The 72,089-nt window shown below is 46.9% G+C and overlaps 1 long non-coding RNA gene and 1 pseudogene across 1 annotated transcript; both read left to right on the forward strand.

Moving 5' to 3' along the window:
- Positions 1 to 260: 260 nt before the first annotated feature.
- LOC128835510 (potassium channel subfamily K member 16-like) lies at positions 261 to 19,677 on the forward strand (annotated as a pseudogene).
- A 24,023-nt stretch (positions 19,678 to 43,700) lies between these two features.
- Positions 43,701 to 45,307, forward strand: LOC128837229 (uncharacterized). Its single transcript, XR_008444922.1, has 2 exons — positions 43,701 to 43,743; positions 44,738 to 45,307. It is a non-coding gene; the product is annotated as an uncharacterized LOC128837229 (long non-coding RNA).
- Positions 45,308 to 72,089: the final 26,782 nt, after the last annotated feature.

A 72,089-nucleotide genomic window follows, 5' to 3' on the forward strand; every position in this document is an offset into this window, starting at 1 on the left:
TGGCATCCAGCCAGTCCACTTCCTGCACTCTGACTCACTTTCTGAGAACTCAGCAAGGCAAAGTTTCACAGACTGCAGACAAGCACTACACCAAGGGAGCTGGAGATTTTCTCTCCCCCTAAATGGTATCAACAGCTTGCTGTCTGTGTCTGTGTGTGATCCCCAGGGAAACCATAGCTGCTGGGCGGGGCCTGTACTCCCTGACTCTGGTGTATGGTAAGTTTACATTAGAGAGTTATGTGCAAATAGAGACCATTCCCCATCCTCCCTCACATTTGCCTGCAGAGTACCATGTGCACTGACAAAATCCACACCGGTTTGCTGGTGATCAGCTACGCCACCTACCTACTCTTGGGTGCGATCGTATTCTGGGCTCTGGAGAAGAATGCCGAGCTAGAACAGAAAAGGGCAGTAATCCAAATGAAGGAGGCGTTCCTGCAGAACTTTGCCCACCTCACTGTGGCAGATGTTGAGCAGTTTGTGAAGGTAAGGGATGCTGCGGCAGTGTGGGATGGTGGCCTCTCTAGCCTTCACGTGCAACCAACCTGGTTTTCACTTACATGGTGTTTTCTGTGCCACATGCAGGTAACGAGTGTTGTGTCTTTTCTTGTGCATCCATTGGGGAGATTTCATTTAACCACTGATGGGTGAATCCTAAGCCCAATGTACAGTCTGAGTAGACAGACCAGACACTGGACAGCTGACCCGAGCAGCAGCTGCTCCAGTCCCCAGAAGGACTGGGGCACCTGCATAACAGTGGCTTCTCTGACGCCATTCTTACATGGGCCTGTTCCCACCCACTCCCGGGCACGTGGCCATGCACAAAAAGCTGGGCTCCCAGCCCCAGGCTGGATCCCTAAATTCTGCTGCTGCTGCTCCCCCCAAAATCTTTCACAGAAGCACCACACTGCATCACCAACTCACACAATTTTATCATGAATCCCGTGCCATTTCTTAATTCCCCAGCTCCTGGAGTCATGTGATTACATGAGCATCTCAGCTTTCATTTGAAATAAAAATGTAAATTTCTAGCCCTCCAGGCTTGGGAAGAAAAGCCAAAAAATGTGACCCCTTAAAGGTTCAAAAACAAGACGACAAATAAAAAACATCTCTGCCATTCCTGACTCTCGGGGACAGGAGAGCGAAGCCATGGTGTGAGATCATTCTGGTGCAATTTATTCCATCTTATATTTAGCCTCTGGCCAGTCTCATCTCTGGAATGTATCTAGGCTTGTGTCTTTATCAAATCAGTCATCGTGCAAGTTGTCCAGCCCTGCTTCCTCAGGTTGCTAAGGGCAGGCAGAGCTGGAGGAAGCTTTTGTTTAAGCTTTATTTTAAAATACGCACATCACTTAGCATTAGAACAGAGAAAGACTGAAGGTGTCAGAAAACTCATCTTTGAAAGTATCATGTGTGTGTTTGGTGGGTGGGTGGATATTCACAGAACTATAGAAATGTAGGGCTGGAGCTTTTTGGGACCTCAAGAGATCATCTCTAAGCTATCCCTCTGTGCTGAGGCAAGACCAACTAAATCTCTTAGACCATCCCAGGGGTTTGTCCAACCTGTTCTTCAAAAAAACCTCCAATGACAGGGATTCCACAGCCTCCATGGGAAGCCTATTCCAGTACTTAACCATCCTTATAGCTAGAAAGTTTTCCCTAATACCTAACCTAAAACTCCCTCGCTGCAGATTAATCCCATTCCTTCTTGTCCTACCTTCAGCGGACATGGAGAACAATTAATAACGGGATAGTACGTTATTTTGGGCTAGTCTCTGATTGTGATTACACCACTGTACATCTAGATATGTTTCACCTAAGTCAATGGCGTTCCTCTGGATTTACATAGGGGTAAAAAAGCAGAATCTGGCTCTTTGCCTTAAAATAATAGTTTTCTAAGTGGATATCATACAGAGCCCAATGTATCCCTGATTAAGCTCACGTATGTCAAAGTAGGAATTAATTTGAGTCTTTCTGTTGCTTTGTAGGGTAGGGGATTGCCACAATACGTTTGAAGAGTGGTGTCTATTGATTTGCATGAATACAGAGGCTACTGGCTTTCTGTTTGTATGGATGCCCTAAGAATAAAGTATATTATTGTTGTTACTTTATGACTAGGAGAACCTTTTCCTTCCTAAGTATTTCTGAATGAGCAAGAGATACAATTTCCATATTCTGCTCTCACATCCACATCTGCACATAACTGAGTTCAGTGGGACTGCTTGGATAGAACAGTGCACAGAATTTAACAGTGGCCCTGAGTCTCCCTGATGATGCAATGGTTTTGTTTCATTCTGGTGGTGCACAGCAGCCATAAAGCTGGCTTAGTTCTCCTTCAGATTCTCTGTGCAAAATGGGAATCTCTAAATGATATAGGCCTAGCAGAACAGCTCTGCACTTCCTAGCATAGAATTGTGGCTGGATGAGAGGAGCAAGGCCAGAGAGTTTGCTCTGGCTCCTGGATTGCTGGAACTGCCCTTTTGGGCCACTGGCAGCAAGGCATAACTTAGAGCAGTTTTGAGGCTGCTCTAAGTTTCGCCAAGCAGTGCTTTGGAGCTGTGCTCCGGCTCCGCTCCAGCTCCAGGCAAAAACCTGCAGCTCCACTGCTCCGGAGCTGCTCCATGCTCCAGCTCCGGGCTCTGCTCCAAAGCCCTGTTGCCAAGGGTTGAATTGGCCACAAGCTGGGGCCATGATCAGGGATCCACAAACATGGCATAAAGCTACCTTTATTTCTGGTCCTGCACTGGCAGCATCTCAGCTGGATGAGAAAATTGGGGTCAGTATATTTTTCATCTACCTGTGTTGTTTTGCATTGGCCCAGGATATTTTACAGGCCCAAAGTGAGGATTTCTCGTTACATGTTGTTTCGTTTGGAATGATTAGGTGTTTGAAAACCTGGCTGTACACTTAAAGGATTCACAGTGTTCAAATTTATCTTCACACAATAGAGTATGTTTGCAGGCAGGTTATTTACAAAGAATAAGTACAATGTAAACCTGGGAGATCACATGAAAAAAAACTCATGTTCAGGAGAAATCCCATATGATAAATTCCCTCCCTTTATTTTTCTAGTGTAAAAGTCAACAAGGTTTCCAAGGCACTGGTGAGCCTTGAACCATAATTGGCATCACCCTATGGTTTTAACAATTGCTGTCTCCATTTCTTTTGGCAGACTAGCTACAGTCCCTAATGAGTACTGAACTGTTAGAATCTGGAAGGGAGGGAAAATATACAGCTAGCAGGGCATCGATTTTTTCCCCCTTTAACCTACTAAAATAAAGTTAGAGAATGCCAAGGCATGATTCAGGTGTTGGGGAGTGTTCCTTACAGTTGCACCATGGAGAACCGTATCTTCCAAACTGCTAGGGCCCAGCTACGGGACACCAGGAGGAAGAACCAGCCAAAGAGACCCAGGATGGAAAATAACAAGGCAGTAATGTAAAAATGCAGCAGGCTGAATTGCTTTAGCCTATACAAGCCTTTTTCATGATTCTGCGTTTCTGCTGCAAATAATTTAGGCTAAACACTATAATGCTAGGTCAGTGGCGGTAAACTTCGTTCTAAAAAGCCCAAGTGATCTCTCATAGGGCCCATTCCAGCTCCCATCTAAATGATCAGGTAAGCACATGGCACTATCTGAAATGCTGATTGGCTGCTGGTGAGCTGGTAGCCTTCTTGGAAGCAGGAGTGCTAGTAGGACTGGCAGCAGAGTTTGCCTATAACTTTGCATAACATGTGATCTATGGATACTCACAGGAAAGGGGCCGTGGCGGGCTGATTCCTCTGTTTTATCACAATGGACCGTGAGAATGGGGAGGTGTTCATATCAAACTTTGGTTTTGCTCGCAGAACCTGACTGACGCTATGCAGAGAGGAGTATATCCAGTAGGAAACGAATCACAGACTGAAGTCAGCAACTGGGATTTCAGTAACTCCTTCTTCTTTGTGGGTGCAGTGGTATCCACAATAGGTAGGTTTGGTGCTTTTTTCCCCCTCTGCCAAATATAGTTATTATCGCCCTAAATGACTGTGCTTCAAACAAATTCAGTCAGGAGATAAAGCATACGTTTTTAACAGTGAGAGTAATTAACCATTGGAACAATTTAACCAGGGTGGCGGTGGATTCTCCATCAGTGACAATTTTAAGATCAAAACTGGATGTTTTTCTAAAAGCTCTGCTCTAGGGCTTATTTGGGGGAAGTTCTCTGGGCTGTGCTATAGAGACAGATGATCATGATAGATTATCATGGCCTTGGGAGCCATGGCTATGAATTTACTGCTTTTCCTGGGCCAGGATGAGAAGCAGCAACTGACTTGGCCATGAGGCCTTACAGCTGCACGATTCATCGTTCACAGTATTATTTTAGTTGGTAACGTGACAACAGCCTTTTACAGCTCAACCTCCCCTTCCCTCTCTATCTGTTCCTTTCTAGCCATAGAATCATCTGTTAAAACCTTGGCTCAGCCGCCAGTCATGGGTTGAAGATGGACTTGACTTTCCCTGGTTTTCATTCCTAGGTCAAACAAACTGTAAATCTTATCCAAGGCAGCTGCAAGGCAACAAAGAATGATAGGGAACAACTGAATGCAGCTGGGCTGTAGAAGGCCATTACTATAGTACATACTGCACCAGCATACCCGCAATTTTCACTGCTGCCAGGAGAAAAGATGGGGGAGGGACAAGGTGAATACCATCACGGCCAATTCAAGCACAGTGCTGTCCTTAAAGCTAACAGAAATTGAGGCTGCTGGACTTGGAGGCAAAAACCAAAGAGTGTCCAAAGTCGTGTGTGGCCTAGAGGTCTCCATCAACCTGGTAAAACCATCTCATGACCCAGGATATCACAGGCAGCAAGAGACAGAGGCCTGCTCAGTGCTTAACTAGGAAGTAGGGATGTAAAAGGTTAAACGATTAACCGGGAGAAGCATTAGGCTTACCGTTAACCAACCTTAACCATTAACCTGGCCGGAGGGGCTACAGCCCCAGCCACACTGGGCTAGCAGAAGGGACCCCGGCCATGCCGGTCAGCTAGAGGGACTCCAGCACTGGCCACACTAGGCCAGCCAGCCAGTGGGACCCCAGCCTCAGCCAGGCCAGAGCGGCCCCAGCGCCAGCCAGCTGCAGGGACCCCAGCCCCAGCTGCCCTCCGCTGGCTGGCTGGAGGGACCCCAGCCCCAGCCCCAGCCATGCTAGGCTGGCTGGAGTGACCTTGGTTAACAGTTAACCAGTTAAACAACATAATTGTAATAGTTTAACCAGTTTACTTTTTTAACCGATATTTACATCCTCACTAAGAAAGTGTTTGATCTGGATGAGAGAGGCCAAAAGTGCAGTGAGATGAAGACAAATAGCTCTGTCTCATCCAAACGGAGAATGCAACTACCATCTGGTAACGCAGGCAGAGATAGTGTAAGCTCCCATGGGCTAAAGGCCAGTGAACTAGGGCACTGTCTTATTTTCTTTCCCCCCTAAATAGGACCATTGTATTATCAGGCCACGATTGACTTGTGCTGGGATAGTGCCACTTCTCAGGAACACTGACACACTGAGGAGATGAACAAAGCCTGGGACTATCCCTATATGACACACACCTTGCAGCAGCTGAATGGCTACGGGGGAGGAGACACGCGACAGTAAATTCTTAGAGTTATGCAGCCATTGTCTCATTTTTCAGGTGTTGCTCCACTTTAAAAACACCTGATGGCAAATTTAACCCTGGTGTAAATAAATTCTTTATTTTTAAAGGCCTGCTCTACCCATCGATTTCGTACTGGTATAACCATGTCAGGAAGGTGTGTGGTTTTTTTTTAACAGATGTAGTTATAGCAGTACAAACCCTTGTGTGGATGCACTTATACTGGTATAACAATGCCTTTCACTTGCAGAGCTTATTCCCCTTCCTGTATGGCCCTGCACCGCTGTAGCGTTTCTAGTGTAGACATACAGTTATATCAGCATGAAGGTGTCTACATTAGAGGGATTGTACCAGTTTAACTAAGCTGCTCAGGCCATAGCTCATTGGGTCCGAGTTAGCTGGGTTTTAACCATGGATACGTTTGTCCATTCGTCACCATTAGAATGTTGCTGCATTCTCGGTGACGTCAGTGGAACACCAGGAATACCTTTGATCCCAGGTGTCGCTCGCTTATTTTTGTTAAATAGTGTGTGTTTATTCCCAGCAGCCCATTCCATTCCAGGCTACGGTTCATCACATCTCACAAGCTGAGCACAGTCAGTCCCTGTCCCTTTCTCCCAAGGAAAACCCACTGTGCTACAGAATGTGGGGCTGTACATTCAATAGGTGGCATGCTTCCCTCCGCTTCGTACTTGATCCAGTTCTTTAGTATGGTGCTATTGTAACCCACACACCACCTGGGTGTGGTGTTCTGTCCTGTCCCAGCTAGTGGATCTTTTGCAGAGGGATATTAGCCCCGGAGTCCTGGCCAAATTCCACTTTCTGCCTATGTAATTGATCTCTGTGTTTTCAATTGGCTATAAGAGGTGGCTGCATTTCAGTGGTGGGTGAAATGACACCTATCATGGCACATTTGACTCTTTGTTGTCCTTGGGATGAAAGGCATTCTTATAAGGTGATACTATATTATGTACAACTGTTAAAGAGTTGGGATTCCTGGAGCCATTAAAATAAGAGGGAAGTTGTGGGATTGCAAATTTTAGAGTCACTAAATTAAGAGAAGGCGCAGGATTTTTCCATGTGTGATGCCAACTCCACATATTCCAAAGCTGTCAGTGGGTTTCTTAGTGCAGTGGTCCCTGAGGGAGAAGAAATTAGATGGGAGTTAAGATTCAGGAATGGGGCTTATCTGATCCTTGAGCAGCAAACAGTCCAAACTCCAGCCTTGACATCTTCCAGATCCCCTAACTTCTGGTTTCTTTCTTTCCATGTTGTATCTACTTGCATACTTGTAGCAGTGGATAATGTGTTTTTGTACATTGCTTTCAGATTATAATGTAGTTCAAATGAAGGCCAGGCTGGAGCCAAACACAGCACTCTCCGAACTCTAAAAATATGCAGAATGTATCATTTAATCAGTCTCTCTGCTTTGATTGGAAAGAGTGTGAGTCTGACTACGGAGCACTAGGAATGCTCGTGATGTGCTAAAGCTGTGTTGGCATAAAAGCAAGAAGTGGGACATGCATAAGCGCCAACTCCGTGAGTGCTCCGGGGCTGGAGCACCCACAGGGAAAAATTAGTGGGTGCTCTGCACCCACCGGCAGCCAAGCTCCCTGCCCCACTGAACACGCCGCGTCCCCGCTCCTCTGCCTACCTCCCAGCGTTTCCCACCGGGACACCACCAAACAGCTGTTTGGTGTTAGCATGCTCCGGGAGCGGGGGGAGGAGCAGGAACGTGGCGCACTCAGGGGAGGAGGCAGGGAAGAGGCATGGCCGGGGTGGGGATTTGGGGGAAGGAGTTGAATAGGGGCAGGGAGGGGGTGGAGTTGGGGTGGGGACTTTGGGGAAGGGGTTGGAATGAGGGGGGAGGTGTGGGGCCTCATGGAAGGGGTGGAGTGAGGGCGGGGCTGGGGGGGGGAGGGTCGAGCACCCATGGGAAGAAGGGGAAGTCGGCGCCTACGGGGACACGTCTGAATGTGTCTATATGTGCAACCGGATTAGAAGCTCAAGCTCTAAGGGGAAGCCTCACTGGAATGCTCCCTGTTGCCTTTTTGTCTTTCAATAGGCTATGGCACCCAGTGTCCTAAAACGGTTCCTGGCCAGATCTTCTGTGTTTGTTATGCTTCATTTGGAATCCCTTTGACTATCGTTTTCCTGCACCGGGTCAGTAAGATGCTTTCTCTGCTGTGTGAAAGGCTTGGGAGATGGCTGTATGAGAAGGGAATGAAAAAGGTAATCAGTTTCATTCTCTCAATGATTGTTTATATGCTGGCTTTAGGTTTTCTTCCAGATATATCTCAGTTACTTTCTATGTTACTTATGCACCCAAGCGGTGTTAGGTGCTGTACAAATGCATATGAAGAGAGAGTCCCTGCTCTAAAGATTTTATACTCTAAAGAAATGAGACAAGGTTGTGGGGAAATAGACATAGATGCAAAATATCTTCCACACTGCAGCAAGGTCGTTGACTCACCGGCACAGCGCCTCCTGCTGGTCAATCTGGGAATTAGCTCTTTCCAGCACTTGAAGAGCCTCCTGCTGGCCAGTGTCTCTCCTGCCTCAGGCCCATGTCCCTCACCTTGGGCTTCTGCCCACCACAGCACCCCCACACTCAGGTCTCCCCTCTCAGGGGAACCCCCAACCCCCTAAGCCCACCTTGCCTCAGTAGCTATTGCCAGTTATCATCTAGTCCCCTTTCCCTGGGGCAAACTGCAGTCTATAATGGTCACACATCATTGGCAAGGGGATCGGACCAGCTGCCTCTGTCTATTCCCGGGCTGCACCTCTGTAGCCCCAGTACTTGCTTGGGCCTTTCCCAAGGCCTCAGCCTGGGGATTTGCCAGGCTGGAACTCCCCAGCTCCTCTTCCCTTCCCTTCCCCAGCACTGCTCTGCTCTGCTTCAGGTACCCTGTGCTGCCAGGCACTTAGGTCCTTCCCACTCCAAGGCTGGAGTGAGACTCTCCCAGCGCCTCCCTGAGCCCTTCTTTTACTGGCCCAGCCCGGCCCTGATTGGCCACCTCAAACCCACTCCTGATTGGCTCCCCGGGGCAACCCTTTCCCAGGGCCGTTTTTAACCCCTTCCTGACCAGAGCAGGGTGACCACCCCACTACACACACCTACAAAAATATGAGAAATTTTAGCAAAATATCTGGGGTGGTGCAAGGGGCCTGGCTTGTTCCAAGATACAAGCTACCCCACCCCTCTCCTCCTATATCCTAATGGCCTAAACTGCCTGCTGTCACACCACGAGCCAGCCGCCCACTCTCCAACGCTCCACGGGGTCAGAGACAAAGAACAAACAGCCCACCAGCAGAAGGCCATTCTAGTCAATGTGTTGAAAGACGGGGATGGGTCTCTTGGAGTTGGAGGCAAGGGCTCTCAAGGCTGATTGTGCCCCAGAGGATAGGTCTACATTGCAGCCGGGCGCGAGCCTTCCACCCCAGGTAGACAGGCTTGTGCTGGCAGGGCTCACACTAGTGCACTAAAAAGAGCTGCATGGAGGTTGTGGCACTGGTGGAGGCTCAGGCTAGCCGCCCGGGCTCAAGCCTGCCCTACCCGCTGAGTCAGAGCTCAGGTGGCCAGCCCAGTGATTTTAGCATGTTAGCGCATGCTCCGCTACCACAAGGGGGCACGATCCCAGCTGCAGTGTAGACATACGCAGAGTCTCTAGCAGCTCCTAATGCTCTCCCCACTGCTTTTGAGGTGGTGGGAGTTATTCTTCTGGGGCTGCTGAGTAATCTGAGTTCTCCCATAAAAAGCAGTATCAGCGCTAAAGCCATTTCCTTTCATCCTTCAAACAGGTAAATCTCCCTCCCCAGGCCTGCCAAAATTCCACAGGCGTGGAATGGAAGGATTGCACCAACAAGGGATCTGGGGTGTATACAGCTCACCCAGCCCGCTCCAGCGTGGGTACCATGGTTGTCCAGTTTCCTTTCCTTTAACCCAATTTCTACTTGTAAATTTCATACCTACAAAAAAAAAAAAAAGAGGCAGATTTGCAAATTTGACACCATCAGCTCAGGATTAAACAAAGACTGTGAATGGCTAGCCAACTACAGAAGCAGTTTCTCCTCCCTTGGTGTTCACACCTCAGCTGCTAGAAGAGGGCCTCACCCTCCCTGATTGAAATAACCTCATTATCTCCAGACTGATCCTTGCCTGCATATTTATACCTGCCCCTGGAAATTTCCACCACATGCATCTGACGAAGTGGGTATTCATCCACGAAAGCTCATGCTCCAATACGTCTGTTAGTCTATAAGGTGCCACAGGACTCTTTCTCGCTTTAAAAAAAAAGAGAGAAATTTTAGCATATGCCAAACCCTTGCCCCAGCCAGGCCCCCCATTCTTGACTGCAAGGAGAAAGGATGGTGCAGGAGCTGCTGTGCTGTCTCTCCACCACTGGAAATTCCCCCAGCCTCGGAGTGCTCCTCCAATGGAAAGCCAGCGCCACACAGTCCAGGGTCTGGGCCTTAGTGACAGTTATTTGGACTGGTTGGAAATTTTCCAAGGAAAATTTACATTTTTTTGGTCAAACAACTGAACACCCAGAATCCAACTAAATCTGAAACATTTTGGCTGAAAATAAACATTTTGATTCTAAAAAAGGCAGCAAAGTGCCTCATGGGAGTTGTAGTTCAAGTGTTTCATGCTCTCATTCATCTCTGGGGCTGGACTTCATCTCCCATGATGCATCGTGGCTATGTGATGGCTATAATAGGTGACCTCTCCTCACCAAGGAGTGAGGCTATGGTGCCTCATGGGAAATATAGTCCTTTTGTGTGGCTGTGTCAACCTTTAACTCCTGCAGGCCTGGGAGGAGTTCCTGTCCAGCTATTCATCCAAAATACTCATGTTGTGTAGGATTTCCTCATGTGTCCGAGTGGACTGCAATTTCTGTTGGTTTATTTTTCAGAAGAAGATCAAGTTTCTGACCCTTCTCTTCTTCCTGGTGATGGGCATTCTAGTGTTCCTGTGTCTGCCATCACTTGTCTTCCAGGTTGTGGAGGGCTGGTCCTACAGTGAAGGAATTTATTTTGCATTTATCACCCTGAGCACCATTGGCTTTGGAGATTATGTAGTAGGTAAGGATAATAGTACTTCTCTCTGAATTAAAAGATGGTAGAATTACCACTGTAGTGACTAAAAGGAGATAGAATCATAGAATATCAGGGTTGGAAGGGACCTCAGGAGGTCATCTAGTCTAACCCCCTGCTCAAAGCAGGACCAATCCCCAGACAGATTTTTACCCCAGTTCCCTAAATGGCTCCCTCAAGGATTGAACTCACAACCCTAGCTTTAGCAAGCCAATGCTCAAACCACTGAACTATCCGGGAGAAAGCACAAGTGAACGTACACTAGGAAGCAATGCTGCATTCAATGGTCTTTCCCAGCTCTAGCTTTTGTAATTCTCGGAGGAATGACCAGTTTCCTGGGGGCAGCCCAGAACGGCTCAGAGTACCCAAATGCCTAGACACTATGAAACGTGGTGCTTTATACATAGAACAAAAAGATGCAATGGTTTGAGGGACAGGAAGTTGGGAAGTAAGAGAGGAGACTTGGAGGTGTCCCAACTACAAAATCTCACGTGTGTATCTGATTCTTGTGTTTTATTCAGTGAAGAAATAATCAGGGCTTGTTTTAAAATACCTAATTTTTAAGCAATGTTCTTCACAGCTTCAGTCTTTGATGAAGAGTGAGCAGAAAACTTACCCTGGGGGTAGAGACCTATACCTCCACTATCATGACTCCCCATAGAAATTAACTCCCGTGATCCCCTATGCATCATTAGACCCTCCTGGACATCACACATGTGGGAGTTCAAAAGTTCTCCTGAAGTTAAACCCTATAAAACACAGCCTAGCTAAGCAAAATCATTCTAAAACACCTTCAGGTATTTCTCACCAAAATATCCTCTCTCCATTTGCTTTTGGAATGAACCCCTAGAGAGACCCCGCACAAGAGAACTCCAGAGTCCAAACCACTGTCAGCAGAAATGATCAAATCTTGTCAAAGTGAACAGATTCCTCCACAGTGCGTGTCCTGGTAACATGCTGGCAACCAGAATTTCCTCTCCACAGAGAAATGACAAGGAAACAGCATTTGCATTGGTTCTAGAAGATCAGTGGCTTAAGTGCAGTGAGTTTGGAGGTCGTGCCCCAGTTGTCAGTGGACAGGCCATTCACAGCACAAAAAGATCACCTCTGCCGGTATGCTTAAATTCAGCAGAGAGGCCAAGAACGGAACGGCATGGAGACTGGCTATCTTTCCTTCTCACCCATTGTGAGGACTTCCTCCAGGTCAGGGCTAAGGTGTGTTGGCAGAATGGTGTGGGGAAACTTGCACTGACATTGCCTGTATTCTACCTCTTTTGTGAGTAAATAAACTCCTGTCTCTGGGGCTGACAATCCAGCTTCTTTCACAAGCCCCTAATTTCCCCCCGTCCCCCAAAAGAGAGGGAGAGGAAGAGAGAGAGAATTCTGATTGGAACATCAAAGTCAGTGTGAGGTTGAGAATATTCTGCACCTCACAAGATAAAGGGCTAAGAGACAGAGGCAGCAAGGGAACTAACTGTGACATCTGCCCCGGTCCAAATGAAATGGGTACTTTAAAATAACTGGAGCAAATTACGGCCAGAAGAACAACATCTAGGGTTGCCAGGCATTTGGTTTTTGACTGGAAAGCCCAGTCGAAAATGGACCCTGGTGGCTCCGGTTGGCACAGCTGACTGGACTGTTAAAAGTCCGGTCGGCAGCACAGCGGGGGCCCAGGGCTAAGGCAGGCTCCCTCCCTGCCCTGGCTCTATGCAGCTCCTGGAAATGGCCGCCACGTCGCTGCGGCCCCTAGGTGCAGGTTGGCTCCATGCGCTGTCCCGACCTCAAGTGCTGACTCCGCAGCTCCCATTGGTTGTGGGAGCTGTGGGAGCAGTGCCTGTGGGCGTGAGGGCAGTACACGGAACCTCCCTGGCTGCCCATGCAACTAGGGGCCGCAGAGACCTCTCCCACACCCCAACCCTCTGCCCCAGCCCTGAGCCTCCTCCCACACCCAAACCCCCTCTCAGAGCCTGTACCCTATACCCTCCCACCCCAACCACCTGCCCCACCCCTAATCCTCATCCTGCATTCCAAACCCCTCATCTCTGGCCCTACCCCAGAGCCTGCACCCCCAGTTGGAGCCCTCAACCCATCCTGCACCCCAACCCCAGCCCAGAGACCCCTTCCACACCCAAACTCCCTCCCAGAGCTTGCACCCCCCCACCCCCAACCCTGACCCTGAGCCTCCTCCTATACCCCAAACCCTCATCTCCAGCTCCATCCCAGAGCCCACATGCCCAGCTGGAGCCCTCACCCCACCCTGCACCCCAACCCCCTGCCCCAGCCCTGAGCCCTCTCCCACACCCTGAAACCCTCATTTCTGGCCCCACCCTAGAGCCTGCATCCCCAGCCGGAGCCCTCATGCCCTCCCCCACCCCAACCCCCTGCCCCAGCCCAGCGCCCCCTCGTGCACCCCAAACCCTTCTTACCCACGAAAGCTTATGGTCCCAATACTTCTGTTAGTCTTAAAGGTGCCACAGGACCCAGTGTTCTTGGTGTTATTTTTAGACAATGAATGGATTCGCACTACTTTACATGGCCAGATGTGAAATAGCCAATTGGAAAATAATTTGCTTGAGCTCATTTGCATGCAGCAATCTTACTGGATAAAAAGCATTATGCAACTGTTATATCACAGCAGCAAGATAATGCCTTCTCTGTGAGGGGAGATAGGCCATAAATAAGTTGCCTAGTGCGTGAGTTTGGATCACATTCGTTCATTTAAAATCTTACCCGGGAAGTATCACCTATATAAAATTCCCCCTATGCAGAGGGCCACATTTAGGTCAAAGCACCACCTAAGCCAAATGTTGAGCAATAAAGTGGTGCATAGGTCTTATGCTGGCTTGCCACATAGTGGGATTTTATACCTCTTGAGCTACACAACTGCCTTGGAGCAGTGATTCCAATTTGTTTTGTTAATACAGTCCACAGCCCAAGTCCTGTCCCTGGCTCACATCCTGAGTTACTGGGCCCACTGAGGAAAGAGAGTTTTCCCAGCCATACAGCTGCTCTTACAGCTCCTATGCCAACTTCTCTACATCCAGAAAACAAGGGAAATGGCTGTTAGATCTGTGGCCCCATAGATACACCTCCCTGGCCCATTTCTCTCCCATCTACAAAATCTCTGCGGGCTTGGGCAGAAGAAACCTGCACAGAGCTCTATGGTTTCCAGCTGATGCAGAATCCTGCCCAGGTTCCCTTCATCCTGCCCCTCCCCAGTTTCATGAAGGTTAGGGCTTCTCCACACCCATACAGGCCTCCACTCCAGGGGCTACTCGTACTCTCTTCATTCCACCCACATGGGATTATCCATGACAAATGATCCTCAATGTAAATCCCAATACTCAGAGCTACACTTCCCTTCTAAACAACGTTTTCAGGCAGCCGTCAGGGCCATAACTGAAAAGCTACTTAGGACCTGGGACAAGAACAGAAAGGCAGATGTTTGCACGTTTCTCCTGTTTTCTTTGTCACATGTCTGCGGGGCCATATTTGTCCCAGAGAAAAGATAAATAGATATTGCGACAGGCCTCCCAGGGTGCAACCTGGAACTGGGGTACTGCTGAACCATCTGTCTTGCCAATCTGGGTTCCCTCTCACACGTTGACATTGTGACAAGCTGCAAAGCCCTCCAGGGTGCAACCTGGAACTGGGGTACCATTTTGCCCTCTGAACTCTCCAGCCTGGGCTGTCTCTCACAATGACAAGCAGCAAACCCCTCCAGGCACTGTTATCATTCAGCACAACAGCATGTGGAGCCCCACACCCAGCTAGATTGAATGAATGCTCCCAGAGCCATTCATTAACTAACAAGAGAGAGGCTTCAGCCAAAATACCCCCAGTTCCCCAGCCTAGGACCCTGGAGCTGTACCATCCTGCCCTGGTTAGAAGCCTGACCAGTATGGATTTATTACCCAGTCTCCCATTTCTACAAAGGAAAGTGGATGTGCACCGACTCTCATTCCTGAGTTAAGCTTTTCCCCCCAAGCATGTCACTCAAACCACACTGTTTTAGGTAAAATATAAAACAGATTTATTAACTACAGAAAGATAGATTTTAAGTGATAGCAAACAGATCAAAGTAGATTACCTAGCAAATAAACAGAAACTCAATCTAAGCCTAATATACTAGATAGGATTTGAAATAAGCAGTGTCTCACCCTGTTAGATAGTATAAACAGTCCACAGTCCTCATACACAGACAGACTTCCTTCTTTCCTGTCTGGGACCAGCACTTCCCCCAGCTCAGTCTTTTTCCTCAGGTGTTTCCAAGTGTTCTCTTGTGTAGAAAGCGAAGCAAATTGGTGATGTCACATCCCCCTTTTATAGCTTCTTCCATATGGTGGGAACCACTTTGTTCCATGCTAAGTTCCCAGTCTAGTTTGTGGAAAAATACAGGTACCAAAATGGAGTCCAGGATCACGTGATCTAGTCAAATGCCCGTGCAGGCTTCGGTGAGTCATGGTAGCTATTATCCATAGGCTGACTGAAGCGTCCCCAGGACAGTTCATCAGGCGAAGATAAGCTTTCCCCATTGCCTTTGTTGATGGGCCATTCAACTTGAATAGGCTATTCCCAGTGTGCTGGCAGACTGTACGTAAAGCTTTGTGTGGGTTACCCAAGTGCAAGCACATTGGAAATACAAATACATAGTCAATATTGATAACTGCAGATACAAAAATGATACATTCATACAAATAGGATAATCATATTCAGCAAACCATAACTTCCCTATAGACACCTCACATGACATATCTTGTACAAGATGCATCAGTTATATAATAATCATATCACTATGGTGAATATGGGGTGCAGAGTGTCACAGATACTCAAACCCCGACCCAAATCCACCCCCTTTAATTTTGCTACAAAAATGTAGCAAAACAGCAGAGTTTTGTGTGCCACGGTTTTGGATTCACACAATGTAAACTGCACACAGTGCAGTTACACTTAGCGTCGAGGCCTGTTATTCTGAAGATTCCATGCTGATGTTTCGACCTTACGCGTTAGCCAAGCAGAAGTTTACATTTCAGTGAGCCGTCTTGGCTGCATTGTACTATTAAGGTTACATGTGACTAAATAGAGTGGGAACAAAGCTTCACTTGTTGGAGGATTGCTTATGTCTGAGTAGCCAAACTAAATGACCTGTGTAGAACAGCAGGTGGCGAACTCCCAGTGATGTTAAAAGGTTTGGACTGCGTGAAATACACATCAATCCAGTGGTTTCAAATCCGGAAAGTTGTGCCTTCGGTTTTCGGTACGTGGCAGAGAGTTTTCATCAGTTGCTTTCAATGCATTTCATTCTTTTTTAATGGAGTAGGCCCTGCAGCCTGTAGGAAGTAACGTATGAATTGTAGGTTTCTCCTATACACGCAAGGTCGTCTGCTGTTTGTGACAGCTATTTATTTGGTCACAATCACCCTTTGCTAGGTAAGTCTATGAAGATGGTATACGTTGGTAGACATGGTACATTTCAGCTACACTCCTCCATTGTACTCTGTCCTTGTGCTTGCTACTAAAACATGTCCTGGATCATCTTAATACTAATATAATATGGTTATATCGTTGTATATCACTACAAATTATCGGGTTTGCCTGTGTTAGCTCCCACACCCCATTCAAATAAAGCATTTCTCCAGTGGAAAATGTAGCCTAGTTGCATTCCCTTTGGAAAGATGAAGCAACACACTACATGTTAGTGTCCTTTTCAAAGTATTCAACGTGAAATATTCTGACCAACACGCTAGCTCAACCAATTGTACTCAGGCAAATTGAATTCAATTTCTTAATTGATTCTCCTTTATTTTTTCTCCTTGTATTCAGGTAAACAGCCTGACAAGAATTATCCTTCCTATTACCGATCTTTGGTGGCCATTTGGATTATCTTTGGCCTGGCCTGGATTGCTCTTCTGTTTAATTTATTGACAACGTTATTGGAAGACACTGAAAAAAAAATTGCCCAGGATCTTCACAAAAGGGGAAAGGCAGGTAAAGACAATGAGGAAAACCGGAAAAGATATCATCCCGTTGGATTTGTTTCTGCAGAAGAACCATCATTACTGGGTTCTGGAGGAGATGCACAGAAGACAGTGTCTCTAGCAGCACATCTTGGAGATGCAAAACAAATGGAAACTATTTTTTCCTTATAGAAAAATATTATAATAACCCACTGGGATCAGAGTTGTTTATTGCAGATTACACTGAGCCAGTATTGTAAGAACTAGACCGAGAGGGGAAAGTCCTTTGGAAATATCATTTCTCTCGCCTCCCACACGGAGATGTGACTTTCCCTACACTCTAGCTCAAAGGTGATACAAACCAGGGGTAACAGTGATGCTAAAATTGCTCTCCCAGCTGTTTTATCTGCAGCAGACCCATGATGACATGATTTACATCATGGTTCCCTCCCCCAACACACAGTTTGCAAAGTTCTGCCTGTCCCAAGTGTCAAACATTCTCTAGCTTCTTTGAATCACTGCTAGCTGATGTAGCGCCTTTGGATAAAGATCACAAATGGCTCGATTTCAGTGGCTGCCAGGTATGAACCAAAATGCCATAATGAGCTGGCTGGCTTTAAAAAATGAGTGACAAGATCGAAAATCACATAAGGAGCAAATCACTGGGGTAAGAGAACGTGATATGAGCAGAATTAGAAAAGGTGTTGGTCCTGTTTGAAAATGGATTATTCTACCTGTCTGAGGCAAAGCTGGGTGCAGTTCCTCCTCCCGGCCCTTTAGGAAGGCTTTACAATTCTGGCTTATTGAGTACATCACCACTGATTTGATTCCGTTTCTTACTGTAAAAGGAAGTGGGCGGCTTTTCACGAGGAAATGCTGCTGTTTGAAATGGAGGCGTTGTCAAGCACCATGCATGCTGGATGGGCCTACTTGACTTGTTTAGGTTCTGCAGAACCTAAACTTCAATTTCAAAACATTGGCATTTCCGCCCCTCGTGGTTGCCAGGAGAACCTTCCAAATTTGATCTGAGTCTATAGGATGCAGCCTGGTCTTCTTAAGCCTGCAAGACAACAGTGAAAACACTGGCTTGGTGGAGTCTGGACTCCCTAACCTGCCCTCATTGAGAAGAGCCACCAGACTGATTAGAAGGCCTGTCTTCCAGTTCTTTAAAGATTGAGCTCCTTGAGTCTATCGGCTTAGCTTAACAAAGAGAATTATTAAGGGATGGTGATCACAGTCCATAAGTATTGATACGGAGCATGGGGATTTGATAACAGAGGGCTCTTCAATCTAGCAGACAAAGGTATAACAAGATCCAATGGCTTAAAGTTGAAGCTAGAAAAATTCAGACTAGAAATAGGGGGCAAGTCCCCTCTGAGGAGTGTTACCATGTTGTGGTGGAGGGGCTTGCATGTTCAGATGAACCCCAGGGCTATGCCGCCTGGAGCCTAGTGCACCTGGTAGGGTCACCCAAGGTGAATAGGTTGGGGGAGGTTCCAGACTAAAAATGATCCACCTCAAGACCCTCATGAAAGCCCAAAAATGACCATGCAAATCTTGCCTGGACTAGGAATAATGGGATCTACCTCTGGGGGAGGTGTCAGGCGAGCGTCTGGTGTTCAGGCTACCCATGTAACCTGGCCGGGCCCAGCCCAAAAAGACGATCCTCCGGATCGAGAGGAACCAGTTGAGGTGGTTCGGGCATCTGATAAGGATGCCCCCAGGAGGCTTCCATTGGAATTATAGCGGGCATGTCCCACTGGGTGGAGGCCCTGAGGCCGACGCAGGACACACTGGAGGAATTATATCTCCTGGCTGGCCTGGGAATGCTGGTGTGTGTGTGTGGGGGGAATCCCCCAGGAGGAGCTGGAACCTGTTGCAGAGGAAAAGGAGGTCTAGTCCTCCCTACTCTCCATGCTGCCACCGTGACCCTCACCAGGAAAAGCAGCATAAAAGAAGAAGAAAAAATAGTGTACAAGTTTTTAACAGTGATGGTAGTCAACCACTGGAACAACTCACCAAGGTTTGTGGTAGATTCTTCATCACTGGCAATTTTAGGTTTGGAAGTTTTTTTTCCTAAAAAAGATGCTCTTGTTCTAATAGGAAATAATTCAGGGGAGTCCTACAAGCTGTGTTATACACAAGGTCAGACTAGATGATCACAAGGTCTCTTTTGGCTTTATAATCTATGCATTTCATTATTTGTTGAGCTAATGATGACTGTTATGATGTCAACATTAACTATTTAATTGCTGTGTATTTTTGCAGCTGAAAAGGGGAAGGGGGAGGAGTCAAGCTTCTGGAAGATGGATGGGTGGGAATAGCTGCAAGGAAGAAACTGCTCCTTTCCTCCCTGTGCATTAAGGCAAACAGAGGAGAGAGAGAAATGAGGATGGGGAGGAAAGAGATACAAAGGGCAGAAACAGCAGAGGTATAAAAAGTGATGCTGAATGAGACAGTGAAATACTGAGGGTTTTACTTACTGCACAAAGACTTTTCACCCTTGCTCTTTGTGCAAACACCTCCGTGAGCTCATGGGAGTTCCACCGGGGTTGAAGGGGGAACGTGGAGTTTGACATGTACAGCTCAGCCCACTCGGTAGAATCAGTGTGACTCTGCCGGTTTAAAAGAAAAACCCTCCAAATCACACAACACAGCCAAAGCCAGGGGTCAGGAGAGCCCATTTCAGGGAATTTCACAACTAGTTGAACTTCATGGGTTCAAAGCACTCATCAACAGAAGGAAAACTTTGGGCAGTTTTTGTTCATTTAAGCAACACATCCCCTGGGTACAGGGAATGGGCAGGGCCTCAGGAACTTCAAGCTTTTGGGAGTCTTGAACTGGGTTTTTGTCTTCCATAAGGCCTGGTCGACACTTAAAAATTAGGACAAAATTGGTCAGGTGTCAAGTATCAGAGGGGTAGCCGTGTTAGTCTGAATCTGTAAAAAGCAACAGAGGGTCCTGTGGCACCTTTGAGACTAACAGAACTATTGGGAGCATAAGCTTTCGTGGGTAAGAACCTCACTTCTTCTTACTTGCATGTGAAGAAGTGAGGTTCTTACCCACGAAAGCTCATGCTCCCAATACTTCTGTTAGTCTCAAAGGTGCCACAGGACCCTCTATTGGTCAGGTGTGTACAACACCCCCCCACACCCTGACTGATGTAGCAATGCCGACCCAACACCCAGTGTAGACACAGCTATGTAACGGGAGAATGCTTCCGTCAACCTAGCTACCATCGTATGGGGGAGGCGGCGTCCCTACTCTGATCAAAAAACCCCTTCTGTTGGTGAGGCTGCATCTGCATGATGGGGTTATGCCAGCATTGCTACGGCAACATAGTTATGCCGGCATAGCCTCTGTAGTGCAGCCGTACCCTAAGAACAGGCTTGTTCCACACATAGGAGTTGTGCCACTTTAACAATAGCTATCAAGTTAAAGCAGTAGGAACCCCCACCCCAGTGCGGATGCAGTTGTATGGGTTATGAGCTTTATCTGTACAAGGCACCCTTATACTAGTACTGTATTACTGTGTCCACACTAGGGCTTGTACAATGCGACCATGTCAGTTAAAAAAAAAAAATCACACCCCTAACCCAAGTAATGTTACTGGTTCAAAAACTGTGGGTAGGCTACGCTACAAATGGAGTTTGTCTCTCCTCCCGAACGTCCCTCCACCCAATAAATTAAATCACTAGTTAGCCCGCAAGTATGACTGAAGTTAAAAAAATATTTTTGCATGTTTAATGGGAAGTCTGTGCTATGTATTAGAGAAAGAACTACCCTCAGAACCTTGGATGACATAAAAAAGGTACCTCAGATATGGTATGTTTACTAGGTTTTTTTTTTAAATAGATATAGAATTACTTTCTCCACATCTCTCTGCTCTATTTTCCCAGTCTTTCCTTTGTGGAACATTGCCAATGTGGCTGGGTTAATCAGGCTATATACTTATGAACATCATTGCTATTAGCCCCATTTTACAGATGGGGAACTGATGCACAGAGAGATTAAGTGACTTGCCAGAAGTCACTCAAGAAGCCTGTAACAGAGCAGAGAATTGAACCTGGATCTCCTGAGTCCCAGGGGGGCACTCTAACCAATAGACCATCTTCCTCCGTCAGGCCATATTTATTTAGATGACACCACTGAATGTTTATTCATCTCTGCTTATCATTGGTTTCCCCCAAATCCTGGCTTGCTAAGGATGCTATGTAACCAAAAGATTGCTGTGGGCTTAATAAGAATTTCTCAAAGGGAATTACAACAAATCTCAGAAATCTCAGAAAAATGTAGGTCTCATAAGGCACTGTAGGGCTGTACTGTGGCTTCTTTGAGCTACCTCTCGATATTTCATCCTCCCCCCTTGCACCCTCTTGTGGCTGTGTGTTGCTAGTCCCACAGTACCTTTATCATCAGGAAATGACCTCTCTTCCCTGTTTCTATCCAGGTAAGTTATATTGCCCTCATCCCCTCACAGTCATGAATGGATTTCATTCTCGTAAAGCCCGTGGGAGATGGGAGGACCTAACCCCTACATTGCAGTTGGGTAACAGACCCATCCATCCTACTGCTGTTCAGGAATCAAGTGGATCATGAAAAATAGCCCTTGGAGTCTTGCAATATTTCCTTCTGACTGCAAATCTCACTCAAAATCAAAACTAGAACAAGGCTTCGCCTCAGTGCCTCAGGCTTTTTGAAACAGTCCTGAAATATTAAACAAATGCAATCCAGATTTCACTATTAAAGCCGTTTCTACTGAAGGGACACACCTGCCCAAAGCCCAGAAAGCAGGAAGCAAATCCATCCTAAAAAACAATCGTGCGAGGCAGCAGGAGTTCCCCAGGGGACCAGTAAAGTGGTTTCTCCACCGAGGGACCTCTGCTGGCTGCAGTGGTGGCAAAGAACAGTTCAAAAATCTCCTTATCAACCCGATGCCCCAACACAGCTGATAGAATCCAAGTTTCATAGGCAAGCCTCCCATGCAATTTCCAGCTCTCCCACCGCTGCTCAGTTTCAAAGGGAAACATTTCTAAGGCTGGCCAGCTACTTCCCCAGCCGTGAAATCAGTTCCAGCAATGCCCTAGGAGAATGATCACGAACAATATTATCAGGGAGTAAATGGCAACAAGGTGTCACGGCATTGAGCCTATGCTGCAATTACAATTCCCACCTGCCCACCAAGTCTTTGCTGTGCGCTAATACAAACGCACTGTATAATACGTGCCCTTGGAAATGAACAAACAGTCCAGACAATACAGTTCCCTGCCCATTTTGGAAGCAGCCACCATGTTTTGTTTAATAAATCTTCCTCCCGAGAGACCCAGACCTGCACTTTGATCAATTGTAATTAGTACATGGCAGACAAATCGGAGATTGTTTGGGGATCTCATGAGGTCTCATTCAATTAATAGCCCGTTCATTTCTGAGGATTTATTTTCACGTGGAATGGAAGGACTGTTTAAAGCAGTGAAACAGCTGAGAGTGACAGCCGTGTTAGTCTGTATCAGTAAAAAGAACAGGAGTACTTGTGGCACCTTAGAGACTAACATATTTATTTGGGCATAAGCTTTCGTGGGCTAAAACCCACGATGTGTTCTTTCCTAATGCAACCTCACACTCCAAAGAGCCAGGGGTATCATTTTTTAACTCCAGGCATTTTGATTATTTCCAAGCTGAGTACACACTGTGTTTTCCACGCTAGCACACTGAGATGTGCGTTCTCTGCCGGACTCATGTTAGAGAACATGGAATTCAAAGAGGAAAATCTTTTTTTACTCTGGTTTAAAAAACAAACAATATATAAACCAGCATCCAAGATACCTGCTCCTCATGGTTTAGGTCCATGACAACCAAAGACATCGAAGGGCCAGACCCTGAGCCTACGTTAAGTCCTCCTTGCACCACTCCAACAGGACTTAAAACTGTCCCAGAAATTCCACTGTTGGCTTTAAGCCAACTGCTCCCAACCCTAAAGAAGCTATTCCAGGGTGGGTCAGTTGTAGGAGTTGGGGGCATGGCTGGTGCAAAACTGCACTGATCTCCACCTGGCAGAATGGTGCCTCTGGGGCTGGCGTAAGTTAGAGCACCCCTGGAGATGCTCCAGTTTGCACCGGATGGGACTGATCCCTCTGGAACCAAGTTTCTCTGCCAGCTTCCTTGGGCGAGTTTGCAAGTGGAATGTCACATAAAGCGATTGTCCCACCCACCGTTTTGCTGCTTGCTATTTTTACATCGCGCTATTGCATGCATCCAATTCTATGCATTCAACCGGGTGCTTTGCTTCACACCCTGAGACACACTCAATACAGTAGGTTTATCCTTCAATGGGTTTGAACGGATTTGGGGCTGGTCTTAATAGGTGCTCAGCACTCAGGTCCCCCAAAGTCCATGGGAGGTGAGGGCTCTGTCTAGGCACTATCCCACACCTACACCACAGCTGGAGGTGTAGATTCCGGCTCGGGTGGCTGGACCCACGCTCGCTTGGATTGAGCTAGAGCGCTCAAAGCAGCGGTGCAGCTATGGTGGTGTTGGGCTAGCCACCCGAGTACGTACTCAGCGTCTCAGATAGGACCATACTCAGGTGCTTAGCCCACCCCACCGCGGCTACACTACTATTTTTGGTGCGGTCGCTTGATCAAAGCTAGCGCAGGTACCTTTACCCGGTCTGGAAATTACATCTCCAGCTGCAGAGTAGAGGTACCCTCAGGGATGGTCAACCACCTGCAGGCTCATGCCCTTAATACTTCGTTTGGCTTCAAAGAATCATTGACATGAGTGCTTTGATTAGACGAGGAGAAACACATGGCTGCTGAGACACGTTTCACTGTTCGCTCTGGTTTTACTTTGCAACAAGCTTCTCCGTTAAACAAAACCACAGCTGGAGCATAGCCTGGGCTATTAGAAACACCAAGTAGAGTCATGGCCATCAGCGAATAAAACTAGAACCAGTCGCCTGCACCCTGGCAAGGTTCAGAGATGGGTGCAAGCTGCCCAGGGCCTGTTTGCAAAAGAAACCCCTTCTTCAGGATTCGGTCCCCACTGTTCCAACTTCCATCCATATGAGGAGGCTACTATATGGCTATCATTATAATTATCATGTACCTTGGCACTATATGTGGATCTATTAGGTGGATGCTAAATCTCAAACAATACATTTTTAATGATCATTTGGGGATCAGTCTCACCTGCAGGTTATTCCCCCTGAGGGGGCTAGAAAACCCAGGCGTTTGAGCTTGAAGAGCCTCTACGTGAGAGGGACAAGGTGGGTGAGAAGAAGACCTGACCCGAAGAAGACCTCTGTGGAGCTCGAAAGCTTATCTCTTCCACCAATAGAAGTTGGTCCAATAAAAGACATTACCTCACCCACCTTGTCTCTCTCATATCCTGGGATCCAAACAGCTACAAGATGACCTCCTGAGGTCCCTTCCAACCCTGATATTCTATGAAAACTGCTTGATACTAAGATCTATTAAACTCTGCAAACAGCAGTTCTACATGGTTGTTCCATTAGATGGCTGCACTCAGCACAGGGCCATGAGAAATCTGCAGGAGATGATGCCTCCACCCATTTTCTCAACCCCCGGCCTGGCTCCTCCCAGGGCAGCAAGAGTCAGGTTGCCACTGTGAGTATCCATCTTGTGCGGCAGAGGATTTCTCTGCAATGAGGAGTTTCAGAGTAACAGCCGTGTTAGTCTGTATCCGCAAAAAGAAGAACAGGAGTACTTGTGGCACCTTAGAGACTAACAAATTTATTAGAGCATAAGCTTTCGTGGACTACAGCCCACTTCTTCGGATGCATATGAGGGAAATTTCATAGGTTAATGATGGCACGTGTAAGTATTAACTTATGTTTGGATCCCTTGAAGGGTTTGGGGTCGCCCTGGAGATCAGCTGTCCCTTTGGCCCCAGCCCCGCCTGCCCTCAGAGACATACAGAGCCCCTGGTCTATGCAGGGACAGGTTATTGTGGTTTGGAATTGGCCCTGGTTGCTTTGGCACGTTATAGGGTTTTAAGATGATAAATTGTTCCAGCTACTGAAATTTACTCTTGCCAGAATCTAATCCTAGTGGCTAACTCCACCTTTAACTTGGAATGTGAACCAGAACAAATCCATTTAGAAAGCTTGAAGGTTTTCTTTCCTGGAGGGTTCTGGACAGTACTGTAAGAATCCTTTACCAAAAACTCCAGAATGGCTCCTTTGACTGAGGTAAAAATCAAGGCAATTACTGCATTCATTTAATTGCCAGTTCAACACAATTTGGAAGCCACGTTTCCTGCCCAAACCTGATTTTTCTTCCAATTGCTCTCACAAATGTGGTTGGAAGACATGGAAGTCGTTTTGCAGCAAGGCGTCAGAGCATGAAATAACACCCTCCCCACCTCAAAAAGACAGGCAATACATTAATTAAGTAGAACGATAAGGAGTAAAAATCACATGCCATTGAAAACTGACCCATGATTTAGATAACATCTTACATAAGAAGGATTAGAGGGAAAGGATGCCAAAAATCGCACGGAGAACAAATGTTGCTTCAGGTGAACCTTGAGGCCCAGACAAAGTAAAGACTGGTTGTTTGTCAGAGCAAAAAGTTGGAAAAACCAGGGCTTTGCTATGGCAAAAAATGAAAGTCAGCATTTTAGCTGAAACTCCCTCAAAAGTCACATCACATTTCCTCCCCCCGCCCCCCAATATATTGGGTTTTTTAAATTTTAAAACTGTACTAAAAATAGGAAATTCAACCAAATAGGAGACATCCATATTAGCTGTCTATCTTGGGCTGCAGTAGAAACCTCTATCACCTTAGTGTCGAAGCACCTTCCGTGTACAATCAATAGCAATAGGGCTTCATGGGTAGTCTGGCAGTTCTCCTTTTCAGGGGTCAAAATTGTTTTGGTTTTTTTTTGGGGGGGGGGAGAGATTTGTTAAGGCTTTGGAAGTAGTAGAAGAGATTGTTTGAATTGGGAGTGTCCCTTACAATGGAAAGGCAAAGGGGAAGGTTTGGCGATAATTCCTAGAGATGGGCAGATTCTGGCTTCACTGGATCTCCAGAAGCCTGTTCCAGAGCTGGATCCCCTTGACAGAGCATGCTTGGTTCCCAGCTCTCCCAAGCTTCGTCCTGAGATCCCCATTGTCCCAGGGTGCGCAGAGCTTCAGAGATCAAAATTTGGTCTTTGGTGTAGCTGGGGCTAGATCTATTAATTGCTTTGAAAGTGAAGATTGATGTCTTAAATTGGGAACTGAAGCTGACTGGGAACCAATGAAGGGCCATGAGCACAACCTAAACCATGAAATAGGTGGTCGGGCGCATTCTGTACCAGGAAGAGCCTATGCATCATCTTTACATTCAGCTTCAACCACCACCACCACCTCAACCCCCCACCTAGCAACCTGGGAAAAACTAAATCCCTTCCCCAGGCACCCTTAACAGGCCATACCTCCCTGCCCGCAAGCACCACGTATGCATATAAAACAAAGACAGACTTTATTAGGGGACAAGGGCAATCAGAATTCAGTAAGACCAGGAAGCAGAAGAACTAGCCCGAGGAAATGCCCCAATAGAGAAAGAGAGAGAGGTGTACTCAGCTCAGAGGACATTTCTGAACACAGGCCAAAAGGGAAGGGGTTCCGCCATGCCATGTGCCTGAGAAGTTACTCAAGGACAGACCTGTGAGGTGCAGGAAAGCGTCCACCATCAATCTCCAAAATACCAGGTGAGTTGGGGTCATTTGTACAGATCAAGGGCTCAGTCCAACACCCATTAAAATCAATGGGAATTGGATCCACTCCTCTGGTTAGTTGATTTAGCATGGGAGCTTGGAAACCAGGCTTGGCAGGGTACAAGCTCTTTATTTTAAAACCCATTCTAGGGGTGCATACTTTTCTGCGCAAGGAAACGAGTGTGTCAACAGTTGACCACGGTGTGAACATACATTGTACACGGTCAGGGTAAACAAGGCTACTGCTATGTCCGGAACATTTTTATGCCTCCTTGTGTGAGGTGAAATGTGCAACTGGAAGTTTCCACCCTAGCACCTCTCCCTCAGCTAGAGGTGCTTCTGCACCTAATATTGAGAATGGATGGAAGTAGTTTCAATGACTTAATGCTTTGAATCTGTCACCACAAGGGAGAAACTCCCAGGTTGCAAGTTGAAAGACTGTCACACAGTCACCAGAGCTATCTACCAATGGGAGTGATGGAAGGGTGAACAAAGGTTGTGTGGAACTGCAGTCTGCAAAAATCAGTCAAGGAGATCCAGTCTTCCTGAAGTGAATACTGATAGCAGTACATGTCTGTCCTGGGGTCTTTACTGGTAAGACATATCCACAGTGCAGTGAGCTGCCTGTCAGAGGTGAATGCTGGTGACCCCTCCAAATTTCCATAAGGGAGTCAGGGGAGCAGTGAGGGTCAGGCAAAGATAGGTGAGCACTAGAGAGGAAAAGTAAGGAACAGGGGGATGAGGAAACCAGAAGAGTTCAGGAGAAACGAGAGAGATCAGATGACATATCAGAGAGGGCTAGAATAGAAACCTTTCATCAGTATTAATCCCAGGTATTTCAGACACATTTCAGCCCCTACTCTGTGCACCATTCTGTTCCCTTCACCTACTGCCCCCATTTTGAGGCTCATTCTCCTTCCCCTTTTGCCTTCCCTTGCCCCAAGCTAAGATCGCTCTTCCTTTCCCCTCCCTCATCCCAACCGCTTTCTCTATCCCACACTGAAGGGCTCACCTCCCATTCCCCCATTTCTGATTTCTCTCTTCTCTGATGGTGCCCATGCTGGTATCACTGTTAAGTAGGGTGACCAGACAGCAAATGTGAAAAATAGGGACGGGGGTGGGGGGGTAATAGGAGCCTATATAAGAAAAAGACCTAAAAATCGGGACTGTCCCTATAAAATCGGGACATCTGGTCACTCTACTGTTAAGCAAAAGAAATGTAGTGAGGTAATAGGGGACAGGGCTGGATAAGTAAGGAGAAGTGGGAAATCGGGCATTTAAATCTTCAAATCCTCACCCCCTCAGCAGAAATGAAACCCATTTTCCCTTGCATTGGGGCCTGTTTCCACCTCCATTGACACCGAAAAGAATTTTGTCATTGCCTTCAAGGAGCTCCAGGCTAGTCCGAGTGTGGAGGATTCTGTATCTGGTTCCACCCAGGCATGGTTTGAGATCACATTTGCTTCTAGGGCCTGTTCTACACTGGGGGGATCGATCTAAGATACGCAACTTCAGCTACGAGAATAGCGTAGCTGAAGTCGACGGATCTTAGATCGAATTAAAATTACTTACTTCGTGTCCACGCAGCGTGCCGCGGCTCCCCTGACGACTTTGCTTCCGCCTCTCGCCGAGCTGGAGTTCAGCAGTCGGCAGGAGAGCAATCGGGGATCGATTTATTGCGTCTACACTACACGTGATAAATCGATCCCCGATAGATCGATCGCTACCTGCCGATCCAGCGGGTAGTGTAGACGTACCCTAGGTCTCGACTTCTAGAGAAAAGGGAGGGAATTACTGGCTCAGAGAAGGGGGATATTGGTGCTACTTGAATCACTAACAGCTCACACTGGTTCCATAGAAAATCGATCTTGATTACTGTGTTTGCCTTAGAGTTGAGTGAAAAACAGGAATACCAGATGGAGTTAAAAGGGGCTGCGCCAAAAAGCGACAAACAAACCAGTCTCTGCACAAAGTTATATATTCAGCACCCTCATTCACCCATCAACTGGGATTCCTGTGTGCAATGCCACTTCGTGCCGCTAGATGTCAGTACAGACAAGTAATTGAGAATGAATGTTCAAATTACACCCCTTTGACTTTTTCTTCTTAAAATTATGCATTAACATTATTGCAATCTGGTTTTGTAATTAATAAATAGATGGCTTCTGATTAACCCAGAAAAAATATTCAGTTCAGGTAAAACCATATGGGATACGAGCACACACACTTTGGTCTGGCTTTTCAGCACAGAAAAACAGAAGGCTATTTTCCAACAGCCTTACATGGAAGTGTTTCTAGGCTTTTTTATTTTCAAGCCCCATTTTTAAAAGCAAGTCTCCAGCTCCATACATTTCTCCCAACACTCCCTCCTATTGTGCCATTTAAGAGATGGAGGATGAGCCCAGGGGATAAAGGATTTTAAAACACAGGGGAAAATATTCTGGGCCAGATCCTCAGAGGTGCATCGACGGCGACGTAACAATGCCTATTGACAGCAGCTAAGGAACCGGCCCGCTTCTATATTTACATTTAATCTGGCCAGTTTTCACTTTGTTATTTTTTTTTTAATGGTATTGTCAATGTGCAGGTTGAAAAGACAAAATCCAAACCTTCCTCCTCCCCCAGGGGTACTGGAATGGGAGGGGGGGGGTAAGGAGATTTGCCCTCCCTCTGTTTACCGGCCATAAGGGAGAGTGGGGGGGGGGAGAGGGGAGAAGAGCGAGCTGGGGGTGGGGTCTTGAGCGGGGAGAGGCAGCGTGGGAGTGCGGCCTTTGGGGGGAAAGAGGGGAAGTGAGGGCGGAATGCAGAATGTGGCTCTTGAGATGAAGGAGCCACAGGTCTAGTGGTTAGAGGTCCTAGCACCAGGTCTCAATTTACTTGTCTACAATGTGGGAACATCAGTTCTCTGCCTGTCAGGAGAGCTACGAGGTTAAATTAAATTATAGGTGTATGTTTACCCACTTTGGAAAAAGCTTTGAGATATACTGATGAAAAGTGTGCGATAAGAGCTAGGTATTTATTATTATAGTAAAATCTCTGAGATTTTCACATGAAAAGCTTTGTGAAAGTGCAACATGTTATTCTTGGCCCTTTGGGCCCAAGGGTTAGCCTTGCAGGCTTGGTTTCATTAGGATGAGAAATCACGGGTACAGTAGAACCTCAGAGTTACGAACACCAAGTTACAAACTGACTGGTCAACCACAAACCTCCTTTGGAACCAGAAGTATGCAATCAGGTAGCAGCGGAGAGGGAGAGGTGAAAATAAAGCAAATACAGTACTGTGTTAAACGCAAACTACTAAAAAACTTAAGGTAAAGTTTAAACATTTTTTGATAAGGTAAAGACAGTGGTTCTGTGCTTGTTTCATTTAAATTCAGAGGGTTAAAAGCAACATTTTCTTCTGCATAGTAAAGTTTCAAAGCTGTATTAAGTCAATGTTCAGTTGTAAACTTTTGAAAGAACCACCATAACATTTTGTTCAGAGTTACGAACATGTCAGAGTTACAAACAACCTCCATTCCCCAGGTGTTTGTAACTCTGAGGTTCTACTGTATAGGTCAGATATATCCTTGGTGTCATCTTGTTTATTTACAAAGTCCACAAAGTCCTCTTTCCCTGAGCACAGCGAAAACAAGCAACGGCCTGGCTTAGAAATCTCCAGGTCTGCCACTCCTGTTCTGTGCTCAAGAAGCAGTGTCCCCGTGCCTCCTCCTAGGGTCACACTCAACTCCTGCTACTGGCTTTCTGCTTCATCAACCAGCCTCCTGCCTCCTGTGTTTGCAACTAGGGAAACCCCCAAGTCCGCATGACTCAGCTCTGACCCGCCATAGAGCCTAATGCCATAGGCAGTCCCCCAAGGGATGCAGCTGTTTCTATTACATAAAAGGGTTTGATTGCTTCTTCTGTTGAGGCTGCAAGAGAGTGCTTGGCACCCACTGGCGTTAATGTAGTCTGTGATTGGCCTTTGGATCAGACACATCTGCTGTCAGCCATTAGCACCTTTCGGCATAGCATTATTATTGTACCTGCTGATATAAGTAGCAAAGCGATTCAGGAAAATCGGAGGCCATTTGCTGAAATCTCACAGCTCCATCAGAGCACTTTTCACTCAAAAGAAATGAACCACAAAACGTTACACATTTGTACTGGTTTATTAAAGTGCTGGTCCAGACACACCTAAAAGAATTCTGTTTAGCAAGGCCCAGGCTTTCCGATGGGATTGGGAGTGTTAGCTGCACCACAGCACAAAAGATTAATTGATCCATTTCACCCATGGGTTTTCTGTCACGTCAAGCACTAGTAGTGCCGGATGCTGTCCTAAGAGCACTATTAGCACCAGGATGGAGCTGTTTTTAAGTCCTCTGTGTAAAAGGCCTAATCCTTATATGCCAACGGATCATATCTTCAAGATTCCCTCGAGACGCAGGGAAAAGTGGAAAGAAAGAGAAAGAAAATCCCTTATTTCATAATGGTGCAAACAGACTTGTCAGGAGCATTACATCAACATGCAGGGGATGTGAAATTTAATACCGTGCCTAATGCATTTAGAGGAGGCAAAAGGCAGAGTCTGTACGGCCTCTGGGACTAATACAGGGAGGAAGCTTTCACCACCAAGAATGAAGGACTTTCTGCTTATTATGGAATTTGAGCTTTTGTTTTCAAAGCCTTCCTGAGAGATTCTAAAAAGCCAGTGGTTGAAGTGTGTGTTCCTAGACGCACAGCTATTTTTCCAGAAGGATCGGTCCAGTTCTCTTGGTTACAACTGTCAATCAGGAGTAACTACTGCAATCAGTGGGGGTTCTTGGGTGTTACACTGGGGGAAGTGAGAGGAGAATCAGATCCAGTGTGTCTTAGAAGCCCAGGATATCCAAACAAATCTATGCAGGCCCATAGGTATAGCTCCATTAGCGTCAGTGGAGTTGCACTGTCACACCAGCTGAGGATTGGGCCTGTCAATCTCTCAAAGATCTGTAAAGCTCGGTGGCATCGTCTTAGGAGTTTGCAAACAGGAAGCCTGACATCTTCGGGCATTTCGTCTGTCAGGCCAAAGATGGCACGTCAGTGAAGCTGAGGGCAGTTTAGGATTTAGCGCCGAGATGGCTCCGATTCAGATGATAGACTTAAAGTGCTGACTTTTTTCCATGTTGCAAATGAGCCATGTATTATGCATGAAGCTATCACCAGGCACAGATGGGCTGGGAGTAGCAGTGTTAGTTGGCAAGTGATGTCACCCCAGCTCTGGTGGAAAGGACTCAGCAACTCGTTTGCATATTTGACAGAATCTGCATATAATATGCATTAGAGACAGGCCATGATTGAAAGACCCAACCTGCTCAGCTGCCACTACACTAGGCAGATGTGGCCAAGTAACACGACCATCCTGGTTTCTAAGGTTGGGAGTGCAGAGATCCAGCAGGATGACTTGGCATTGATCAGGGGTTGCCTCCTGCAGAGTTCAGAAGCACTGCCATAGCGGTGGGAGGACTTTGATCCAAAGCCCAGTGAAACCAACAGGAATCATTTCATTGACTTGAATGGGCTCCGGATCTGATTCTGCATTCGCACGCTGGGTTTAGAGGGGTGTAGTTCCACTGGCGGCCGTGGAGTTGCTCCTGGCTGACACAGTTGTAAACAAGAGGAGCACCTACATTTAGCGAGTAGCACGTGGCATGGGCTGGAGAAGGATCAGTGGGGTCTCATCCAGCACTGTGTTATAAGAGGGCATTAGCAGATATGCCATCCGTTCAGGACACAGATTCATTTTGAAGGGCAGCAGGGCTTAAATTCAGCCAGAGCTGACCGGAGTGGAACTCTGGTAAATATTTTCAAAGCAGAAGCCCTGAGCCCTGCTGTACCGCTCCCGCCCCCGTCCCTCCTCCCCTTCTGCAGGGCAGAAGCCCCGAGCCCTGGCAGCCCACCCCCACAGAAGCCCTGATCCCCGGGGGCTCACCCCCCAGCTCACCTCTCCCACTCCCACCCCACAGGGCTAAAGCCCTGAGACCCCCCCGCCCTGCAGCTGAAACCCAGAGCTCCGAACGGGGGAAGCGTTGGGGGCTCCGGGAAATAATCTCTGAGAATTTAAGCCCTGAGGGGCAGCATTCAAAAGAGAGAGTAAATTCCACTCATTGAGAATCAGTCATCCTCACGGCCCTCTGGATGATCTGTTGCAGGAGCAGATGTACACTGTAAAGACACTCAATCTGCAACCAGGACATTAAGAGGAATTGTTATGTTTCTTACAAAGCCTGCGTGCAGAAGCACAGGTCTCTCTTGGAGTACATGCTGCTCTGCAAGAAACATCAGTCTGTCAAATTTGACCAGAGTTGCCTGCTCTGTCCCTAATACAGTGCAAGACCCTTCCCTGTCTCCGCTGGCCCTTGAATAAACGTAGAACCGAACTGAATTAGCCTGGATAGCCGCTGTCCCACTGTGAGGCAGTGGGGAAAGGCAGAGTGGGCTCAGTACAATACTGCGGGCAGGCCGCATGCTGTGGGTAGGGTTGCCAACTTTCTACTCACACAAAACCGAACACCCTTGCCCCGCCCCTCCTCCGAGGTCCCGCCCCTCCTCTGAGCCCCTTGCCCCTCTTCTCAGGCCCCGCCCCCGCTCACTCCATCCCCCCGCCCTCTGTCGCTCACACTCCCCACCCTCACTCACTCATTTTCACTGGGCTAGCTCATGTGGTTGGGGCGTGGGAGGGGGTGAGAGCTGGAGCCAGAAAAGCCCATCAAGCGTACGAACAGGAACAAATGGAAGCTCACCTGAGCACCTGCCACTCAAGGCTGTTTGATTGCTTCCACCCTCTGCTCCTCTATTCTAGCCGATTTGTATTCTATACAGGTTCTAACACCACGCTCATCACCATCGTCTCTCCTCAGACTAAGCTCCACCACGGTTCTTTTCCCATTGGCAGGAAAATACCATCTGCCCATCCCGTCTTTGGTTGCCCGTGTTTGAAGAAGGCAAGGAAAAGGTGGCTCCAAGCCCTCTTTCTACCTTCCTCAATCCTAGGGCTGCGTAGGGGGCAGACCAGCCCCCAGCCAAACTTAGAATAACCTAAGTGTTGCTGTACCTTCCTCTGGCCTGTAAGGCCAGTCGATTAGGTGATTATGCCAGTAAGCCAGGCTGTGCTCTCTGATGCTGCCCCCTCCAGCCCTGACATGTGCCCTCCCAGCCCTATAACAGGGAGGACCAGGAGTGGCCTGCGTAGAGTTAGCTGTGCTTACTTTTACGCCCAGCCAAGGATGGCCTCTTGCCAGTGGAATCCTTTGCTGATCATTGAAGACAGCTTTAAAGTCACTGTACGCTGTGCCAGTGACCTTAGCACAGGCCAGCGTCTGGCCCAAGTCTGCCTAACTGTGAGCCTTGACAACGCAGTCATCACTCTAGTTATCTCGGGCATTTTAAAACAGCTCAGCACATCCTGTTTAGGAGGTCAGAGCTAACCAATAATGCTGGATGCATTCTTCCCTATTGCTTTCATGGAACGATCACCTTTAGCAGGCTATACTCCACTGCCAGGCCGGAACATCACTGCTAAGGATTCAGTCTGCTTATTTAACCTCTTGTATCTCTGGTATTAGATGGCCCGCATCACCCTAGTATCTAAGAAAGTGTCTCACCATCTTTGAATGAATTTATCCTCACAACACCCTAGTGAAGTATGTGCCATAGGACGTGATACAATTTCAAGTGTATTTAGCGTTGGCTTTATTTGAAGGGAACTAGATTTGAGGACAACCCACCAGCATTAGTCACACAAAGGCAAGCTCCCCTCACAAAGCCTGGCCAAACCACGTGAACAGCCTCTCTTTGGCCCTTGACAGCCTTTGTGCAGGGGTGAAGCGACCCGAGCTTTGGTTTCGTCAACACCAGAACTTGACCCCCAAGATCTTGCTAAACCAAAAGGCAGCCTCCTCAGCCCATTTCTAATGCAAACATTCTTCCCCGGAGAGAACCCGTTTGTTTCCTACAGCATTAAAGTGTGCTGCCTCCTCCTCCCTGTTGTTGCAGCTGTGGTGTGCACAGGCTCACACAGCCCTGCCAGTATTTTTACAGGCAGCGTTTAGGAATATAATGGCGATATTTTATGAATGCCGCCCAGAGCAACATTGACATTGGGGGTTGACTGTAAAACTGAGACGAAACGGATCAGAAAGGAGCAGATGGTAAAATGATTAAGATTCCATTTCAGCATGGAAAGAAAAAGAGAGAGAGACACACACACACCTTCATTTCCACCACAGCTCCCTGGAGCTCTGCCACAATGTGCCTGTTCTGTTCATTTCCACAGCTACAGACTCCCAGGCTGGGAGACAGGCAAAAAACCCTGCTCCGGGAGGTCACAGCTTAGGGAAGGGAAAACGAAGCTGACTTGCTACAAAGCAGGCCTGCAGCAAGTGGCATGCCTTGGTCGGTCGTAGGCGCTGCAGAGCAAGGCCCTTGCAGGAGCAGGAGCCTGTCTCACAGAGATATGGCTCGGAAGAGTCAGGGTACGAAGGATGGTCAGGAATAGACTGGAGCTGGCTACCGGCCCCTGAAATCAGGGCCGGATTAACTCTCCTGTGGGCCTGAGGCTATTAGATGTTGTGGGGTCCGTGTGGGTTTGGAGTGGGGGAGTGGGCTCAGGGCTGGGGCAGAGGATTGGGGTACGAGAGGGGGTGCATCTCCAGCTGGGGGGTGGGCTCTGGGGTGGGGTCAGGGATGGGACAGGGGGTTGGGGTGCAGCAGGAGGTTTGGGGTGCAGGCTCTGGGTGGGAGTTTGGGTGCAGGAGGGGGCTCAGGGCTGGGACAGGGGGTTGGGGTGCAGGTCAGGGTGTGCGGTCTGGGAGGGAGTTTGGGTTGCAGGAAAGGGTGCGGCGTGCAGGCTCCGGCTGGGAGGTGCTTACCTCGGGTGGCTCCTGGTCGGTGGTGCAGGATCCCTGCCTGCCCTGGCTTTGCACTGCTCTGCTCCCCGAGGTGGCCGGCATGTCCAGCCCCCAGGCAGAGGGGCCAGGCTGCTATGTGCAGTGCACACTGCCTGTGCCAGCAGGCACCACCTCTGCAGCTCCCATTGGCTGCGGTACCCAGCCAATGGGAGCTGTGGAGCCGGCGCTGCGGGCAGAGGCAGCGTGCAGAAATTCCCTGAATGCCCCTTGCCTAGGCATTTGTGGCTCCAGCCCCGGGGCCCCCCTTAGCCCAAGGCCCTGAGCTGCAGCCCCTAAACCCCCTGCATTAATCCGGCCCTGCCTGAAATGCCAGCACTGAGGCATGTCCCCTAGCACAGGTTGAGCACCAAGGCAGGTAGGGTAAAATCAATGCAGGGAGGGGGAACCAGTAAACTGGGAGAAGCTAAATTGCAAAGGACCTTTCACAACCCTCCTGGGCTTCCAAACTGCAGCTCCATTGGACGAGCATGACAGCCCAGCTGAGCTATGGGGACACTCAGATTGCATCTCTGTCCGAGGGGGGGGGCTGCTCTGGGCCTCCCAACCATAGAAACACCAAGGAGTCCCCTAGAACTATGGGGTCTAGTTCCCAACTTTCCTACAGACAGAAGCCATTAGAGTACCGGGCACTGGGACGGATAAAGTGGCGCTATGTAGGAAGTCTCTCAAGCCATGTCTCTATGGATACAGGGGGCTCGGGGCCATGCTGTAGGGTGTCTGTGGTCAGGGAAAACTCAAGGAAGGGTGAGCCTGTCAGAGGGAGGGGGTACGGGGCAACTCCAGGAGAGAAACCAGAGAGAAAGGGGGGAGGGATGGGGGAAATCTCTGGGGCACAGACAGAGAGAGGATATATGCCTTAACTTATTTGCAGGGGATTGGACTAAATGACCTCCTGAGGTCTCTTCCAACCCTAATCTTCTATGATTCTATTCTAAATACGCACATGAATGCATTATATCATTTGCACAATCTCTCCAGACTTTCGGCCCTACAGGCACGCTAAGGGTGAGGTCGTGTGTCTGGATCCTGAACTCTCCCTCATTCTGGGCCAGCCTGGAGCAGCGCAGCCCAAAGAAATCCCAGAGACAAGTCAGACTTGTCCACAGGCTCTGAGGCTTGATTGCAGCCCCTCCAACCAGGCACCAGGTTCTCCAAACACCCACCGTCCAGAACCGATTGCTGGCCATTTGAAGAATTCCAATGTCACCTAAGGAAAGATGCCACCTGGGGGAGGGATAACTCAGTGGCTGGGCAGTGGCCTGCTAAATCCAGGGTTGTGAGTTCAATCCTTGAGGGGGCCACTTAGGAATCTGGGGCAAAAAGCAGTGCTTGGTCCTGCTAGTGAAGGCAGGGGGCTGGACTTGATGACTTTTCGAGGTCCCTTCCAGTTCTATGAGATAGGTATATCTCCATATATTATATTATCAAGAGCCTGTGATGAGGCAGTCAAATATTCTGAAAACTACATCTATAAACTGACAAGGGGGTACAAGAAGTTCAAGACCAACCATAGAAGCAGCTGCAGAAAGTCACTTTTTAGTCTCACACGAAAGGGCACTAAACACAAGAGCAGATTGGCTAAACTGGAGAAAAAGAACTCCAAGTGATCCCTGAATCAGGATGTTTTCCAGCTGATAGCCAGGAAACTAGGGTGGACTCAGTCAAAATGCAAAAACAAGGCTCTTCTTCACAAGGAAAGAAGATTCATGCCATGGGTCATGGGGATCAGGCGCAGTGGCACAGGAAGGGTCTAGCCTATTTCAGAATGTCTAGGAAGAATAATTTTAAGAAAATCAAAAAGGAGAAGGCAACATTAATATGAGCCACCCCAAACTGGCCAAGGTGGCTCTGCCTCTCGGGCCCAAGTGGAGCTTTCACACAGCCCTCGGATCTACTTTCCCAGCACACAGGGTGTCCTCTCACAGGAACTTTACTTGCATCTGACAGCTTGGCTACTGAAAGGCAAGGCCTAATCGAGATGGGATATTCTGTCAAGGTTACAAATTCTCCTGGAATGTCACAGGCCTTCCACTATTTCAGTATATGAAAAGATATGGATCAGATTCTCATATTGTTGTTAGGACACAGGTCAACCCCAGGAAGTCAGGCATCCCAGCTCTACGATTTCTTCCAAGTTGGCCTAGACACGAGTCCAAGACCTCCATTATCCTGTTTCGGCTCTAGGGTGACCAGACAGCAAGTGTGAAAAATTGGGATAGGTGGTGGGGGATAATAGGCACCTACATAAGACAAACCCCAAATATCGGGATTGTCCCTATAAAATCGGGACATCTGGTCACCCTATTCAGCTCTGTGTAGCATTATAAGGTGCCACAGGACTCTGTGTCGCTTATTATAAAACCAGGTTATCCAAATCTCTGGTAGATCATCCAGCAATATATCTAGGTTCCTTAGTGTAGTACATCTAACCACTCCTTATTCACTGGGAGTTTGATTTAAAAAAAAAAATCACAATGCTGAACGTAAAACACATGTCAAAGCTGCATATCATTTCTGTAGCACGATCATTTTGCTTTTGAAATCAGTCGTGAATATTAATTTCCCCTCTGTGACTAATTATTTGGTTTGGGTCCTTTATTATTGCTCTGAACGCAAGCACTTAGCACTGTTATATTGATTTTCAAGTGAACCCATACAGCGCAACAGACAGCCCACAGCATTGGCCATGGCTTTAGATCCAATTGAAAAGGAAGTTGTCTATCCCCAGCCATTGGTTGTAGAGATCACAAAGAGTTTTCAAATCCCTGTTTAAACTGATTAAGGCAATGCGTGTACTATGTTAGCACAGAGATCAGATGGCAGATTTGGGCTGTTCTTATTATCTATCTGTAAAACCCATAATGGCCTTGAGCATTTGGGAAATGTGAACTCAGAGAACATTAGGGATTTTGAGAGGACATGGATGGGGTACTTACTGTCTGGAAGAGTGAGTCCAGAAAATTTCCCCATTCAAACAATCTGATGCTAGATCTTATCTCCCTATGACAAACAGAACTCAGCAGAAGCACTCTCTTTCCTTTTCCAAAGAGCCAAAGGAATATGAGCTCCCATTTGTCTACATCATCTCACATTTATTTTTAGCTTTGTGTATTTGGTTAGCGAGGTCAGTGGAGACCAGGCTTAAACATGTTTCAAGCAAATGTTACCCAGATCTGCCAGCAATTTGAATTGCCTTTGGCTATGGAGAGCCTGAAGTAGCATAATATTATCTCCCACGATTAGTTATGTTAGCATTTTATGTTAAGAGTTCAAACGACGATGTAATCTAATTTACTGCGATACATTTTGGGGGCACAAAGAATGTAAAAACAACAATTTCCAATAGGTTGCTCCAAACACATTTGATGAAACTATTTGCTGGCTGAGGCAGCCCATTGCCTTCTCCATTCATTCTGCAATCGGGATTTTATTTACAAAGTTCAGGGCCAAAAAAAAAAAAATAATCTTAATTTTCAGTTCTTTAAAAAAAAGATACTGCATTTCAAAGCATTTCTCTGAAACACTGAATCACTGAGTGACTGATTTTTGGAGTACCAAACACTATCTGCTCCCACTGATTTTGGCCTCTTCTCCATTAGAAAAGGTTTGCCAGTTCAGCTACACTAGCAAATCCTTTTAATGTAGAGGCACCTTATGCTGGCAAAGAAGTGCTTTTGCTGTTATCGCTTATCCCAGTTCCCTGAGTGAAATAAGCTACACCAGCAAAAGCACTTTTATGTCAGTTAACCCCCCTCTGGGCTCTTCCTGATATAAACGGTTGCAAAACAATCACGTCTTTAACCAACACTGCTATACCAGCAAAAGTTTCTAGTGTACACCTGAGTCAACTGCAGTTGAGGATGCTTAGCATTTCTGAAAACCACAAACTACTCAGAAGCTGCTAAAACCTAATTCAACTTTTGTTTATGCCCATAGTATCTAAAGCTCCCACAGCTTCATTAGCAGAGAGTCCATGCTCATTGCAGTACAGCTGACAGCATAAATCAAACAGATTAAATACTAGAAAAAACAGTGTTCATGAACTTTCACTTGAATTCTGAATGGTTCTTAGGTTCAACCATTGGTTGTACCTCCTTTACTATTTGCTAATATTCATATGAATTGAATTTTACGTGGTGTCAATGCTTGGAGAACAGCTGCTCACGGTGTGAATATATTATTTTTTCATGCAAACAGGACACCTATGTGTGATCTAGGGTACTTGCTAATCATATTAGTAATTTACTATTGGTTATTTGTTATTCGCCTCTTAAAAATTTCAGGCACCAATCAGAAAGCAGAACCTGAGACATGTGAACTAGATGATGATGAATCCACACACCACACACAGCAAATAGTCAAAGATCAACCCACACAATGAAAAGCTGTTCTTCCAAACTGTTCAGCAAATACAGAGTCACAGAAATCAGGATTAGTCTGAATGGTCCGGGAACAGAAAAAAAATGAATAAAATCATCAGATAAGTTGACCAGCTCTAATCACAGCAAATCCCTGTGTTTGTGGAAAAGTGAAATACATATAAAGCCTTCAGGGTCACAGCTTCCTGAGTCATTAAAGCTACATTACTGAAGGCAGGAGGACAGGGTGTAGGTAACACATACCAACCAAAGGGTACTTTAGATTCACAGAACAGACCTCTAATACTTCAGGTAATGTTGTAACCAGTAGCAATAGTAAACTGTTATCCTCTGTGCCAACTAGCCATGAGCGGGGGATGAGACACACATTTTGCCAGTGTGTGTCACTGCTATTTGCTGACAGCAGAGGCGTGTTGAGCTTCAGGAATCCTGGCTTCAATTCCAGGTTCTGGAGGAAATGAGCGCTGGTCATTACAGACCTTCCTGCTCTTCTGCCTGCCCACCTCTGCTTGTAGCCCACCTTCCCCGGCAGCTCCTATCCTTGTACCTCCCCATCCTGGCCCTCATCCCCTGCATTTGAGGCAAGTGCTTCCTCCTTCTCATCCTCACTGCCTGGGTATCAGCAGGGGGAGCACTGAAAGGAAAGGAGGGATAGTCACCCTGTGCACAGGGCTAGTGTCCAGTGACCACAGTGATCCCTGTCCAGCAGAAGGAGCAGCTGCAGGAAAAACCCTGCTCAGTTACTGCAGGCTTGGGCTGGAGCATGCTCAGTTATTCTGTGAGGATGGCAAATGCACAGCCCAATGGGCACATAGATGCTGTGTGGGGATGGAGCATGCTCAGTGCAGACAGACTCTTCAGAGAATAATGCTGACAGCCGTTAACAAGCCTCTACTGCACATATACAAACTGCAATTTTCAGCCTTATAAATTTGGGCAGATTTCATGGGCATGGCAAAAAGCACTTCTAATACTAGAGCAAGTTTACAAATGTACATTTCAGGTCCCTGCTCCAAAGCACGGAGGTGCTAGATCTTCCCACTGAAACAGTTATAGGATTTTTTTTTAACGTGGGACAAACATATTTTTCCCTCTAATCTCATTCTCAGAAATGGCTGAACTGTTTTAGATTGAACTTTACAAAAAAAAAATTAGCCTGAGACATGGAAAATTTCAACCCCCAACAGTTAAAGTTTGGCAAAATTCCAAGGAACTGAAAACAGCATTTTATAATGGAAAAAGATCACTGAGTTATACTTTCCTCCCACCTTAAAACCGCCTTTAGGCTGCCACAGTGTACATCAGAATCAGGCCCCAAAGTTTTTTTAGTCAGACAGTGACTGCGTTTAGTGCCTGTCATTTGGAGTTCTGAACCACAAAGTTCCTGCTTTTCAACAGCTGTAACAATAAATCTTAACTTCCCACGCAACAAGGTTGTATTTTTTGTCCTTTATATTTAAGACCCGATGGGTGCAGAAGTGCTGGTTCCACATTCGTATGGAGGAAAGCTTTTTTATACTAATCATAGATCTCATCGTGGCCTGCATTAGGGACACCGTTATTTTCCTTCCTTTGTTTAAGATACCCTTTGTTTCATTTGGTCTGTTTCAGCAATTGGAGACTTGGAAAATGAGTGTATTAAGATAGGTACCATTGTGGTTAGTTTCTCTGTCTGGACTATGACACACCCTTTCAGAATAGTCTGGGATTGTCCTTTATGTTCTGCAAAAGAATTTCAGGAGCTGATGGAATATGAAACACACCCAATCTGGTGGTTTTCCTCTCCCCCATTCAATAATCCCTAAAGGCCACGATTTTGGAGCAGACTTCATTCTCTCTTCTTCACAGAACCTCCAGTTCTTTGTCTGAGCTGCTGGAAAGTTCAAGCAGTCGTCTTTGTGTTTCTTTATATTTCTTATGCTCAGCTTTGATTTCATCCACTTGGGTTTCAATGGGGTTTCATGGACCAGCAGCCGATCAGATTTATAATCCAGGTTTGTTAGAACAAGTCCGCTTTCATCAGGCTCTATCTGCATTTCGTCCAGCGGGTCAGAGTGCCGCCTGTACGAGGTACTGACCTGCCTGGGGACATGTTTCCTCTATCATGTATTTTGTTATGGGCAAAAGCAAGACTGGCCTCTATGTGGCATTCCAATCTTAGTAGGGTAGGCTTCCTTGCTGCCCCGGCACCTGTTTCAAAGCCCACTGAAGTCAATGGGGATCTTTCCATTGATTCAATGAGCTTTAAATCAGACCCTGGCTTTTTAAATGGGGGCAGGAGAGAGAGGAGCTAGGGAAGGTAAGAAGAGTGTTTCAGTCACCACAGGATGTTGCAAGCTCCTCCCCTTTCTCCATTGCTGCCATGCTCTCCAAGATGGAGGCTGGACATCTGAGGGGAGATGAGTGGATGGCTTCAGTCTTTGCAAGTGACCAATGTGGTGTTCAGTGATCACGGTGCTTGCAAGAGACGTCTGCATTCTGCGTCTGGTCCCTCTGCGAAGCTCGGCCCTTAAAGACACATCCCTTAATACCACAACCAGAGCCAGCGCTACAAGCCACATTCTTTCTCTCTCTCTCTCTCTCTCTCTCTCTCTCTCTTTAAAATTGCTGCTCCAGTCCCCTAAATTCAGGGCTGTCTCTAGGGGGATGTGGGGCCCAGGACAAATCAGCCTTCCCACTAGTCTCCTTGCCATCCGCCCGGCGCGCCGGCCTGCCACTCACTTCCTCACCCCTCCCACCCACCCACCGCTCTCCTCCTCGTCATCCACCTGCCCCTCACCTCCCCACCCCACTCACCCACCCGCCTCCTCACCTGAATATTGGGACAAATGTCATCATCCCGATCATACATCGGGCAGGACGTGGGACAAAGGGCTAAGTATCAGGACTGTGCTAATTTTATCGAAGTGTGGGGCCCCTCAAAGTGCAGGGCCTAGGGCGGTCGCTCCGATTTGCTGTACCCCAGGGACAGCTCTGCCTAAATTAATAACCTTTTATTCTAAAGCCAGCATCTTTGTAGCATCCTCAGTGTCTGATCCCAAAAGTGGTGACTAGGGCCTGGTCTACACTAGGCGTTTATGTCGAAGTTAGCGCCGTTACATCGAATTAACCCTGCACCCGTCCACACTGTGATGCTATTTAGTTCAACATAGAGGTCTCTTTAATTCGACTTCTGTACTCCTCCCCGACGAGGGGAGTAGCGCTAAATTCGACATGGCCATGTCGAATTAGGCTAGGTGTGGATGGAAATCGACGCTAATAGCTCCGGGAGCTTTCCCACAGTACACCACTCTGTTGACGCTCTGGACAGCAGTACGAGCTCGGATGCTCTGACCAGCCACACAGGAAAAGCCCCGGGAAAATTTGAATTTGAATTCCTTTTCCTGTCTGGCCAGTTTGAATCTCATTTCCTGTCTGGACATCGTGGCGATCACAGCAGCACTGGCAACGATGCAGAGCTCTCCAGCAGTGATGGCCGTGCAGTCTGTGAATAGAAAGAGGGCCCCAGCATGGACGGATCGGGAAGTCTTGGATCTCATCGCTGTGTGGGGCGATGAGTCCGTGCTTTCTGAGCTGCGCTCCAAGAAACAGAATGCAAAGATCTATGAGAAGATCTCTAAAGACATGTCAGAGAGAGGATACAGCCGGGATGCAACGCAGTGCCGCGTGAAAATCAAGGAGCTGAGACAAGGCTACCAGAAGACCAAAGAGGCAAATGGACGCTCCGGATCCCATCCCCAGACATCCCGTTTCTACGAGGCACTGCATTCCATCCTCGGTGCGGCCGCCACCACTACCCCACCACTGACCGTGGACTCTGAGGATGGGATAGTGTCCACGGCCGGTTCCTCGGACATGTTAGGGGACGGGGAAGATGAGGAAGGAGATGAGGAGGACGAGGCAGTCGACAGCACTCACAACGCTGATTTCCCCGACAGCCAGGATCTCTTCATCACCCTTACAGAGATCCCCTACCAAGCGTCCCCAGCTGTTAACCCGGACACAGAATCTGGGGAAGGATCAGCCAGTAAGTGTTGTAAACATCTAAACATTTATTTTTAACAGAACAGGAATATTAGCAATTAAAAGAATGGGTTGTTCATGATTACTTTGCCCTAGGCGCTTAACGGTTCAGTCATGGGCAGTGCAAGTTTTGAAAAAAAATCTAGCAATGTCCGGTTTTCCGTGATTGTCCAGCACAAGCCGCTCTACTGTTTAGTCCCTGCTACTGCAGCTACAGTAAAATGCGGTCTATATGTGCGGGGATAGAGCAGTAATCCTCCTGGGACATCTCGATGAAGCTCTCCTGGAGGTAATTGGAAAGCCGTTGCATGAGGTTCCTGGGGAGAGCGGCCTTATTGGGTCCTCCGAAGTACGACACGTTGCCGCGCCACGAGACTATCAAGTACTCGGGAATCATTGCTCTGCACAGCAGGGCGGCATACGGCCCTGGTCTTTGGAGGCTTTCCCGGAGCATTCTCTCTCTCTCGCTGTCAGAGATCCTCATCAGGGTGATGTCGCTCATGGTGACCTGCTTTGAATTAGGTAGGGGAATGTTAGTGTTGGGACTGCTTGCCCGATCCTTTACAGAACTTTAACCGCTGGTTTGCAGCCACGCGGTGGAGGCGGGAGAGGGGCAGCCTACAGGGATCGTTCCCGGGGACAGCCGCGAGGGGGTGGGACGGGGGCAGAGTTCCCGCTTGCCGGATTGCTGGCAGCAGGGACTGACATTGCTTTAAATGTGAAATGAGGCCAGTGGTAATATAAAAGTTTTAAACTGCCACAAGTCTACGGCTTACCATGTCTGCCTGCAACAGAAATTCCGTTGTGCTGCCCCGCTTCTCAAATGTGCTGTGCAAGACCCCAGGCACTGAATGCGAAGGCCGAGAATTCAACCTTGTGCTGAGTGCGCATGTGATAGGTGCTGTGCATGGTCTTGTTCACAGAGAAAGACTATGTTCTTTGTTCACAACTACATTTATCTTTCTGAGGAATTCACTCCCTTTTTCCCATTTCCACAGCCCCATCTGCGACTGTCTCACAACCTAGCCTGGCATCACACTCCCAGAGGCTAGCGCAGATTAGGCGTAGGAAGAAGAGGACACGGGAGGACATGTTCTCGGAGCTTATGGCCTGTTCCCAAGCCCAGGCAGCACAGCAGACCCAGTGGCGGGAGAACTTGACCCAAATGCACCAAGCAAACATGGATCGGGAGGAGAGGTGGCGGCAGGAAGACCAGCAGGCGACTCAAACGCTGCTTGGACTACTGAGGGAGCAAACGGACACGCTCCGGCGCCTTGTGGATGTTCTGCAGGAACAGAGGCAGGAGGACAGAGCCCCGCTGCAGTCCATCTCTAACCGCCCTCCCCCGCCACCAAGTCCCATACCCACCTCACCCAAAGTGCAAAGAAGGAGAGGCGGCAGAGTCCGTGCTAACTCTCACTCCACCCCTGCAGAGAGCTCGAGTAGCAGAAGGCTCTCATTCCCCAAAATTTGAAAAGTTCTTTCCTTCCCACCTGACACAAGCCCCCGTCCAAGTTTCACCTCCCAGTTCCATGTGTAGTTGATAATAAAAAATACGTTTCTGTTAACTACTGTTTCAATCATGTTCTTTTGGAGGAGGAGGGGAAAGGGGGTTGGTAATTGGACAGGACAGTCACCTTTGGCAGGGTACATAGGCGGGGGCAGGTACAGCAGCAGGGCACATACACAGTGCAGTTACTAGTTACCCTGGTCAGTCTGGGAGGTGGTTTTCGTGTTATGTGGTGGGGGGTGGGTTGCTCTGTGACTTTGTGGCGAGGGAGGGCAGTTACAGATCGTAAGCGGCGGACCTTATGCAGGATCACAGAGCCACGCAGCAGGAGATCTGTAACCGTCCTCCCCCCTGCCACAAAGTCACATCGCCCCCCCATACACACAGTCCCGATCAGGAGGGGTGACAGGCTCCGTTGAAACAACCATCCCACCGCAGCGGAGCCTGTCAATCCTTGAGTTTAGATGCTTCATTCGCGCCACTACAACACATCCGCTCCGCACCACAGTCTGCGTCCCAGTTTTAAAAAATTCCCGCGAAAACAGTATTAAAGAAAACGGTGTGCATTACCAAAGTAGAACTATTTTTATTTCGAAACGTGTGTTGGAAGGGGGTGAAGGGGGTATGTAACTGGGTAGGATAGTCAACATTAAGTGGGTAAAGAAACGGGGGCAGGTTCAGCTTCTCTGTACACAAACTTTAAAGTCACAGGTTATCCCGCTCACTCAGGAACTTTGCTTTCAAAGCCTCCCGGATGCACAGCGCTTCCCGCTGGTCTCTTCTAATCGCCCGGCTGTCTGGCTGTGCGTAATCAGCAGCCAGGCTATTTGCCTCAACCTCCCACCCCGCCATAAAGGTCTCCCCCTTGCTCTCACAGAGATTGTGGAGCACACAGCAAGCTGATATAACAATGGGGATATTGGTTTCGCTGAGATCACAGCGAGTCAGTAAGCTTCTCCATCTCCCCTTGAGACGGCCAAAAGCACACTCCACCACCATTCTGCACTTGCTCAGCCAGTAGTTGAAGAGTTCTTTTTCAGTGTCCAGGGCGCCAGTATAGGGCTTCATGAGCCAGGGCATTAGCGGGTAGGCTGGGTCCCCGAGGATGACTATAGGCATCTCCACATCCCCAACAGTTATTTTGTGGTCCGGGAAGTAAATACCTTGTTGCAGCCGTCTAAACAGACCAGAGTTCCTGAAAACACGAGCGTCATGAACCTTGCCCGGCCATCCCACGTAGATGTTGGTAAAACGTCCCCTGTGGTCCACCAGTGCTTGCAGCACCATGGAAAAGTAGCCCTTTCTGTTAATGTACTGGCTGGCCTGGTGGTCCGGTGCCAGGATAGGGATGTGAGTTCCATCTATGGCCCCACCGCAGTTTGGGAATCCCATCGCTGCGAAGCCATCTATGATCGCCTCCACGTTTCCCAGGGTCACTACCTTTGGCAGCAGTACATCAACGATTGCCTTGGCTATTTGCATCACAACAACCCCCATGGTAGATTTGCCCACCCCAAACTGGTTCGAGACTGACCGGTAGCTGTCTGGCTTGCAAGCTTCCAGAGGGCTATGATCACTCACTTCTGGACAGTCAGTGCAGCTCGCAACCGGGTGTCATTGCGCTTCAGGGCAGGGGACAGCAACTCACAAAGTTCCAGGAAAGTTCCCTTCCGCATGCGAAAGTTTCGCAGCCACTGGGATTCATCCCAGACCTGCAGCACTATGCGGTCCCACCACTCAGTGCTTGTTTCCCGGGCCCAGAATCGCCGTTCCACGGCATCAACATGACCCATTGCCACCGTGATGTCCTCGGCGCTGGGTCCCGTGCTTTCTGAGAGGTCTGTGCTACTCTCAGACTTCAGGCCATCACCGCGGTGCCGTAGCCTCCTCGCCTGACTTTTCTGCATCTGCCTCAGGGAAAGCTGTATGATAAGCTGCGAGGCGTTGAGAGCGGCCACAACTGCAGCGATGGTCGCGGCGTGCTCCATGCTCGCAGTGCTGTGGCGTCCGCGCTGTCAATGACTGGAAAAGTGCGCGAACTGATTTCCCGCCGGCGCTTTCAGGGAGGGAGGGTGGGAGTGATGGACGGATGACGACAGTTACCCAAAAGCACCCTGGACACATTTTGTTACCCAGAAGGCTTTTGCGGCTACACCCAGAATTCCAATGGGCAGAGGGGACTGCGGGAACTGTGGGATAGCTGACCACAGTGCACCGCTTCGAATGTCGACGCTTTCACTGTTAGTGTGGACTCACAAAGTCGAATTACTGTCCTTAGTGTGGACACACACGTTCGACTTTGCAATATCGATTCCAAAAATTCGATGCAAGTAAAATCGAACTACTCTCGTAGTGTAGACAAGGCCTAGGAGAAGCAATGTTTTTTAGTTGACCAACCCCCACCTCCCCCCACACACTTTTATGCAATTAATAAGAAAATAAGAAATACTTTTATTTGACTTCAAGTTACAGACGGTACTTGAGCCATCAGAAAAGAGCAAGGACTTAGATCATCAGTCATATCTATTAAATTGACGGGCAGGTGAAAGATTGTTCTTTTTGTGGAACTCTTAACATTGAAGCTTGTTACGCACATCCCCCGAGAAATCATAATAAGAGACACAGACTTTACCACCTTCAGGCAGGAAATTTCTGCCTTTCTAACGCTTCCTAATTGCTTCACATGAAATTGCTTTGATTTCTTGACACCGAAACAGTATTTTCAACCCGAATTATTACAGAAAACTTTCCTTTCCCCTACCAAGAGCCCAAGTCATTCAACATTTGCACCAAAAGGTCTCTCTAAGCACTGAGGAAATTGTTTGCAAGCTCTTTTATAAGTAATAAAAGATTTTTTGCTCCTGGATGAAAGTTGCCATCTTTCCATTAAGCACCAAAACCTATGGCATTATTTTATTTATATGTAGACTATACAATGCCATTCAAATTGTGAGATGATTGCAGGCAGTAATCATTCAGCTATCAAAAAATATTCCTAATAACCATCTTCTGCTGGGTGGTGATATGTTTGTACCTTGCTTACAACTATCTACTCCACTTATTGGTGTAAGGATCAGGTAGGACTTTTTTAAAAAAACCCTTGACTTGATGTTTTCAGAAGCAGCGGAGAGTGGAGTGCCATTCGTCTCCAGGTAAACGATATTACAATGCCCATTATGGTGGGACCAATAATAACTTGACTGACCTGCCTCAGTTGACATTAAAATGCTGAGCTCATTTTTTACTTGCAGAAAGCTCATTGTTTTATGGCTCTAGGTGCAGCAATCATTCTCGTTAGCACTGACTTGTCCACATCAGCCTTTACAGCAGGAAAAAAATGTCTACTTGATAGGGAATAATTCAAGAAATCTTTCACAGCTACAATGTAACCAAGATTGCTTAAATTATAGCCTTTACAATGGAACTTGAATCTAAATACATCATCATCAATAAGCTACTTAAATTGGATATGATAGAATGGAACTGTGTTTTATAGCCACATATTTGCTTCACATTTTGCTTCTTCAGCTATTTCTAAGTGATTTTATAGCTAAGCCAGCCCTAAAACTTCTTTTCCTGCATCTTTTTCTGAAATACTTTCCCTGAAACCATAAAACACAACAGTTCTGGTAAGTAATGTTTCATAATCCTCAGAAGGGACTGTGGATTATGTACCACTATAATCCAAGTCTCAGAAGTTCTTTCTCAGCATTAAATCTACATAGGGGAAGGATGTCCTGTGGTCAAGATACTGGATTGGGAATCAAGGATTGACTACTTACATGAGTGAAGCTACACAAGAGCATAAGGGTGGGATTTGTAAAAATGCTCAGTATTGGTGTAACTCTGACTCCCACAGCAGCCAATGGGAATTCTCTTTATCAATCGCTTTCTGGGCTCATTTGATAGAGGAGCTTTTTCCAAAATTGCACATGACAAATTTTGTCCCTTGTAAAGTGAAACAGTCGGGGCCATAGGCGCTGACTCCATGGGTGCTCTGGGGTTGGAGCACGTACAGGAAAAAAAAGTGGGTGCTCAGCACCCCCACCAGCCAATCAGCTGTTTGGTGGTGGGAGGCGGCGGAATGGGGGTAGGAAGAGGCGGAGCGAAGGCGAGGCACTGGAGGGAGGGAGCGGAGCACCCATCCAGAAAAATTGAAGTTGATATCTGTGGTCAGGGCTTCCTTCCTCTCCTTGACCTGCAAGAGTCAGGAATGTGTGCGCCATCCTACAATTTGGCTCTGAGGAATATCAACAGATGAGGTTGTTGAGGCAGTGGCCTCTCCTTAGAAAATAGCTGAAGTATCAAAATGTGAAGCAAATACATTGATATAAAATAAATTCCATTCTATTGTATCCAACTTAAATGGTTTCCTAGCAATTAACCGTAACTTGTGGATGGACTGATAGTGTTTTTTTTTTTTAAAGCCACATCACCCTTTATTTTTAAAGAAAATATTCCAAGGTTTACTTCTTAAAAAGTATATGGATTTGCTCATGTAACTTGTTAGAAAAGAAATGGCCTTCCCATATTCGAGAGCTATGTTATATATTCACTAAAACCTTATGGTGATGCATGGATATAAATAATTTGTGTGTATTTGTGAACCCAGTACAAGCCCACACCCACAAAAATGATCGTGAACACATTGCCTGTTGCCCTGCTTTCAGCGGCAGCATTTAGTAAGAAACTAGAGAACAATTCTAGAGCAGTAATGGCACTAAGGAAACGTATTCAGAGTCCTCTAAGACCTTGTCTCACTTGACATAAATGCAGAAAATCACGACCAAAGACGTGATAGGGGCACAGTGGGGGAAGAACCATAGATTTCTCCATGATAGGGTAAGTTTCCAAAGTGTTATGCAGTAAATGCACAGACAGAGCATGCCAGTCTTTGCAGGACCTTGGAAAATGTCCCTGTGCTATACTATCTAAAGCAAAAGAAAATGAAATTACGGGCCAGGTCTTCAGCTGGCGTACACTAGTGAACCTCCGTTGAAGTCAATGGAGCTATGCTGATCTACATCTACTGAGGATCTGGACATTTATCTCTAAAGAAAATGAAATCTGAACAAGAGAATTATCACCTAATAATCCTGATTCTGATTTAAAGCCGGTACAAAGTTAAAGAAATTCCTGTATGGCAAGACTGTCCTTCATTGATCCATGGTCTTGGAACAATAAAATGAAAGCACTAAAGAGGTCACCATTATAAAGTCAGACTCCCTCACTCTTATGTTTGGACCCCTTTGGATGCTTATTGTGGTGCCCAGTGATTTAACCGCGAAGCTTCCATTCATGGTCAAACGAGTCTCCTGACCAGACCCCACAAAAAATCTGTGCATGTTGAGTTTCAACTGAAGCATGTTTTTATGCATGTGTTATAAACCCTTGGAAATGGGGATTTGTTAAGGAAATGCTGACTTTGAAGTTCCTGTGGGCACTGTCTTTAAGGAGAGCATTAAAATGGGATTGCCTCATTTTTAAAATGATATTCCCCTCTGATTAGCAGGATTCAGAATTCCCTCTAATCTTGTTGCCTTTGGATTAGTGCTTAAATGACATTAATTGAATACAGTTCAGGAACCCAAAGCAGGGAGCAGAGATGGGGTGGAAGTAGAGAGAGAGGGAGAGAGAGAAAAAAAAAGTCATGAAAAAACAATGGTAAGGTTTGGTAAAACAAAAGTTCACTGCAGAAGTTATCCTTTCTAAGCATATGGAGCCCAAGTTGCAAAGTTTGGATCCAAATCTGCATCTAGAGCAAAATGTCCCCTGAGCTGGGAAGATGTTCCAATTTTGACCCTCAGCTCTAATGGAAGTTGCCCCAGATTCTTCTTCCAATAGCTATGAGGTGAGAACAACAGCTCTTGTGCTATTGCTAAGGAGGTGGAAAGGTAAAAACCAACAAAAACATACAAACATTAACTAACTTTCTGAATCCTAACACATAGAAATCTTATTCTGATGTACTGTCACCAATGACACAGGATTTAATTTTTAGACTGTCATAAGATGACCCATTAGCTTGTTATGTATATATATGAAAAAAAAATCATCCCCATTCCTCCACAATAAACATTGGCATCTTTCTAATCTTTTCTCCCCTTCACCTCACTTCCTTGACCTTTTACCAGTCTCCTAAGCACTTGATGAAAGACATACATGGTTCATGGCAGGAACTGAAACTTTAAGTTTTGCTTTCAAGCTTCAGAATTTTCCCCAAACATCTCATATTCCTCTCCAGGAAATCCCTTTAAAAACAATCTCTAGTGGGTAATAAAGGAGTCAAACCATCACACATCTGATCTCAAATTTCTGCTAGTAGTTAATGACTGGATCAAATATCTGAGAGGAGGGTAACTTTTATCATCTCTAGATAAATGTGAAGACGACTGGCACCACTTTAATAAAAATATCAATTAGACTGCATTTTAACAGGGCAGTTCCCTCTTCAGCTGTTTCCCCCCTCCCCAACTACTGCTAATATGTACTTTCATGACACTATCACTAGAGTTGAGGTTGTGTCAAACACTTACGTTACAAACCATAGGCCTGGTCTACACTACAGAGTTAGGTTGACACAAGGCAGCTTCCATTAACCTCAGTATGTTAGTGTCTACACTAAAATTTCACTCCCGCTGACGTAACTGCTCCACTATGCCAAGTTAACTCCATCGCCACGGGAGGTGTAGAGTGTAGGTCAATGTAGTTAGGGCGGTGCAGTGTCAGCGTAGACACAGCGTTACTTTAGGGTTGCAAACTGTCTAATCACACAAACCCAAACACCCTTGCCCCGCCCCTTCCCCAAGGCCCCACCCCTTCCCCCGAGGTCCCACCCCACTCACTCCATCCCCTCTCCCTCCATCACTCACTCTCCCACACCCTCACTCACTTTCACCAGGCTGGGGCAGAAGGTTAGGGTGCGGGAGGAGGTGCAGGCTCTGGGCTGGGGCCAGGGGCTTCAGAGTGTGGGAGGGGGATCTGGGCTGAGCCTGGGGCAGGGAATTGGGGTGCAGGAGGGGGCTCCAGGCTGGGGCAGGAGGTTGGGGTGGAGGAGGGGGTGCGAGGTGCAGATTCTGGGAGGGAATTTGGGAGGGGGCTAAGGGCTGGGGTAGAGGGTTAGGGTGCAGGCTCTGGGAGGGAGTTTGGGTACAGGAGGAGCTCAGGGTTGGGGCAGGGAATTGGGGTGCAGAAGAGGGTGTGGAGTGCAGGCTCTGGGAGGGAGTTTGGGTGCGGGCTTCATCCAGGAGGTTCCCGGCACAGAGGATCTAAGGCAGGCTCCCTACCTGCCCTGGCCCTGTGCCGCTCCTAGAAGCAGCCGGCATGTCCCTTCGGCCCCTGGGGGCAGGGTAGGGAGACCCCACACACTGTCCCTGCCTGCAAGCACCGCCCCTGCAGCTCCAATTGGCGGCAGGTGTGCCAGAGAGCAAGGGAGGCCAAGAGTTGATTGAGTGCTGAGCCGCAGATCTGCTGCTGTTTCCAAAAAGCTGCATGCCATCCTTGACAAGATCGACCTCCTCTCCTCCACCCAGGAGCCCTGTGGATACTTCAGAGGAGCCCGAGTCACAAGTCCCCTGCCATGAACAGCAAGGAGGATGAGGAAGAGTATGGGGACAGGTGACCGGGGGATCCAGCAGTGCAGCGAGCCAGGACCTGTTTTTGACTCCTGGGCAGTCCAGCCAGTCCCTACTGTCCAGCGCAGGTGGGCCTGATGCAGGCGAAGGAACCTCTGGTACATATGCAGTTGGCTTTGAAACAGCAGGGATGGAACCCTTGCAGTACCAGGACACATCTGTTGCTTTACTCCTTTTTTTACTTATGCTAGAAGAGGTAGTGAAATGACCAATAGAGGTAAAGTTGCTATCTTCTTTTCATTCATTTCTGTAGCGTTAGGCAGAGGGGGCCCCGTGGAACAGTTTGCTTAGGTGCACTGGGATGGCCGGTGCATCCTCCATGTAGATAGAGGAAACTTTTCTGGAGGTCCTCTGCAATCCTCTGCTGACGGTTTCTGGGGAGGGCTGCCTTATTTCATCCACCACGGTAGGACACTTTCCCATGCCACTCAGCAATGACTTCAGCAGGCACCATTGCAGCCCACATAGGCTAGCAGCACAGCATACAGACCTGGTCTGCAGCTGGAGGCCTGCAGGAGCTGTTCCCTTTCAGCCTCCGTTACCCTCAGGATTGAGATATCAGCTAAAAATCACCACAGCCTGTGGAAAACGGGGCCAGTATGCAGTTCAATTGCCTTATACCCGTACACTCTTGCCTGTGAGCTAACTCCCTCTCCCCCCCGGGTCATATTCACCATGGCTGGGACCAGGGCCGGCTCTAGGCACCAGCACCCAAGCACATGCTTGGGGCGGCACCTGATAAGGGGCAGCGGGGGGAGCACGGTGCGGCATTCCGCTGGGGGGGGGGGCGCTCCGGCGGCACAGCGCTGGGGGGGCGGGCTCCGGTTGCGTGGGGCTCGGCGAGGGGGTGGCGCGGGGGCGGCGCTGGAAGGGGGTTCCGGTGGCGCTCGGCGGGGGCAGGCTCCGGCAGCGCAGGGCTCCGCGCTCGGGGGGGGGTGCGGCGTGGGCGCGGCGCTGGAGGGGGTTTCCGGCGGCGCTTGGCAGGGGGCGGGGGCGGGCTCCGGCAGCGGGGGGCGTCGCGGGGCTCGACGCTCATGGGGGGGGGGGTTCCGGCAGCGCTCGGTGCAGGGGGGGGGTGGGCTCCGGCACTCGGCGGGGGGGCGGCTCGGGGGGGCGGCGCTCTGGGGGGGTTCTGGTGGCGCTCGGTGGCGGGGCGGCGCGGTGCTCGGCTGGGGGGGGGCGGCGCGGCCCAGCGCTCGGTGGGGGGCCTGGGGGGACGGCGCTTTTTTTTGCTGCTTGGGGCAGCAAAAAAGCTAGAGCCGGCCCTGGCTGGGACTGCCGCCATGCTCTATGAATCCCAAGGACAAGTGAGAATGGAGTGCTTGAAACTTGGGTGGATCAAGGGGAGTGCATCCGAAGAAGTGAGGTTTTTACTCACGAAAGCTTATGCCCAAATAAATCTGTTAGTCTTTAAGGTGCCACCAGACTCTTTGTTGTTTTTGTAGATACAGACTAACACGGCTACCCCCTGATACTTGACAAGGGGAGTGAGTTCAGTATACCAAGTTTCCATTTATCTCGTGAATTCACTCACAAGAGTCCCTCTGTGCACTGTATCTTTTGCAGCTGGAAATGTGGCCTTGAGGGTCTCTCCAGCCACACCAGTGGAGTGGCGCAGCCAGATAAGGAGGAGAAGGAACAGGATGCAGGATGACATGTTCCAAGAGATCGTGCAAGCCTCTGCTGCTTCAGATACCAAGCACAGGGCTTGGAGGATCAGCCTCGCAGACAGCATGGCCAGGGATAGTGCAGAGAGGAGAAAGGGGCAGGAAAAGGAGAGGAACGTGCAGCAGGAGATGCTAGCGCCTCCTCCAACCAAACAAAAAACCCCAACCAAACAAAAAAATAAATTGCTCCTGGATTAAAAAATATCTAAAGTCTTAGCCTAGGAGAAAATGTACATTACACCTATAGGTATGTATATGCAAAGGCGGGTTTGCGTGTGTATTTACACACACACACACACACACACACACACACACTTTTTTTTAGAAAACGTTTGATTTGTTGTTCTTTGGCTCGTAAAAACAAAAGGTTTTGTAGTTAATTGATTACACATTTTGCTATTTTAGAAAATACGATGAGTTATTATACTTTAAAAATCCAATACTTCTGTGTGTGTTCAAGATGTGCTGAGAACCCAACAATTCCCCTGGTTTTTTGAGAATGCATCGTTTTTCTACACATGCATTGCACACCAACCCCCTCAAAAATGATTCTACTAACCCAGGCTATAATTTCTTCCCTGCACAATAGACTGCCATTGCTTCCATCAAGGAAATATCGCATAACGTTATAACTTAGGACTGTAATTATATATTTGCTCTGTGGAGAGTCATAAATAATAAAGTGCAATGGGTCTCTTGTTGTTGTTAGTCTAGCATGCCAACTCACATTTTAATTACTTGATTTTAAAAAAGCAAAGAGAGAGCTTGAATCCTAAACAACAGGTTCAAATCAAGTTAGGTTGGGAAATAAACGATCAGGATTTAGGAAGTGATAAATGAAGAGTGAGTGTGTCCCCATCCCCATCTCGAGGCCCAGCCGTCCTGTCCGTTCCATGCACACACCTCAGAGTTCCTGGTCAGGCTACTCAGGTCAAAACCACTTCAGTGGAAAACTGGGGTTTTTACTCAACAAAATTTGCAAAAATTGTTTGCTTTCTCTGGATTTTTTTAAAAATTTTACTTGAAAAACCATATGAACATTGAAATATTTCATCCAAAAACTAAAACATTTTGATCTGGATATCTCACCCTGCTGCCTCATGAGAGAGTTCAGTTTTCTCATGTCCTCATTCCTCCATGGGCTAGAAAGACTACAGCTCCCATGATGCACCGTGGCCAGGAGGTCCCATGATGCAAGTGCCTCACTTCACCATAAGTGGAGACCATGGTGAATCATGAGAGTTTTAGTCCAACCTATGAGCTCAAACTCCTTTATAATTATAGAGAATGAGACACAAACTACAACTCCCATGAGACTCCACAGCAGCATTTTCAGTTGTTGGCCAAACAGTCTAACAGAAAATTTTGACTAAAACTAATTCCCCTCTCCCCCGTTTTCTTCTAAGTTTTCTGTGCAAACACACAGTTTCCAACCAGCTCTAGTCCCTGGTATTTGTATGACTGCATGGTCAGAAAAGGCGGTTGTGCACATTGGTGTTAAGCTAGAGGTAAGGAAAAGTTTTGCATGGGCTTGTGAGGTTTCTTGACAATTTAGTACACAGCAAGAAAAATTTATAATTCAAAAACTGCAAGGCTGGTCCATAGTTCCATGAACCCCTGATTTGCACATTCATTGACTCTAAGAAAGCATCCAATTCTATTAACAGAGAGAATCTGTGGAAAATTCTTAAGTGGTATGGTTTTAGCAGCAAGTTGGTTCAAATACTTCAGAGTCTGTATAGCATAGCTTGGCATGCACTATGAGGCAACGGTGAGCTGACAGAGTGGTTTGAAGTGAAAACTGGAGTCCACAGGTTTGCATACTCACCCCAATATTTTTTGCTCTATACTTAGAAAACATCTTGTCCAGCTTCCTTATTAGCACTGGTTGAGGCTGCAGGATATCGGAGAAATTTATCAATCACCTTGACTGTGCAGACGATATCTTAATAATGACTATGGAGAAATACAACCAAGAAGCAGCAACTAACCTGTACACAACAGCCAGAGAATGAGGATTAAAGATGAATGAACAAGAGACCAAACTAAGGGTAACAACAACAAAACACCCCCTTTTCCCAAAAAACAGGCGAAACTAGTCATTAAGGGTATAGACATCAAACAAGTAGACACTTTCTGCTACAGTTCTATCATAACATATGACAACTGCTAGGAAGAGGACCTTGACAAGCAGAGTGTTACTGGTAACAGAATATTTAAATTCCTGAATAAAAATGTTTGGAAACTTAAAAAAAATCAGTGTCCACAACAGCAAAAACCGATGATATACAATGGTTGGAAAATATGGGAACTGAGAAAGCATCTGTAGAAAAAGCTGCAAACATTTGAAATGAAGTGCCTGCACCATATCCTAGCTGTGACAAGGCTAGATATACTAAGAGGCGACATCATCTGTAGAAGATTGAAAGTGCTCTACGTGACAAAACTCATCAAAACGTGCCAATTACAATGGTTTGGCCGTGTTGCTAGAATGACCCCATACTGCTTTCCTAAAATTGTTCTCTATGGAAAAGCGCATGGAGAGGCAGTCCGTGGATGTCGAAGGAGACGGGTATAACGCGGTATATAAAAACCATCCAGGCAATACCCCTTCTTCCCCCAACAAGGCTCAAATGGCAGCTCACAGCAGACTTGGATGGAATCTGCTCAGAATCTTGGTGCTGCCCAACCAGACCACTGGAAAAAGGAGATCATCGATGATGAAGGCTGGTACATTCTACACAGATAGCAGAAGTGCAAATGCAACAGAGCAGGGGATTCATTCAAACCATTTCTCTCAGGAGGCACTGTACACCAATGCAGAGAGTATGTATATGAAGACCCTACATCAATTTTTGACTGGATATTAGAAAAAGCAACTTCAGAGAGAACTGCCACAAGGAGCTAATTTTGGATGTGGGTGTTCTTATTAGAATTTTTATATTTTTGCCTAGTAATAGCAAAAGTAATATTACAACTCCAAAAGAACAACAAATCTAATGAGTTGCGTATTATGGATGGAAGTAATTTAGTGCGAGTGCTGTTTAATTTCTCTCTTGTGAGAGAAAGATCTCTATTGTGAGAAATTCCTAGGTTATGATCTGGAGGGTTGTTTTAAAAGTCAGATCCTTTCAAATCCAGATGGAGGAGCGGATATATTGCAGCTGAGCTGGAAGGAGGATATTGATATTTTGAACGATGTGGATATTATTTAAATTCCAGAATCTGCTTTAAAAGGATTTTTGATGTCATCTTGCCTAAAGGGACATTGTCAATTTGATTCACATTTGTGTCTGAAAACTTCGTGTCTACTATTAGTACAAATAGCACCTAAGGTTACTGGAAGGGAAAAAAGCTAGTGGGGTGTGTGGGTATGTGTGTGTGTGTGTGGGAGGGGAAATCATTATATTTTCAATTTGTTTTCATAATATATTTGACATCTTACTTGGAATTTTCAAAAGCATTCAGCATTGGCCTATTTTGAAAATCACACCATTGTGTATAGTCATTTTCACGTTTCCCCCAGCATAACCGGATAGGCCTAGATCGTGCATTCAGATTTGCACAGGCAGACACTTGTACTAGCATGAAGCCCCATTGACTTTCAATTTCAGGATTAAGACTTTAGCCAGCAGCTTTTTCCCTTGTTTATAAGGCTCTTTTCAACATCAACAGGAAAGCAGAAAACCCCCTTAAATTTGCTTTTCAAGACATTTTTAAAATTCTAGGACATGCTACTACAGGGAAATAGCGTTCTGTCGACATCGAAATACTTCATGAAACAGTGCTGATTTAGCCGAAAATTCATTTCAGGAAAGCAATAAAAGTGCTGACAATGTAGAAAGGACCCATTTCAACTTTTTAGAATGAAATGTTTGGCCTTTTAATTTTGAAATGACATATCAGTTTGAATTTTTTAAAATTTTGCATTATATAATCTAAACCAAAAAAATCAAAATCAAGAGGTTTCAATTTTGTCAATCCCAAATGAAATTATTTTTGGAATTGCACTTCACAGAGAATTTTGAAACGTTCAGGTTTTGTTCTGATTTGAAGCAAAGCCAAACTTTGAAATCCTTCCCAAGAACGGAAATGATCATCCTTTGGCCAGCTCTAATTATTAACTGGATTTTGCAGATTGGAATTCAGCCACACAGAGGCTAAAGGATTTATCTAAAGTCGCAAAGAAGTCTGCAGCAGAACAGATATGCAAACCTTAAGCTCTGCAACACTAGATTAGCACCTGACCTGCTAGACCACCCTTCTTCTCTGGCGGGTTTATGTGTTGCCAACCAAAGAAGAGGAAACCACCCATCCTATTTCCTGTTCCAGCCTCTAAGCATGAAATAGGGCTTTAAAGATGCAAAACAAGTTTTATGATGACAACTACATTCATCTTAGTGGCAGCCACTTATACTTTTTATTAAAAACGTGTGCGGGAGTTTTTATTGTTCACCATAAAGCCTTTTAATTTAAAAGGGCATGTGACTGTCTTAATCCACAGCTAGGAGGCACTGTTCAAAAAAGAGAGAAAGCCTCCCCTCACCCCCAGCAAAGAAACTTTTGGAACCGACGCAAAGATTGAGTCAGTTGGAAAGAGAGGGAGAGCGGGCAAAAAGTAGCCAGATTCTGACCCAGAAAGAGGTTGAAGAAACCAATCACTTCAAGACTGAAAATGTATATTAAGGCAGAGACCATGCAATGTACTTCAAAGTCCTTTCCAGGATCTCCTTACCTGCTGGGCTTAATTTCAAAGCCCAGTGTTTTTATTAGACAAACAAGTTTAACCCACCCAAACTGTTTGGTCTTTAATTTGCACATCACCGAGCGGTACCCACAGGCGCTGGAACTAGGGGAGCTGTGGGTGACTTGAAGTGGTTTCCATCACATGCAGGATTTACAGCTTGGTTCAATGGCTCTCAGCACCCCCACTGTACAAATTGTTCCAGCACCTTTGAACTTCAGGCACCAAAACCAACATTTTACAAAAGTGGCCACAGATTTGGGATACCTCCGTTTTTGGGTGTCTAACTTGAGACACCTTGGGGCTGATTCAAGGAGCCACTGAGCACTTGAATGTCGCCATGGAAGACTGTGTGTACATGGGAAATGTATTAGGATTTGGAGACACGGAGGGACACTACTATTTCAAGGAAAGGCAGAAGAGCTGCCAGCAACCTAGAGTCAACTTCCTCCTCTCCCAATATTGGGCAAAACACTTCAGGAAATCCAAAGAGACATTTCACCATCTATGTGGAAAAAACAAAGACCAAGAGTAGATTGTCAACACGCTTTATAGACCCACAAAACTTGTGGGTTATAGGCAGGGCTAGCAGCACCACCTATTACTAAGGCTGCCCAAAGTTTTCCATGATAAGACCCTGTCTTCAGTTGCTTATAACTTTACCAAGCTTTTACTGTTTTGGCTGAAGTTTGCCATGCTGCGTGTCTGCCTCCAGCTGCATTTTTGGAGAAAACCTCAGCCAAAAACAGTTCAGCCGTTTCCAAGGTGGTGGCTAGGGAATAATACTTTGTTTTGCCCAGGTGAAAAGAGTTCTAATGCCCCCATGTTTTGGATCAGGAGCTCGGGGCGGAAGGGGGAAGGGGATGTTGAGTCAGGCTGTTCTTTTTGCCATCCCCATGAAAATCCACCAGCATTTGGCCAAGTTATGAGCTTTTGGAAAAGAAAAAAAAAATCACAGATCACATGTACTTGATAGGGACTTCTTAGGTTTTAGCAGCTAAATTCCCCTCAGAGTCCAGCCGCACTGGGCATGTTCCAGCCTGGGATTGAGCAGGACTTTTCCCTGCAACTCAAGACTACTCCGGGACATGCTAGGTCCTGGCACCAGAACTGAGCATAGAGAGCCTCTCTCTCCTGTGCTCTTAAGTGTCTGCCCCCACATTGGGTCAACTCATACGCAGAGGGAACAAGAACCAGACCTGAGGAACAGTGGGGAGTAGAAACTGGGACTGAAGGCTGGCAGGAAAGGAGAGAGGGAAACTGAGACAGGGAGTTGGGGGGAGACTGGCATGGGAAACGGGGCAAGGGTCCGACTGGGAGCCAGCCAATGGGGCAGACTTAGATGGGAGGAGGAGCCATGAGGGAGACAGACTCTGTGCCACAGAGTTCCTGTGGGATACAGGGCAGGTCACTGAAACGGATCTTTCCATAGGGGGTCACTAACTTCCTGCCTCACCCTCATTAGGGGTCCACCTTCAGACCCTGGTGTCTGATTTTCAGAAGTGCCAAGCACTGACAGCTGTAAGTGAACTCAGTAGGAGCTGTCCCTGAATACAGAAAGTGCTATGTCATGCTAAGTACTTGTGGCGGAAAAAATAAATCAGGTTTTAGGCAAATTGAGCATGCAAAATTAGTGGACACTCCTGACCTTAATCTCTCTGTAACTCAGCTCTTCGTCCGTCAAATGGGGCCAGCATCCCCTCATCTCACAGGTGTTCTGTGGAGATACATTTATGGGTGTTTCTGAAGCACTCAGATACTATAGGGAGGAACACCATAGAAAAGCCATTACGGGAATTAGTCATCCTGTCTTCAGAACAGGGTTTGGACAGTGCATGGTCAATTAGGCCTAGGGCCACACATTGAACATGGAGGAAAAAAACAAAATATGTAGCAGTAGCTCTGTGAACTGGTGCACCAAGCGCAGGGAGTTTGGTGGATGATTACTAAGGTGACTTGGCCCTCCAGCTAAGCCCCAGCTCCTGTCCCCAAGCTATTGCCTGGTGGGCCTGGCTGATCCGACCACAGCAAGAGTGGGGGGGGTATGCTAGAGAGATTGTAGGAATATTTATAAAAGGTGGGTCTAAGTATTCAGCTTTTCATTATCTACACTGAAAGTTATAGTCCCCTTCCCCCAGGAGGTCCCTTACCTCTCAGGCAAGCCCACAGTTTCCTGGGAAGGCAGACCCAAGCTGCTGCCCAACCTTCCCCAAACTCAATACCTTCCCCCACCCCCCAACAGGCATTTGCTTTTCTGGAACAGCTTCTCCCTCCAAGCCCAGCACTACTTCAGCATACAGCCTCCTTGCGGGGGGGGGGAGGGGGTGCTGCCACCGCTGCCTCTGCCCCTCCCTCTCTCCCTGAAATGAGGCAGGTCTGGCATATATAGACCCCAGACCTCTCCCAGTCCCAGCAGGCTCTGAGAGGAGTGGTTAATTGGAGTCAGCTGCTTGGTTTTCCACCTCCCCCCTCCTCTCCATGTAACAGTTCACACTGTCAGATGCTCATTGCTCAGTTAATGTCCATTCTGTGCACTGAATGAGGCAAGGGTCCTTTGGGGGAAAAAGCAGAATGTGATCATGTAATTAAAGACTGTATTATAATGCATATGCACGTGGGGGTCAAATTAAGGTTACACACGCAGCCTGAATACTGGCATTTCCTAACTTTTGAGAGCTTGACGCTGGAACCTTAATAGTGCTCTTTTAACATGGCTTGTGTATTTAATATATAAATATGTCACCTATGGGAGCATGAACGGCAATGCTTCCTAAAGACATGGGGAAAACACATTAACAGAGAAATACACGTTAAGGAATGCTTATCAACATGGCCTTATGAGTAAGCTTCTCCTGTATTTGCCATTATAAAAGGAAAACTTTTTTTAAGGCAGGGTGTCAATACAAGAATGTTTGTACCTAATATTCTACAATGGGTTACGACTGCAGTAAACACTGAAAATATATCTATACTGTATGTGAGCAATTCTGGAGAGGTGGAAATCTAAGAAGCTTTTTAATTAATCTGTAATGAGATTGCCACAAGATTATTGTGACACGGATCAAATCAGGTCAATAACCGGATGTAGTCTTCCCACTTATATTTTTTTAGGGTCTCAGTGCCATTGCTTTTCAAGAACATCTCTCTTTAATAACACATTCATTAGTGACAGTTCAGCTCTCGTTAGCGGTAATTGGGAAGAGGAAGCATTCTGCTCTAACACTTGATACTATAGAGTTTCTGAAATAGTGGGAATAACAGAGCTGTAGACACAGCAATTTAAAACTCACAAGTGACACACAAAATTAAAGGTCACTTAATATAAAGTTTACACTTATAAATAGCTTATAGAGAGTTAAAATGATTAGAGGTTATAAGCATGTTATAGTCATAAATAGCATATGTTATAGATTATAACACCTTCTACGGATAGGCTCGTAACAGATGGTTTCAAGTCACGGCTACAGACAATATTGTTGGATTCTAACAATTGATTGACCATTTATCAAGACATCCATTACTCCGTTATTAACCATTGAGAAACTGCTTCTAAATGTACTCTTACTATAAAGTATAATCCAACTAACAAATACGTAGCTATCTGGCTTCCTTTTATTGCATGTTCAGATAAGGCATTCACCAGGTTAAGAAAAAAAAGTGTTTTGGTTTTATAGCTAATTATTAAACAAGATGTTTTCTGGGTTAAATGTTTCCAGAGAAAGTGAACATTGATAGCAAGAAATACAGAAAACACACACAGCAATCTCTCCTTGGAAAAAGAAGAAAGAAAACTAACTTAAGATTGTAGCCAATGACTGTATCCAAAACCTGGACATTTCAGAACCTGAAATACAGCACAGGAATGCAAGTTTGACAAGAGTAACTTCACAACCTTTCGCAATGGGAAATTCACACATTCATATATTGCATGGACGCTTTTTTTTTTTTTTTTTAATTTTCACTCTCATGTAGGTCCAAAAAAAATAAATAAAATGTTATAAAATGTAATTCACTTCTTCCTCCCGTCACCCCCAGAACAAAATTAAACTCCTTTAGTTTAGTTCTTGTCACTTTTCATCAGCTTCTTTCTCCTTAAGTAAGTTTTTGAAACTTGCTCTCACTTTAGCAGTTTTCCTCTCACCTTTTTTAAGGACAATAGGCGCCTTTCTGATATTGAGTGTTCTTTGCTGGACAAAGGATATTCAGCACCTACATGAAGAGCAGCTGGTTATCACGGAACCTAGGCAAGATGGAAGTGATGTTAGTGGGAAGAGGAGGACCTTCAGAAGAATTTGCCTAATCCACAACATCTCCCTCCATCAAGGCCATCTGCCCTTGGATTGTTAAATCAATCTGCACCCTGGGGTTTTGTTTAGACCATTGCTATCAGAGTCCAGATAGCCAAGGTAGCCAGATCCATGCACACGTGCAGATCCATGCACGTGTGACCTCCAGGATTGTTTCCAAACAGGAGTTCCAATGAAATCACTTATTCTAAAAAAAGCCCCAGCCTGTCTGCTTAGCAACACAGGTCACCAGTAAACGCATCACCCCAGTACTCGACTCTCTGCATTGGCTCCCGTTGAGTACAGAGTGCAGCTTAAGGCCTAGTCCTGATTTTCGACGGGATTGGCCCTATCTCCCTCCCCAACCATGGCCTCTCATGTTAGCTACACTCCATGGGCCCAGTGAAATGGTCATCTCTCCAGCATGCTCTCCATGAGTGCATGAGACAGGGTCTTCACAGAAGTGAGATCTAAACTACGAGAAGAAGTCTGGTTACTACTCTCACTGGGTTCAGACCCAAATGCAAGACTCATGTCTGACCCAGCTTTTCCCACAAGAACTATAGATGTCTTTAAAAAAAAATACATAGTAGGTATTAGATACTGATGGTGCTAGAGTAACTGCCCAGATAGACAACTAGATAATATCAGGAGTTAAACTAAGGGAGGGAGGTCAGAAAGATGCTGAAAAGGACAGAAGGGATCCCCTTCCTCTCTTTGGGTTGGATAAGCAGCCCTCTCCCTCCTTATTGGCTGGTGTAGTTAGAGCTCCTCCTCCTTTTTCATTCTATTTTAACTGCTGGACAATACCTCCCCTTTGGAATTTCTCCAGCACCACATCCTAGCTTCTTTCACTACTTCCTTTCTTTGCATCACTTCACAGGGTGGAAGTTCCAGGCCTTTCTGCAGTAGCTCCCAACTCCACAAAGAGCAGGTGACTTGATGCACACCTCATCCCCCTTTGCTTAAGCAGGAAAAGAAAATGCAATGCAATTCAACCTCTTCTACTAGCCAATGTAACGCTAGTTTTGAATACTCCCTCGAAGGTTACATAATATTCCCCACTCTCCCTGCATTTTGGAATGGGTTTTGCAGACATGTCAACTCTTACAAATTGCTTGCGAGCGGTACTCGCGATTCCTGAGTACAATTAAGCCTTGCTCACAATAGAACTCAAATGTCACGATTTTCCCCCCAGCCGCGGCACATTCTTAAAATGTATTCCAGACCCCACCCTAAATAAAGGAATGTGATTTCTCCACCAGGCAGTTACTTCCAAAGTACTTTGAAAGACAATGAGAATTCATCTACATGTCAGATAAACAAAGCTATTGAGCTAACAAGTGGGGGGGAAGCAGGGGCGGGGAGGGAAAGAGACAGTGTGGCTACACCCCAGCAGGGAAGAGAAACTTCATCTGAGATATAAAGAAGGGAGGGAAGGAGGAAGGGCTGGCAAACCTCAAATAAGCAATTGAATAAACTGAAAAAAAAAAATCCTGACATTTAAGAGTTCTAAAAGTGAGGTTTAATTTTACTTAGAAAACCTGTCAGCTCCCCCGGGTGTGGCCAGGTCTCCAGCTGTCAGCCCCAGGGCCGCCCAGAGGATTCAGGGGGCCTGGGCAAAGCAATTTTGGGGGGCCCCTTCCATAAAAAAAAGTTGCAATACTATAGAATACTATATTCTCGTGGGGGCCCCTGCGGGGCCCGGGGCAAATTGCTCCACTTACCCCCCCCCTCTGGGCAGCCCCGGGCGGCTGCTCCCCTACCACCCTGGGAAGTGAGGGAGGGGACCACACTGCAGCCCCATCAGTAGGATTGGCCTGGAGTCTCCCGGAATCAGCATCGATCTCCCAGTGACTATTGAAAGCAATCCTGGAGATTTTAATAGGATAGTTTAAGAAAATGACTTACGTCATGTTGGGAGAAAAAAAAAATCTCCCGGAATAGCTTCAGTCAGAGTTGGCAACCCTACCCCTCAGGCCTGGCGAGGGGGGAAGAACCCTAAGGAGCAGAGGTGAGGCTCAGGGCTGCAGTGAGAAGGGTGATGGCCGATGTGGTAGGGGGGCTGTACTGATGGTGGGTTCTGAGCAGATGGGTTGAGTGCTGGGCGGGTGAACTCAGGGCGGTGGGGTTTGATGGGTTAGGGGGCTGAACTGGTGATGTGGTGATGATGGGAGCTGGTGGACTGAACTGAGCAGGGGCTGAATTGAGGGGGGTTGGGTGAAAAGAGAACTGATCGGGGGGCAGGGGGACTGGGCCGGATACGGGCAGATGTGGGGCTGAGAGCTCTTGCAGCAGAGGCCAAAAACACCTTATCTAGTTCATGTGGAGAGTGGGTGACATTAATTGTCACATGCACACACCCTGGGATGGGCAGGGGGGACTGATCTAAAAATCAAGAGATTATATTGTGCTTTTAGGTCAATCTTTTTTTTTTTAAATGTCATGATTTTGGGGGGGTCCAACTCATGACTTTTGATCTCTTGAAGTTGGCAATACTGGTTTTGTGACTAACTAGGGGACATGAAACATACTAGAGCCATTTGTTCCAGCCAATTTTGTCTTTGCATTGGTCAGGGCCAGCTCTGGCTTTTTGGCCGCCCCAAGCAACAACAACAACAACAACAAAAAACGGGGTGGCCAGAACGGGAAAGCAAAAAAAACCAAAAACCTGCGGCGCGGCCGGAGCGCGGGTGCAGGGGGACCGGCTAGCGGGGGGGACGGGGAGGGAGCGGGCAGGAGAGAGAGAGAAGGGGGGTGGCCAGGGCTACAGCGGGGCACTGCCACGCAGCCCCTCCCGCTGCGCCGCCTGCCGGTAGGGCTTCGCTTCGGTCGGCTGGGAGGGAAGGACGAGGACTGCCCTGCCGGGCTTGCTGCAGGGCGCTTCCGTCCTCTGTGCTGCCGCCCCCTACTGGGTGGCTGGAGCAGAACAAATAAACAAACAAACAAAAAAGCGGCCGTGCCGCCCTAGGATTGGGCCGAATGCCGCCTCGTTCAATCTGCCGCCCCAAGCACCAGCTTGCTCAGCTGGTGCCCGGAGCTGGCCCTGGCATTGGTGATCTCTATGTAATCTCGTTTAGTAATGCAAACACACTATGCCTTCTTACATGGGCCCATCATGACAATTATCACAATTCAGAGGCTTTTCTAGCACTGATCTTGAGAAATGATTATGGAGGAAAAAAGACCTAAAACCTCTTGTAGCAACTTGGTGTATTAGGAATTTTTATTTGGCTTTACTTTCATCTACTGTTTTTCCAAACACAAATTTGCTTATTGGTGATGCCACAAAACCAGATTGAGTGACCAGTTCATTACTGTTGACTGTATCTCATTATTTCATCTAGGTTTCAATTAAACACATCACTGATGAGAAAAATAACCCCACGAAAGCAAGAGATGCATCCAAGCAACTCTACATTCTGTACTGTGTCCAACTAGTCTAACACCAAGAAACAAAGGTGGAATTTTTATTACTGTTAACACAATAAAGGAAGGCAAAATGACCAGTTATGGTAATATAATTTAGCAAACTGATGCAGGATTATTAGACTTTCCAGAAAGACTCCAGTTCGCTGTTCCTACCCCACATTCATCTGGGCTATTTTCCCTTTTCCTGTGGCCAAGTATTGCTATGATATATATATATATATATTTTAAAATCACACTTTTCCTTCTGTAAATGAAGCCCTTGTTTGCAACTGCCCTAGGTGCTCATAATTTTATTGGTTCTATACTAAGAAGCAGGGTTTACTGTGAATTCCTGCCTTGTGGCGATCTGGTTTACAAAAGTAAATACATTTCCTGAGCCAGCTAGGCCTCCCGGTGCCCACAATCCCATGTGGAATAAGACAGCCTATAGGACGAAGCTTTGAAACGCTAGGTTTAAAAAAAAAAAAAAAACACGCTTCTGAGGGCAGCAAAAAACAAATGTGCTTTTGTGTCATATTTCCTGTACATGCTGGATCCAATGTATAAAAGCTGCATTGAACATTTGCTAAGGGGGGTGGTCTCCCCCTTAATATGTGCAGGATGCAATGGAAAGTAGATGTGGTTGCTATTTACTAAATCCCTTGTACCCTCCATACAGGTGGCTACATAAAGACTAAACACTCAAGGGCAAAGGGAGAAGCAGCCAAGAAAGTAACTTTCCTGGCTCAGATGCACTTATTAAAAAAAAATAAAAATAAAAATAACATTGCTTGACAACCCGCCCCCTCCCCCCACATCCCCACTTTCCTGTGTGTTTCAGTCAACTGCTAATCATTAAAAGTCACTGCAGTGTTTAGCATAGCAACCACGGCCAGATACGCTACAGATGTGTCCTCTGACACGCAGCTTGGTCTTCTGAAGAGTCTACTTTCTTAAGCAAACACACAGTCATTCTTTAAAGGATTTCTAACATTGTGTCCTAGACACATTTTATTCATTTTTTTAAAAATGTCAAGTAGAGATGGACCCAAACTAGAATCATAGCTCCTGAATCTAGAACTGTGGGGTTCAAATTTAAAGTGCCACCACCTAGTTCCAGGAGTCCAACTGGCAAAACTAAAATCCTAAGCACTGAGGTTTTGCCCAAGTGAAGCCACCATCTATAGTGTGGCCATTCTTTCCCTACCCCCTTCTTGTTCTCACTGGACCAAATTGTCCCCAGAGCAGAAGAGACCCTCAAAGACACCAGGAGAGGCCACAAGTGTTTCCTGAACAATCCTTCTCTCCCCCGCAACGGGAGAGAAACAAAGAGAATGGTTTAGAAATCCCCTCCTACAACAGCATGTCCTCAGATCTGTGAGGAATTTACCCACCACTCAGGGCACCCACAGAGAAAAGTGGAAGGTTGCCCAAAGGTTTAGCACCTCCAACCACTACCTGACCCCACCCTCAATAGCTAACCAGTGGCTGCTCCTGCATACCCAACACCCCCATGTTATCAAGGAGGGAACTCATAAGAGCAGATGATAACATGGACAGTAGCTATCTCCCCTCCATCACCACCCTGCCTTCATCCTCACACTCTGGCAAGCTACTGTGGAGTGGGGATGGAGGGACGGTCACAAGATCAGGGGAAGGAAAGGAAGCTTGGGGAGGGAAACTTGCTACTATTCTCCTCCTTTGTACCCCTCAAACAGTTTTTTTTTTTTTTTAAGATAATGGAGATATTCCATCTCCTAGAACTGGAAGGGACCTTGAAAGGTCATTGAGTCCAGCCCCGTGCCTTCACTAGCAGGACCAAGTATGGATTTTGCCACAGATCCCTCAGTGACCCTCTCAAGGATTGAACTCACAACTCTGGGTTTAGTAGACCAATGCTCAAACCACTGAGCTATCCCTCCCCCAACTGAGCCCTCATCCAATTCCACAAAAGCCTTATGAGAAGGTTTGCAGGAGGTTTGGCTCCTCTAGGGTGACCAGACAGCAAATGTGAAAAATCGGGACAGGGGGTGGGGGGTAACAGGAGCCTATATAAGAAAAAGACTCAAAAATCGGGACTGTCCCTATAAAATCAGGACATCCGGTCACACTAGGCTCCTCTCTGCTTTGGAGCAATGTGGCCCAGCAGATTGAACACTGCAGTGGGAGTCAAGATTGGGATTCTCTCCCCAGCTCTGCCAGCATTCTCCCTGATTGAGGCTGGAGTGGCAGGAGCTGATTAAGGGCTTCTCCAGCAGCCCCCTACCACAGTGGCCTAAAGAAATAAGCAGTTACTGCCCAAGTATAAGAGACTACTGTAACTGAGACATGATCTTACTGTGATTTTCAAAGGCAGTACGGTTTTCATTCCAACAAGCCTCCGAAAAGAAATGCAACAGAAGATCCACGAGGGTCATTTAGGAATTGAGAAGTGCAAACAATGAGCACGAGAGGTGCTGTATTGGCCACGGATCAATCACGACATTTAGTAATGTTGTAGGAAATTGCTTTTCATGCTTGAAATACAAACCATGCCAACAGGCAGAGCAACTGAGACCTCATCCAATTCCACAAAAGCCTTATGAGAAGGTCAGCACTGACTTGTTTACAAGGCAATCAAAGGCTTATTTAATAGTCACAGATTATTATTCTCTGTATCCAGAAATTTGCACACTGCGCAGTACTAACAATAAGTCAGTGATAGCCGGCATGAAGGGAATCTTCTCCAGACGTGGAATTCCAGATGAAGCCTTTAGTGATAATGGGCCACAATTTTCCAGTGCAGATTTTAGGCAATTTGCCATAGATTGGGATTTTCATCACAAAACATCAAGTCCAAATTACCCCCAGCCAAATGGACTTGTGGGGAAGTCTATATGGACAGTAAAGAACCTTATGAAAAAGACTTTTTACAGTGAGGGTGATTTGTATAAAGCGTTACTGATTTACAGAGGTAGGACCCTGGAGAATGGCTTTTCTGCAGCTCAGCTGTTAACGGGAAGAAGGATCCGATCTAATTTATCAATTACTGAGAACCTACTGAAATCTCATAACAATGAAGCCATACAGAAGATGAAAGAAAATCAGAAGTGGAAGCAGAAATATTATTTTGACCAAAGGGCCGGTGATCTACCATTTCTTAACCCAGCTGATAGAGGTGTGATTCCTCAGGCACACTCTAATACTTGGGACCAAAGGAGTAGCATTAAAGAACAGCTGTACCCAAGATCTTATGTAGTCTAGACAGACCACGGGGACACATTCTGACATAGTCAAAGGGACCTACGAGTAATCCCAGAAAGTTTCAACACATTGACAGTAGATGTGGACTCTGGCATTTCCCATCTGTCTGATCCTTTATCATCAACGCCCAGAGGAGAAATTGTCAAGGAACAAGAGAACAACTCAGATTCTAATGAAAGGCTGATACTGAGAAGACTCAGAGACTTGCTAACCTGGCTGGAGAAGGGGTATTTGAGGAAAGTGTGTGGTAAAGACTCACCCGAGAGTGATGTGTTGGTAACCTCTCCTCTCTAGGTAGTTGACACATTGCTTTTATGGAAATGTACTATCTGAGTTGAGAATTTAACGCATGTGTTATTAGATAGTTGTTAGCTAGGGTGACTAGATGTCCCGATTTTATAGGGACAGTCCCAATATTTGGGGCTTTTTCTTATACAGGCGCCTATTACCCCCCACACTCTATCCCGATTTTTCATACTTGCTATATGGGCACCCTATTGTTAGCGGTTTATAGATAAAGAGTTAATTTGTTTTTGTCTTTTTAAAGCGGGAAGACGTCGAGATAGGTTTGTAGAAGATTGTAATTTAGAGATGGTCCCTCAGCAGGGACAGTATTATGAATATAGGAATCTGGAGGTGGGGGTTGGGAACACCACATGGCTGTATGCAGCAGTTCACCAGAGATACTTTCCAGTTTGTTTGATTACTTTCACATTCGGCGGTTTGGTAGTTAATGAACCCCGAGACTGTGACACACAGTGGCTAAGTGACTTGCCCAATGTCACACAGGAAGTCTGTGGCAGATTAGGATATTGACCCCCCAAGGCTCCTAGCATGCAATAAGGCCCTACCCACTAGACTGTCCTTCCCTTCCTTTCAGTTTAAGGTGCCTGTGCTACTCAGGTGGCTGTGGCAAGCATTCTAGACAGCGGAGCCTGATTCTAAGAGGATTTTGTAAGAATGTGCTTTCCGTGCCACCATTTCATCGTTGCTGTGGGAAAGCAGCAACGCTGACGTGTTTGTCAACACAACAGTTATTACTGTTGCTCTTTCTCGTCTGGAATTTTGCTTGTGCTCAGGACACTTCCCAGCTGTTTATATTTTTCTCTATTGTTAGATTCACCAGTTATGCTTGTAAGCACGTGCGCACAGAGAGAGCGAGAGAGCGCCAGACAGCATAACCAACCCACGATTTTCTGATGGCTAATGAAAAGGCCCTGCTGTTTCAGGCTCCTAGATCTGAAATTAAATTACACATTAGCCACAGCAGCGTGCTGATCAGGACATACTGTAAGCTTCGGAACAAATCAAAGCGCAGTAAGCTTTGAAATGTACTCTTCATCACTATTGCTCACACCCCGGAAGGTCTCCTTTTTTAAAGGCATGAATCCATTTTAACAATAAACAAATGTTTTCCAGATTACAGGGTTATCTTGAACTACTGCAAACAGAATCATAGAATCATAGAATATCAGGGTTGGAAGGGACCTCAGGAGGTCATCTAGTCCAACCCCCTGCTCAAAGCAGGACCAATTCCCAACTAAATCATCCCAGCCAGGGCTTTGTCAAGCCGGGCCTTAAAAACCTCCAAGGAAGGAGACTCCACCACCTCCCTAGGTAACGCATTCCAGTGCTTCACCACCCTCCTAGTGAAATAGTGTTTCCTAATATCCAACCTAGACCTCCCCCACTGCAACTTGAGACCATTGCTCCTTGTTCTGTCACACTGGGCAAAAAATCAATTAATGTGGTGTAGAGAGCAGTCTTCTGCATGGCAAGAAGCTGGACTTGGTGACCTAGTTCAGTGGGTCTCAACCAGGTGTATGTGTACTCCTGAGGATACGCAGAGGTCTTC

Source organism: Malaclemys terrapin, chromosome 4 (genome assembly GCF_027887155.1).
Source record: "Malaclemys terrapin pileata isolate rMalTer1 chromosome 4, rMalTer1.hap1, whole genome shotgun sequence".
NCBI lineage: Eukaryota > Metazoa > Chordata > Testudines > Emydidae > Malaclemys > Malaclemys terrapin.